This window comes from Clupea harengus, chromosome 4, assembly GCF_900700415.2.
Source record: "Clupea harengus chromosome 4, Ch_v2.0.2, whole genome shotgun sequence".
NCBI lineage: Eukaryota > Metazoa > Chordata > Actinopteri > Clupeiformes > Clupeidae > Clupea > Clupea harengus.
In genome coordinates, this window is record NC_045155.1 from 1,499,489 (window position 1) to 1,570,722 (window position 71,234).

The following is a 71,234-nucleotide window of genomic DNA, read 5'->3' on the forward strand; positions in this document are numbered from 1 at the left end:
CATGAGTATGCACAGTGTTGGGGAGTAACGGAACGGCGTTACGTATTTAGAATACAAATTATGAGTAACTGTATTCCGTTACGGTTACAATTTAAATAGATGGTATTCAGAATACAGTTACATTGTTGAAATCAATGGATTACATGACGGTACTTCTCTGTTTCACAAGTTTATTCACTCTCTTAATAAATTAAGGCAACTTGATGCATTTCCCAGAAGCCCCAACATGAAAATGAATGAAAATTAGCTATTTGCGTGATCAGTAGCTGCTAATGGAGTCGGAAAAGAAGCAGGTGCCAGAGCCGGCACAACAGAGCCAGGGCAGGAATGCTTTTCTATCCTGGAAATTCTAACAGCATTTCACGTTAAAGAAAGAGAAGGGAGAACGTAATATAACTGTGCAGTGCAACCTCTGCTTGCCAGCAACCAACCTCCTTTTAGCGTCCAAAAACTCCACTTCCAACCTGAAGAAGCATCTTAAAGTAAGTTTATTTTTTTAATTAGCCAAGGGTAGTCATCTGCTGTAGTTTTACTGGTCACTTATCTATTTTATAGTTGCATCAGCCAGATGTGCGATTTTACATTCTCCTATGTGCTGATTTAATAGCCCCTGAGCCGTGGAAAGACTCTGATTAGCCCTGTTTGACATGCTAACTAACGTTAACTAAAATTAGCTTGTGTTCGCTTAAACTGCGCTTAGATTTTTGTAGTATGCAGTTCGGGACTACAAACACAAAAATGTATCACATTCAGCCAGTTGGGACAGAAGAACACACCAGAATAGGCCTGTTTAGTAGCCGCATTCCTACACTTATAAAATGCAATTCAATGTGGAAGTAATCCAAGTATTCAGAATACGTTAGTCAGATTAGTTAATGTAACGGAATACGTTACAGATTACATCTTTGGGCATGTATTCTGTATTCTGTAACGGAATACGTTTTGAAAGTATCCTTCCCAACACTGAGTATGCAGTGGGTGGCTCTGGGATGCCAGACACCACTGTTGAGCCTTCTGGAGGCACCGTTGGGCTAATTCAAAGAAAGACTGATGAAGGAAGGTGCCTGCTTCAAACCTCCAGTGAAATGCTCACAAAGGCAGCTTTGTTGATGTTGTTGTATGCTGCTGCTCAGGTTCTATGGTTGGGCAATCATCTTGTTGTGTTTAGAACTTGTGGGCTACAGACTGTGCATGTTGTACTATGAAGGAGGGCCTTTACCATGAGACAGGTACACTGGACAGCGTTGTTTTCTTCCCCAACGTTTGAGACCGTCTCAAACGTTGGTGAAGAAAGCAACGCTGTCCAATGGGGTAGAAGAGCCCCCCCCCCCCTGTGTAGGTTGGACTTCCTGTCACTGTGGGCCGGCCTTGGAAAACTGTACAGGAAAACAGCTCCTATGCTCTGTCTCTTTCTAAGGCAGGCTTACTCGTTTACAATGTGTTAGATGTATCCAGGTAGCTCTCTTAGCTTACTTGACTGCGGTAGGTGTTGACAGTAGCACTTGGTATGGTCTGTCCCACTTCGGCGAGTGCCAGTGTTTTCTTTTGAGGCTGTTGATTAGGACCCAATATCCTGGCCCAACCTTGGTTTCAGCCTCACAGGTTCCTGTGAAGCAGAGAGTTCTGAGAGCATTTTGCTAATTCACATTTATGCCATATATTCTGCAAATGTATATTCAATCTCTTTAGCTGTTTCAGCAAATGGTTCGAGAGCTAAGGCAGTGTAGGTTCTTCCATACATCATTTCAAACAGTGATAACAACATGAAAGCTTAATTTCAACTTGCTTTTAATAGTTTGGATTTAACTCAATACAATCAATAATGAATGATTAAACATCTCTCTCATAAAATATAAATACAAAGTAAAAATATATGCTTACTGTCATGTTCCCTGTATGTTTTAACTAGATGCAATCATCCACATACACACAGAGAGGGACACGAAACCTTGTAGCTTGTTCTGCAATTTAGCTAGTCTGGTTTATTGGGAACGTGAATTTATACAGGACAGAGGTGCCACCTGGTGGTCACCATAAACGAAGCACATTCTGCTTCGTACATAACATTTCCTCCCCGCTAAGATATGTTGTCAATAAACACAAAGGATATTTTCTTTAACACAACAGAAAAGATTACAGCTCAAATAATAATGATGGGGATGTCCTATTATACTGGAAACAATATGTCTCAGAACTCACACAGTCTTACAGTGTTATATTAATTATACAATGTGTTCACTCAGTACCGTAACGTACGGGTGGTTGAGTGATCCTCACAGGATAGCGTCTTACTGTCTCTGTTACTGCAGTTACACCAGTCTGTGGTGGTTCAGTGGACTGGGGTGTTTTTGGAGATTCTGTGTGCTGAGGAACTCGATCGTCAGGCTCTTGTGGGTGAGGTGTTTTAGAGTGAAGTGTGGTGCAGATATCACTCTGGGATAGGTCCTCTGGTAGAGAAAGGTCCACTGCAGTCTGCTGCAGCTCTGGATCGGGGCGTGTCAGCATCTGATCCACATGGCGTTTCCATACCCCTGGTACTCCCACATTTACCCTGTACGACACTGGGCCTGTCTTTTCCACAACAGTACCTTGTGTCCACTTCTCCTCCCCCTTCCTATAGTCACGCACAAGGACTGGATCCCCAACAGCAAACTGCCTGTCCTTTGAGTGTTGGTGGCAGCGTTGTTGTTGGGCATCCTGTGATCTGTGCACTGTTCCAGCAACACTGGGTTTCAGGAAATCCAGACGAGAACGCAGCCGGCGTCCAATGAACAACATGGCTGGCGTTTCAGTTGTTGTGGTGTGGGGGTTGTTGCGGTATGCCAGCAGGAACGTGTCAAGGCGTTGTTGCACCATTCCGGTGCCTTTGGATGATTTTAAAGCCTGTTTGAATGTGCGCACAAAACGCTCGGCCAAGCCATTGGTAGCAGGATGATACGGCGCTGAGCGGATGTGTTTGACTCCATTGGACTTCAAGAATGCACTGAATTCTTCAGAGCAGAACTGAGGTCCGTTGTCGCTCACAAGGATGTGCGGAATTCCATGGCGACTAAAAAGGCCCCTGAGCACTTGAATGGTCTTGCTGGCTGTAGTGCTGTCCATGATATGCACCTCAGGCCACTTGGAATGAGCGTCCACAGTGATCAGGTACATATGTCCTTCAAAAGGACCTGCAAAGTCCACATGTATCCTTTCCCAAGGACTGGATGGCCACATCCAAGGGTGTAGAGGTGCTAGCCCAGGTGCTTTTTGTACGCTCTGACACGGGGGGCAGGATTTAGCGTGAAGCTCAATTTGAGAGTCGATGCCGGGCCACCACACATAACTGCGTGCCAAGCTCTTCATCCTCACTACACCTGGATGTGCTGTGTGGAGCTCTTTCAGAACCCGGGGGCGCAGTTTTGGTGGCACAATCACTCTCATACCCCACATGAGGCATCCCTGTTGTATGGTGAGATCATTCCGGCGCAACAGATAGGGTGACAGCTCTTCGCCTGCGTCCTTTGCAGCTGGAAAACGACCAGTTGAGACAATTTCTTGGACACGAGCCAAGGTGGGGTCAGACAGGGTGTCACGTTTGATCTCGGTGTTACTGACTGGTAGTGTGTCCAACTGAGATGTGTAGAACACCTCTACTGCGCCTAGCTTCTCTTTATGTATGTGGGAGAGTGGTAAGCGTGAAAGTCCATCTGCATTTGCATGTAGTGCACCTTTCCGGTATTGGATGGTATACTCATGCGCTGATAGGAGCAGTGCCCAGCGCTGCATTCGGGCTGCAGCCATGGAGGGCGTGCTTTTCACTGGACTCAGAATGGAGGTCAGCGGGCGATGGTCAGTGAGTAGGGTAAACTTGTTACCATAGAGGTACTGATGGAACTTGCGAACTCCAAAGACTATCGCTAGCGCTTCCCTCTCTATCTGAGCATAGTTTTGTTCTGCCTTGCTGAGTGTTCGTGAAGCATACGCTATAGGTCGTTCCTCTCCATCAGGCATAGCGTGCGAGAGCACAGCTCCGACCCCATATGGTGAAGCATCGCATGCAAGGCGAAGGGGCAGCTCAGGATTGTAGTGAGTCAATACTTCCTGTGATACTAGAAGTGCTTTTGCTTTCTGGAAAGCTGACTCACAGTCTACTGTCAACTGCCATTGCTTCCCTTTGTTAAGCAGTTCATTCAGTGGTTTTAGGACAGTGGCTAGATCAGGAATGAAACGTCCATAATAGTTCAGCATCCCTAGGAAAGAACGTAGCTGGCTGACATCACATGGTGCTGGTGCTTCCACAATAGCACGTACCTTCTCTGGTGATTTGTGGAGCCCAGACGCGTCAATGATGTGGCCCAAGTATTCCACAGACTCCTGGAAAAACAGACACTTCTCTTGTTTGAGATGCAAGCCATACTCCTCTAGCCTGCCCAGGACTGAATCCAGCGCTTTGAGGTGAGTCGGTTCATCAGGACCACTGATGAGGATGTCGTCCAGGTAACAGTGTGTGTAAGGCAGTCCGAGCAGTACTTGGTCCATAGCCTTTTGGAACAAGCCAGGTGATGACGCTACGCCAAAGGGCAAGCGATTAAAGCGGAATAGCCCTTTTTGAGTGGAGATAGTCAGCAGCTCCCTACACTTCTCTTCTACCTCCATCTGTAGATAGGCATTTGATAAGTCTAACTTACTGAAGTGTTGCCCTCCTGCTAGAGAGGCAAAAATGTCTTCAATGCGTGGTATTGGATATCTATCCACGCAGAGAGCTTGGTTGAGGGTGACCTTGAAATCGCCACACAGTCTCACTGTGCCATCCTTCTTGATTACAGGCACCACAGGTGTGGCCCACTCACTATTCTCCAATGGTGAGATCACCCCAAGCTCAGTTAGGCGCTTCAGCTCGGCCTCCACCCGAGGTCGAAGAGCATAGGGCACATTACGTGGGGGGCAGAATTTGGGTACACTGTTAGGTCTAACAGTCAGTGTGGCTTTAATCTGTTTCATTGTGCCTAACTCTGTAGAGAAAACAGCTGAGTGTCTCTTTAACACCGTCTTTAAGTTGTCTTTCTCTCTTCGCTCAATGGCATGCACAGTCTTTAAGTCTTTCCAGTTCAGTTTAATAACCCTCAGCCACTCTCTACCAAACAGTGGAGGTCCATCAACTTTCACTACGTACAAGGGCAAATCAGCACACTGCTTATTTAATTTGACTTGTACTTTGATGACCCCTTCTGGTGCCAATGGCTCTCCAGTGTATGTCTTTAGCATAATCTCAGTGGGTTGCAGAGGCAATTGACTCAATTTGCTTCTATACTGACTCAAAGAAATTAAAGACACAGCAGCCCCAGTATCCAATTCCATTTCCATTTTCTTTCCATTTACTCTAGGCAGCACAGAGATTCTGGAATATTTCCCTTTTTCAGACAAGGAATACAGTCCCAACTCAGAGTCAGTGTCAGATTTAGTCTCATCACTTTCACTAACATTTCTAGCATCCACATGATGAATTCTCTTCTTTCTATCTTTAACACTGTGCAATTAAGCACACAATTGCAATTGTGCAATTATTACCTTTCTGTTTCCATTCTCTGTCTTGGCTGCTTCTGGCTTTACCCTTACACATGTGCTTGGTATGGCCTTTCTTCCCACACTGGTAACAGTCGCGATCTTTGTACCAACAGTCTTCATCCCTATGGTTAATTTTCCCGCAGCGGCGGCATTGGTCAGCTTTTTGGGAAATCATTGCATGCACTTTAAGTGAACCGCTTAATTGCTGCACGTCGCGCGGGGCTGTCTCTGCCGACACAGCATACTCCACTGCTTTGTGAAAAGTGAGATCCTTCTCAGTCAAAAGACGCTTCTGCACTGTTTCACTCTTTAGTCCACAGACAAATCTGTCCCGTAGTGTGTCTTCTAGAAAAGCACCGAACTCACAATACTCAGAACATTTTTTTCAGTACCGCAACATACTGTGCAACGGTTTCCTCTTCCCCCTGATTTCGCTTGTGGAAACGGAATCTTTCCGCTATCACGAGCGGTTTTGGAGCGAAATGGGCTTGCAACACGTCCACAACACGTCCATAATCCATCTCCCCAGGCTTGTCAGGAGCCACCAAACTGCGTAGTAGTCCATAAGTTTTAGGTCCCATCACACTAAACAACACCGGCACTTTCTTCACTGTTCTGATCTCATTAGCCAGAATGTAATGTTCAAAACGCTCAATATACGTTGCCCATTGCTCACCGGTATCATCAAAGGGATCCATATTTCCAATTATTCCAGCCATGATGCGTCCGCTTTCAATGGATTGCACTTCAATGACAGATTCTTCGGAAGAAGATTGGCTCATCACCTCTTAACAGCTACAGGCTATAGCCCACTAGCTAGCTTCCAACGTGGTTGATCTTTTGTTCCGTCTTTAGAACTACGCACCTCGTCGCCAATTTATGTCATGTTCCCTGTATGTTTTAACTAGATGCAATCATCCACATACACACAGAGAGGGACACGAAACCTTGTAGCTTGTTCTGCAACTTAGCTAGTCTGGTTTATTGGGAACGTGAATTTATACAGGACAGAGGTGCCACCTGGTGGTCACCATAAACGAAGCACATTCTGCTTCGTACATAACACTTACTATCCTCGCTTATTGAGGCATTTTTTCACCATGGCTCAATATTGCAGCATATCTTTTAGTATTGTGAGATCTAATTCTTCAATTGGATATTTGTCAGATGGTTGTTGCAGTGCAGCCTGGTTAGTGGCCTTGTCTGCTTTGTGGTTTCCCAATGAAACCGGGTCTTTTGCATGTGCGTGCGAAGCTCAATCAGGGCAATTAGTTCCGCTGCCTGTGCGGAATAGTGTGGAAGTAGTGGCTGTGTGTTCAAGGTTTATTTGCTTGAACCATCAACAAACAATAGTTAAATCAGTTTTTGGAAAGGCATATCTCGTAGGTCAGCTCTGGCTGCCTGTTTTATCTGTCTTTGCTACACAATCATGTGGATTACCATCCTCTGCCTGGCATGTATTTTAACCCATCATGAGTATGGAGTGTCTGGCTCTGGGATGCCAGACACCACTGTTGAGCCTTCTGGAGGCACCGTGGGCCTAATTCAATGAAACACTGATGAAGGAAGGTGCCTGCTTAAAAACCCCCGTGAAATGTTCACAAAGGTAGCTTTGTTGATGTTGTTGTATCCTTCAGTTAGGAAGGGAGGTGCTCTCTGAAGAGTTGGGTCTTCAAAAGCTTCTTGAAGGTAGAGAGGGACGCCCCTGCTCTGGTAGTACTAGGCAGTTCGTTCCACCAACGTGGAACTACAAATGAGAATAGTCTGGATTGCCGTGCTTGCACAGACGGCAGTGCTAAACGACGCTCACTAGACGAGCGCAGCGTCCTGGGTGTAACATTTGCCCTTACAAGAGCATTTAGGTAGGTGGGAGCAGAACCCGCAAGCACTCTGTAGGCAAGCATAAGTGACTTGAACTTAATGCGAGCAGCTACTGGCAGCCAGTGGAGCTCAATGAGTAGCGGGGTGACGTGTGCCCTTTTCGGTTGGTTGAACACCAGACGCGCCGCCGCGTTCTGGATCATCTGTAGTGGTTTCACCACGCAAGCCGGCAGGCCCGTTAGGAGGGCGTTGCAGTAGTCAAGGCGGGAACTCACCAAGGTTTGCACCAGCAGCTGGGTGGCATACTGGGTTAGGTACGGCCTGATTTTGCGGATGTTGTATAGCGCAAAGCGGCACGACCTGGAGACAGAGGCGATGTGGGCCGTGAAGGTCAGTTGGTCATCAATAATGACCCAGAGGTTTCTTGCTGTTTTGGATGGAACAAGAGATAAAGAGTCAGTATTGATATTGATGTTGTGGTGGATGACCTGTTTGGCTGGGAAGACCATCAGTTCCGTTTTGGCCAGGTTCAGCTGAAGGTGGTGATTTTTCATCCATGTGGATATATCAGCGAGACAGTGCATTATAAATATGTAGTAGTGAAACCACACACACTTTCTGAATGCTAAACTCATATATGTATAGCCAACACCTATGTTTACAAGGTTCATAGTTCAAAAGTCTCGGTCTGAAATCTTTACAATGTTTTTTTGTACAAATTCTGAGCACCTCTGAATGAAGGTTTTCGTAAGGGTGATTTTACATTTGATTTAAATACAATTTTATTTTACTACATTCCTTTTACTCTAATGTTATTATTGTTGAGGTCTTCTAGAACATAATCATATATGCCACTTTTGAATCTATGTTTTTAGTGAGGTGAAATATATAAAAGCAGTGATTCATGTCAGACTTCCTAAAAGAGTCTAACAGGACTTGGTCTCCCAAGTGTTAAAGGTACAGGTTTGAATTCCAACCTTTTGTGATAACCTTGTGGCTACTCTTCATAGGGATTGTAGTTCTTTAGCTTGCTGCCATGTTATGTGCGGGTTGTAGCTGGCAGGAAAATAACTACAAAATCTAGTTACCAAGTAAATTTCTGTATCTTTCCTGGGTCCTCATTAATAAAAAGATGGGTTTTTTTCTGAAAGAATTTTCGTGTTTCCTTTTTCTAACTTAGCCTCCTAAAAACAACAATTAATATTCTTATTGTCAGTAATTTGATGCCAAAAATAATAATAAGCTAATGACAATTATGATATTAAAGTTAAGTACTAGTAGAAGTGCAATTTAGGAACTGAAGAATTGGGTCTTCAAGAGCTTCTTGAAGGTAGAGAGGGACGGCCCTGCTCTGGTAGTGCTAGGCAGCTTGTTCCACCAACGTGGAACTACGAATGACAATAGTCTAGATTGCCGTACTAGGTGTGAATGGGGGCACTGGTGGAGTTGATGAATGGGGACCCAGTCTGCCGTGCTGAGCTCATTGGGGTTGGGAGGTCAAACCTGTTGAAAAACTGGTTCAGCTCGTTAGCACTTTCCAGGGTCCCCTCAAGGGCAGTGCTTGACTGTGTGTAGCCAGTTGTCTTTCTACACTTCCATGGAGCTGTTGGCCTGTAGCCAAAATAGACAGTATCTCTTAAAAGTGAACAGGTGAAGAGATTGGTTGCCATACTAGATTCTAGAGTAATGGTAGAGTAGAGAAGTAGAGTAGAAGATCAGTGAAGGAGTGAATCATTTCTCAGGTCTGTGTCCCTCCATTTCAACACATCTTGCATGACACATCAACACAGCTGAAGAAATGCCCAAACTGGAGTTGCTGGGTCTCAGCGGTTTGTAAAACTGAGATTGAAGTGCTGTATGTTTGACTTTTCACTATTATGAAGACACATGTATTTCCTTTAACACACTAGACTGATTTAAAACTTAAAATTGTAAGGACCTTCATCAGTATTTGTCCATGTGGGACTGGAGATTACTGGTGGGTGGCAGTAGACCACGTCATATTCCACAATGTATTGTTGTGAATTCATTGAGACCTAGACATGGTGTTGTATTCTAAGTGTAAGTACTTGTACATTGTTTACTTTATTGAGTTAAGAATTCCCTTTAAAGATGTGATTGAGGAAGCATTTGAAAGGAAAAAGCTAAAGTATGCGGAACTGGTAGCGAAACCAAGGCAACGAGGTTGGGAAGCACACACAAGACCAGTAGAGATGGGTGTTAGAGGCTTTGTAGCTAAATCAACCAAAACACTTCTGTTGGATTTTGGTTTTCGAGGAAGGTCACTTAAAGGAGCTTTAAAGGAGTTGTCTGAGGCTGCTGAAAAAGTGAGCCAGGGGTTGTGACCTGAGACACGCACAGACTACTTGGGGTCATGAATTAAACTGAACTAAAACTGAGATACGTGAAATCTTATCCATGTCTATTTTGAGGTGTATCTGTTGTTGTCTCTGTTAGCGGCATGTATTCTAACCCATCATGAGTATGCACAGTGTTGGGGAGTAACGGAACGGCGTTACGTATTTAGAATACAAATTATGAGTAACTGTATTCCGTTACGGTTACAATTTAAATAGATGGTATTCAGAATACAGTTACATTGTTGAAATCAATGGATTACATGACGGTACTTCTCTGTTTCACAAGTTTATTCACTCTCTTAATAAATTAAGGCAACTTGATGCATTTCCCAGAAGCCCCAACATGAAAATGAATGAAAATTAGCTATTTGCGTGATCAGTAGCTGCTAATGGAGTCGGAAGAGGAGCAGGTGCCAGAGCCGGCACAACAGAGCCAGGGCAGGAATGCTTTTCTATCCTGGAAATTCTAACAGCATTTCACGTTAAAGAAAGAGAAGGGAGAACGTAATATAACTGTGCAGTGCAACCTCTGCTTGCCAGCAACCAACCTCCTTTTAGCGTCCAAAAACTCTATCTCCAACCTGAAGAAGCATCTTAAAGTAAGTTTATTTTTTTAATTAGCCAAGGGTAGTCATCTGCTGTAGTTTTACTGGTCACCTTTCTATTTTATAGTTGCATCAGCCAGATGTGCGATTTTACATTCTCCTATGTGCTGATTTAATAGCCCCTGAGCCGTGGAAAGACTCTGATTAGCCCTGTTTGACATGCTAACTAACGTTAGCTAAAATTAGCTTGTGTTCGCTTAAACTGCGGTTAGATTTTTGTAGTATGCAGTTCGGGACTACAAACACAAAAATGTATCACATTCAGCCAGTTGGGACAGAAGAACACACCAGAATAGGCCTGTTTAGTAGCCGCATTCCTACACTTATAAAATGCAATTCAATGTGGAAGTAATCCAAGTATTCAGAATACGTTACTCAGATTAGTTAATGTAACGGAATACGTTACAGATTACATCTTTGGGCATGTATTCTGTATTCTGTAACGGAATACGTTTTGAAAGTATCCTTCCCAACACTGAGTATGCAGTGGGTGGCTCTGGGATGCCAGACACCACTGTTGAGCCTTCTGGAGGCACCGTTGGGCTAATTCAAAGAAAGACTGATGAAGGAAGGTGCCTGCTTCAAACCCCCAGTGAAATGCTCACAAAGGCAGCTTTGTTGATGTTGTAGTATCCTGCTGCTCAGGTTCTATGGTTGGGCAATCATCTTGTTGTGTTTAGAACTTGTGGGCTACAGACTGTGCATGTTGTACTATGAAGGAGGGCCTTTACCATGAGACAGGTACACTGGACACAGTGTTTTCTTCACCAACGTTTGAGACGGTCTCAAACGTTGGTGAAGAAAGCAACGCTGTCCAATGGGGTAGAAGAGCCCCCCCCCCCCCCGTGTAGGTTGGACTTCCTGTCACTGTGGGCCGGCCTTGGAAAACTGTACAGGAAAACAGCTCCTATCCTCTGTCTCTTTCTAAGGCAGGCTTACTCGTTTACAATGTGTTAGATGTATCCAGGTAGCTCTCTTAGCTTTCTTGACTGCGGTAGGTGTTGACAGTAGCACTTGGTATGGTCTGTCCCACTTCGGCGAGTGCCAGTGTTTTCTTTTGAGGCTGTTGATTAGGACCCAATCTCCTGGCCCAACCTTGGTTTCAGCCTCACAGGTTCCTGTGAAGCAGAGAGTTCTGAGAGCATTTTGCTAATTCACGTTTATGCCATATATTCTGCAAATGTATATTCAATCTCTTTAGCTGTTTCAGCAAATGGTTCGAGAGCTAAGGCAGTGTAGGTTCTTCCATACATCATTTCAAACAGTGATAACAACATGAAAGCTTAATTTCAACTTGCTTTTAATAGTTTGGATTTAACTCCATACAATCAATAATGAATGATCAAACATCTCTCTCATAAAATATAAATACAAAGTAAAAATATATGCTTACTATCCTCGCTTATTGAGGCATGTTTTCACCATGGCTCAATATTGCAGCATATCTTTTAGTATTGTGAGATCTAATTCTTCAATTGGATATTTGTCAGATGGTTGTTGCAGTGCAGCCTGGTTAGTGGCCTTGTCTGCTTTGTAGTTTCCCAATGAAACCGGGTCTTTTGCATGTGCGTGCGAAGCGCAATCAGGGCAATTAGTTCCGCTGCCTGTGCGGAATAGTGTGGAAGTAGTGGCTGTGTGTTCAAGGTTTATTTGCTTGAACCATCAACAAACAATAGTTAAATCAGTTTTTAAAAAGGCCTAATTCAATGAAACATTGAGGAAGGAAGGTGCCTGCTTGAAAACCCCAGTGAAATGTTCACAAAGGTAGCTTTGTTTATGTTGTTGTATCCTGCTGCTCATGTTCTATGGTTGGGCAATCATGTTGTTGTGTTTAGCACTTGTGGCTGTTGTGGCTATCTCCAGCCAGTTGTGAGTTGTTGTATCTATGGTTTGGGCAGTTGTTACATTGGTTAGGTTGCTGGCTATGAGTACTTGCATCTAATAGTGAGAGGATTGTCCACTGTGGGGAGTCCCCAACCAATAGCACAAGGAATTAAACATATTTTCCTGTGTATAACTAAAATGACATTAAGTTACGTGTGACAGAGCTGACAAACAGTACTAAACATCATGTCATTCGTTTCAAAATTGGCTAGGTTCATGATGAATGGCTAGTTTCTAAATGAAGATTCAATCAAAAGGGGTTTGAGTTTGTGAAAAAGAGGACACTTCGTCCAGGGACCCCGCCCCCTCCTCCGCAATGGAGTTTTTGCAGATGTCATGTACTAATGTAAACAATTGGAGGCGGCAAGGTGCTCAGTGTTGCCAGATTGGAAATGGCGTATCACATCAAAGGCTAAAAATTATCGTATTTGGAGGATAATTATCATATCTGGCAACACTGGGAAGGCGGTCGACCAAAAAAGAGGACATGTCCGGGTAAAAGAGGACGTCTGGTCACCCTAGTTAAAGTGGTTCTCTGTGTTCCAGTTCTGTAAAGCACATAAAAAACATCAATTAGAAAACTCTCCTGAAACTGATTTTCTCCCAGTTACTTGTCAGTGTTTGTGAATGGCTCAGTAATACCCAATGGATATGGAAATGATTGCACTGAAAAGGGGATGCAGGTAAGTAAGTAAGTGTTCCATATAACATAGCATTTGCCTTCATTTCAACACCTTGTAAGAAATTACAGTATATCCTGTGAGTCAACATGAGATTCATGATCAAGCAGCTGCTATCCAAAATGGTAATCTTATCATGTTAACAAAGGAAAGGTCCCCACTCTGGATTTTCTCAGACACCTGGGGTCAAGAAGCAAACTGAGCTGTGAGGGACTTCAATGAATCATAGTATGCCAATGGGATAGGCCATTTGAGAATCATCTTAGGCAGTAGGTCAGAGAAACCTGATTATCACACAGAACAACAAAAGGTTGCCAGACTTGTTTGCATTAGAAGCCTAGCTCATCTACATTAAAAGCCTTGGAGTCGTAGTAAACAGCATATATGGCTAGAGTTGGAGATGCTTGTTGATCAGATCTTCACTCTGAGAGAATTGTGAGTAAATAAACTATTTCTATGTCAGTCACAATAGATATACAGGCAAGGTTTAGTTGGAGTACTGCCAAAGAGAAAGCCTTTTTTATTCATGTTAATTGTAAAAGTAAGGTACATCATCTCCATCTCCGTTCAGTTCACACATCCACCCCACCCCTCTACTACAGTCCTTTGTGTAGTCTCAGCAGGTTGAGCTATGGCTATGCCCACCTGAGGACCATCAGATGTGTTAACGGTGCTCAGAGACCTGCCCATAACCCTTTGTCATGCTAGTTTGAATTCCAAAAGCTCCTACAGCTGATTGGCTAGGTTTGAGTCCAGGAAGGTAATAGGTCAGACAGTAGAAGCATTATATTAACACCACAGAGTCACATTAATGAACTCACATTGTTAAGGCTGGCACTGGGATGCTCTGGAAGTATACTGTATGTGTAATTAACCAGCAGTACAACTATATTGTTGTTCGTTTTTGTCAGATTGTCACAATATCGTTGCATTGAAGGTTAGTTTGACCAAGTTTCTTTTTCCTAAACAAAATTAAAGTCAGAATGGCTGGATTTACTGAACCATCACAACAGCTCGTGTCAGTGAAGAAGGAGATAAAAGAAGAAGAATTTGATGATTTCCTACAAGAGTATTTATCTTCAATTCAGACAGTGGAAGAAAACCCTGGAATGGAATGTGAAATCAAGACTGAAATGTACATGTCACCAACGATGACCGTGAAAGAAGAAAATAATTCTCCAATGGAAATTACAGATGAAGAAGAATTTGATTTAAGTGAATATGGTCACTATGTGTCCTCTCCTTCAAGTAAGTTGATTGTTCATCGTAATGTGTTATGTATATTTACAATACTTGATTTTTAGAGAATGGCTAACTTGTGCTTCACAATGCAAGACCTATTCAGGGACAGAGATACTTTGGGAATGCCTTACTTATGGGATACTATCTGCAGTCGGTTGCATTACAAAAGAGAGAAAGTGTCTGCAATCATTTTTCTCTAGCTCTGTAATTCATGTGTGTGTATCTCTGTTTGCATTTACATGTAGTCTCTAGGTAGACACTTTTATCCTAAGTCACTTCCAAGTGATGCACATTTCTAGCTAAAAAAAATATATATATACAGTATATGTATATATAAAAAAATCAAAAATATGTATCTGTATTATAGAAATTACATCCCAGATAAGAGAGAGAAGAGTGAATATATTTCTGAACTTTTAAAATGATCTTACAGGAGACATTCAAAGGATCCAATCTAACAACAAAGGGAACACTGAGGATAAAAGAAACAAAGACAGATGTCACAATCGCTCACAACCAACTGTGCATACGATGAAACATACTGGAGAAAAGCCACTTCAGTGTATACAGAATGTAGAGGCCTTTAATGGCACATCTGACCTCAAAATCATCAACATCAACATCAAAATGTCTAATCTGAAGAAACACCAGAAGATCCATACTGGAGAAAAGCTACATCAGTGTTCTCAGTGTGGAAAAACCTTTAGCCATATGTCTCATCTCAAGACACACCAGAAGATCCATACTGGAGAAAAGCCACATCAGTGTTCTCAGTGTGGAAAGGCCTTTAGCCAAATGTCTTATCTTAGGACACACCAGAAGATCCATACTGGAGAAAAGCCACATCAGTGTTCTCAGCGTGGAAAGGTCTTTAACCGAATGTCTCAACTTAGGACACACCAGAAGATCCATACTGGAGAAAAGCCACATCAGTGTTCTCAGTGTGGAAAAACCTTTGGCCATATGTGTCATCTCAAGACACACCAGAAGATACATATTGGAGAAAAGCCACATCAGTGTTCTCAGTGTGGAAAGGCCTTTAGCCAAATGTCTAATCTCAAGAGACACCAGAGGATCCATTCAAATAATGTGCTGCCCTGCTAATACATGATGGAGTATCACTTTCTGAAATATTTTTGATTAGATGAATTAAAAAAAACATGTGATGTACATGATTGAAGTATCATTTTTTCATATTTGAAATATGTTTTAGGGTAGGGATTGAAACATGAATAAATATTTTTGTTTTTAAGTGAGTGTTTTTTTCCAGGTATGTGTATGTGGGGTGGGGGGTTCCGGTGTATATAATTGACAAGCAGCAGTTAGCGCTTAGACTAGAAAAAGTAGTGTTGGTGCAAGCTTTCTAAATATATGGTCTAAATAGTGCCTCATATAAAGATTATCTACACCTCACAGATGTGTTAAGTGTCAGAGATGGGGGAAGAAAGAAAGAGCAGGGAAGAGGGGGGGCATAGCATTGTCATTGAAAAGGATAGACAAAGAAAAACATCATTCGAGAAAACAGACTCTGCACTCACTGTAGTAATGGGGTAATGGAGTATGAGTTACTTTTCATGACAGAATGTAATAAGTATAACAAGTTAAGGGAAACCTACTTCTCAAAAATAAAAGACATTTGCTCTAGGTTTAAAAAGAGAAGAAAAATGATCATTCCTCCTGGGTGAAACAATGCATAACATGCCTTGGTCTCCCAAGTGTTAAAGGTACAGGTTTGTATTCCAACCTTTTGTGATGACCTTGTGGCTACTACTCATAGGGATTGTAGTTATTTAGCTTGTTGCCATGTTATGTTTATTTTCATCAGTGTCAACAGGCTGGAGAAAACAAAGAAAAAAGCTTGGAAGTCATAGCATTTGGGCCATTTGGCTTTGGGATTTGAAGGTTCAGGAAGTAACTGGAAGTTGGAGGTACTGGAGTAAACCACTGTGTATGGTTTTTCTCTGCAGGGTAAACTTACTACCCTGCATGAGGGAGAGGACTTTGGGCAGCTGGCCCTGATTAATAAAACGCCAAGACACCTCAGTCGTCATGCGAAAGCATGACTGTCACTTCCTCCAAGTAGGAAAACTGGACTTTGTGAGCATCCTTAAGGTTAGATTCCCAAGAGGAAAGGGTTCTGAATTATAGTATTGAAAGCAGCATGGGGCTGGAATTATACATACATGTGTTTGGTGCCTTTACTTGTACATTTGTTTGGGTTGAGTTGTGGATGTTTGTGCATGTCTTGACACACTGGGTGTATTGAAGGATGTGAATGCAAACATGGTGCATGTGGAAAGGAATGGCAAACCTACTGATTGCAGTCCCACCCTGTATACACACATGATCAGACATGAGTTGAACTGCACAATGGGATCAAGTCTGCTGCCCTCATCACAAGATAAAGTTAATGAATGAAATGGACTGAGATAACCATCTTAAACCTTCTTCTTTGTAGTCTTGCTAAGGGTTTTCCCACATGACCACAGCTTTGTTTCTGTGAGGATGCCCCTTAACGCCTCTGTTGAGGAAGTGATGGCGGCCATGGAAATTCCAGCAGGAGACCACATCCTGGTGAAAGTGAAGTCCTCTGGAGGTATGAAGTATGGCCTAAACTTTAGTGGGAAGAGTTGGGCTGCCACGCCATCCCATCTGATGTAGTAATTAGACACCTTTTGTAAAAGGTTCTTACAGACCTTCATTTACCATATTTATGCGTAAAATTGACAATTGTCATGGTGGCGGTAAAACTTCAGATTCATTCAACACCCTGAACCTCAGTGGATGGGAAATATTAGGTCCTAGTATTTACACCAGAAGTGTTGAACAGACCTATCTCTTGTAATGCTTTGTTAGTCACTGAGTCTTTAAATGTCTGTGCTCTGCCTCATCCCAGTGAGGGAGCTGCTCAAGATGGACGCTAGGGCCACCTCCTCTTTTCTGGGCCTGAATGAAAGAGTTTTTCTCTGCTCTGGCAACCAGGCTGACAAGCTGATGAGTGCACTCTGAAACTGAACTGATTTCTATAGCCACACTATCCAAAATCACACAGTGAGGTCTGAACTCTGAGGTCAGAGCTTGGATGTGCTCATGATTTTCATGCCAGTGAGAATTCACAGTGATGGCACAAGCCTTTCAGAGCTTATTTCTTTGTGCCTGGAGATTGAGCGTAAATGCCTGCTACCACATACTTCTGATAAGACCTAGCATACTGTGGAAGCTGCAACTGAATACATTGCCTCCATTCACTTTTCAACCTTTGTTGAGAACCACATGAACTAACAATGTGTTTTCTAAGATAGTTCTCTGAAGACAATAGTCCGGACATGTGTGTGGTCCTCACAGACGCCACTGCAGGAAAAGCTTGGCCCAGACATGAACACCATTTACGCACTAGAGAACATGAGCTCCAAGGTCATTGCAGCTCAGATCAACAGCTATGACTGGGAACTGTAGGAGAACTATAGAGGCTTGGGGAGGGGAGGGATAAAGAGTTCAGTGTGAGAAGAACTAAATTAGGTAATTTTTTTGTCTTCGTGTTACTGTTGCCGTCTACTTTGCTAGCAAAAACAAATGGCAAAATTGAACATGATGCCAAACAGTAAATATAGATTGGTAAACTTCTGACTCATCCTCATTTTTATATCTGTTCTGTTCTTCAGAAAATATTTTCGACTGTATCCTCTGAGTAGTGCTCTTTTAGGGCCATTGAGGGACCAGTCCAAGAACTGTACATTTCCTAAACGCTACATCATCTCACTTTTACACGATTCCTTGCCAAAAATAACTGACTGATGGCTTTTAGTTACCAAATCGGAATTCAATGAAGTGCCATTCAGGCACGATCACACCTTATGACATGGTTGTAGTTCATTTTTCTAACTTGTAGTTTCTTCTCACCTCTCCCTTATACGTACCCCATTCATCCAACCAGAAGGAGTTGTTCTATTATGTTTTGAGAAAAAAAGAAATCCCCCAACAGCCCAACTGCCAACTTGGAGCGCTTCATTCAACGCTTTAATGAAGTGGCCTACTGGGAGGCAACAGAGCTCTGCCTGTGTGCAGATCTGGCCAAACGGGCTCATCTGCTGAGGAAATGAATCACAATCGCCACGATGTGAGTGTGACACATCACAACACATACATCATCATGCCCCATCCAGATTAATGTCATCGGCTACATAGCTAGCAAACCCATGGTTGTCAAGTGCAGCAGTGGAGAATGAACAACATTTTAAGATTGATACTAGCTGTACTAACTTTATGAGATGTTTTAAAATGTATTTTTGTAGTTGCCTTAGATTGGAGTAGATGAGTGACTTTGGTTTCTCCTCATCCCAGATAAGCAACACAACATGAGCTCATTCACTGCTGACAAACAGTGCTCTGTCAAGACTGCATACAATCTGGAAGGTATCAAGAGTATCAGAGTTTAATTCACTCAAAGTTAAAGATTTAATAATTTAATTAAATGATTCATGCACAAACTGTGTTGCTGTGACAAACACATCTGGATAATTTCCTCTCAGTTGTGATTTACAGAAAGTGCCAAACATGATGATAAAGAGATTCAGAAGGTATGAGAACATGCTGGTGAGTTCATCCAAATTGCTCTCCAAATATAGAAAATTGAGGGAAAGTTCAGTGATCAGTTGCCATTTAGATATCATCTGTCCTTAACAGGCTATTTCTAAGTGAGGCCGAAGTGCTAGTAGTAGATTTTAGATCAGGTTTGTGCCTACCTACGATTTCTGAATCTTTGCGTTAGAGTGGTATTATGTAATGCTTTATTTTTCATTTTTTACTGAATGTAAATTTCATGTCCTTGTACTCAGTAACCATGAGGCTATGAGACAGGTGGTTGGCAAACTGAACCCACCTTACATTCTCTATCTCCCTCTCATTTTAAAAGGTAATACTGACACAGCTGATGGTAAACTAATGCATTTTATTACTGCCACGTTCCATTTATCACATTGACTAAAGCCCTTACACAAACACATTTGTCTCCTGTTAACAGACCTGACTTTCATCCACGAAGGCAATAAGAGTTACCGAAATGGCCTGGTATACTTTGAAAAAATGGTGAGTGGTAAATAACTTCTAAAGGCTCAATGTTTTAGCAATGTACAGCGAAAGACAGTAGGAATCAGCCCTGCTGTAAGCATAGCCATATTTACTTTTCTTATCATCACAATACTGTGACGTTAACTAGATCTCACTTCTGATGTCTGCAGAACTGTTCTGTAAAATCATACAAACAAATAAAGAGAAGAACTTCTGTCATCTTTCCCTCTACAGTGCCAATTTCCCCCCAGAATAACCTCATGAACAAAATGTTTCTGAAGAGTCCTCTCAGACAGAAACTCACATGTAAGCATACATGCACCGCTTTCACTTACCACTATACATCTGATGTACACTTTCACCACTGACTTCATAATCATAACTACAAACAACCATCTTTCTATTTACTTATTTAACTCTACATCTCTTGTTCTCCTTCATCTAGTTTCTGACCAGTCACTGTCAGTGGAGAGAGCTAAAACCATACGGCACTATGTCAGGAACCTCAAAGTCATTGATGACCAACGCAAGCTCCGTCAGTTGTCCCGGAACATTGAGCCTTGATGTACCACAGGGGGTTCCCTCAGACAGAAAAGAACCACCACAGTGATGTCTCATTATACCACCCAGAGGATAAGCACTGAACTCCTTGATTTTCTTAATAAAGTTATATTTTGCATCATCATAAATGCATTTTGACATCCATTCAAACACCTGGACATGCTGGTGTCATTTGTGTTAGCTAGAAAAGATGTCTGTAATCTACAGCAGGGTTTCTCACTACTGGTCTGCAGCTGGCGAAAATGTTTCAAGTTGAAGCAAATTTTCCACGAAGAACTGACTTTTTAGTTGAGAACAATATTAATACAATTTATGATTGACATTCGATGTTTTAAACACAATATAAAATGTATAAATAGGCATAACAGACAGGTCGTGAAAATAATATCCTATCTTGGAGGATATGGAGGAGTTTCTCAGGCGAATGACAGCACTGGTAATGTCATACTACAAAACACTACTCAAATTCAGCATAAATACAACCCTGATTATATTAGATTTGGTTTTGTGAGTGGAGGTGACGACGTTGAGCCCAGAGCGCAGTGTGTCGAGTGCGCTTTATGAGCCGCTCAAACCTTCAAAGCTGAAGCGACATTTGGAGACGCGACATCCAGCACTCGCAGAAAAGCGAGTGGAATATTTCAAAAGAAGAGAAAACCGACTTCAAATAGTGTTTGCTACACAATCGAAGAGTGCTTTGAAGGCAAGTTATTTGTTAGCTAGACAAATGGCACAGATCATGATGGCCTTTACGATTGCGGAGGAACTGATGCTGCCAGCTGCATGTGCTGCAAGATGATTGGCGAAGCTGCTGCGAAAGAAACTCTTGACAGTAGGCTACCACTTTCAAACGACACAATAAGTCGGGAGATGGCCTCGGAAATACAGAACCAGGTCCTGGAAAGGATGAAAGGTATCCCGCTCAGTGGCGGTTCTAGACCATTTTTACTAGGGGGGCCAAGGAGGGGCCAGTGTTTAACCAGAGGGGCACATAAAAATTAGATTTAATAAATAATATTAAATAAGATTTTTGTAACCAATAGTAGCTAGGTAGTCATATATAATAATAATATTATAATAGTATTGTTTTCTGTTTATAGTTTCTTCAAATTTAGACTTTTTAAATGTAGTATTTCCTAATTCTAATGGTTGGTTAGCTGGCTAACAGTCATGACAGACAACAAACATGTCATACAAAATTGCTCCCCCAGAAATGTCGGGCTAAAATCGCCACTGCTATTCATACTAAAATCTAAGCATGTGCTATTATGTGATGTCTCCTTTAGGATTTGTTTTTGGCGTTGATACAATCGTGAATAATTACTGTGTCTTATCAAATCTAAACTCTCCTGAGCAAGCTAGCGAGCTGTACCTGATGGCACATCTAAATGAGACAGAAGGACAGCGATATTTGGAAAAGGCATTGTATTATTGGCTGCGATCCATAATGTATTAACTTCAACTTTATTTTGTCCCTTAAAGTCTGCAAAGCGTCTGCCCCAACTTTCTTTTCCCGACATTTACATTTATCTTGTAGCTACATAACATAATCCATCCCCATACACCGGAGATTTCAAGAGTACAAATGCCTATCAATATGCAGTTGCAGGATGGGTGAACGACACCAAAATATGTTATCTGGAGACAAAAAAATATGTATGTGATCACAGGTCATGTAAGTAACTAAAACAGCAATTATCAACCGTGTTATTTTAGTGGTGGTTAAGAGTGCCAATATGGGCTGACGAGTTGTTAGCTAAAGCGTTTAGTAAAGGGCAAAACAGCTCGCTAGCTATTAGCATTCTAGGTTGCTCAGGATAGTTTAGCTTTAATAAGACACAGTAATTATTCACGATTGTATCAACGTGCTACATTTCACTTAACATGTCAGTCATTCCCTAAATCTTTTGGAATATAACGAAATTGTATATCTGGGTTTCTTTGGCGACAGTTGTCGCATCCAACAGCAAAACATATCCCGGGCATTTGAACTTTCTGTGGGTTGTGACTGACGCACAGCTAGACTACTGTGTCCGTGTTGGACACAAATATGGCGGCGCTTAGACACAGTGACGTCACATGGTATCCATGAATAGTAGTTGCTGAGTTCTCATTCGACGACGAGCACCACACCTGGTAAACTACAGTGTTTAGGTGCGCCGCTTTAATTTACCCGTGTAGAACGTTGCGTCGCATTAGTTCTGCTTTTGGCGCTCGGGTGTAAAATCATAATAAATTCATAATTTTTTTATTTGGTCGGCACGGGGTGGCCACAGGGGTGGCCAGGGATATGTCTACGGGGGCACGGGCCACCCCAGGCCTCCGTGTAGAACCGCCACTGATCCCGCTTTTTTCAATACAGACGAGTCGACGGACGTCAGCAACGCTGCATTACTGCTGGTTTTTGCGCGTTATCGTTGGAGCGCTATTCTACACGAGGACATGCTTTTCTGTGGAGAGCTACCAACTCGAACCACTGCCCAGGAAAGCTTGGTGCTATTTATGTTGATAATAGATTGCAGCAACAGATTTAAATTATTATTTGAATCATTATTTGGACCTATTTGAACATTATTTGTGTGAAGCAACACATATTTTAATTAGGCCTATCTGAGTGGTCTTGTTTGCATCACTCGTTTTGACTGCATGCTATGTTTTGGGTCTATTCTGGTTGCTTGTTAGCTGTACACAAATAGGCCTAGGCCTACTGCAAATACATTCCTTTGTTTCAAAACTCTTTTGGATAATAAATCCTTTTTGACTAAAAATGCTCTGTGTGGTTTTATGTTGTTTTCTGGCGCAAAATAAAAATGTGAAAAAAGCTTCTGCTTGAGTGCTGATAATGTTTTCATAGAAACTTACGACTTATTTTATAGAAAGTATGCACATCAGAATGTTAAACTAAAGAACAGACAGAAACAATAAAACAAAGGGAAAAAAACACACAACATTTTAAAATCTCATTCCGTTTATAATCTTTTTCCTCCAAAATATCCTGAAACATCTGTTTTTCAGATGAAAATACAAGGATACTATGGACTCAAGCAGCCCAATTAATTAAGGTGTCAATCTGGCAATAAGGCAATAGAGTCTATTGATTAAAATCAGGTGTTGGCAATTGCCTTCAATCAAGAAGCAGGTACGCACACTATAAAACACGCTTGCAAGTTCCAGGCAACCATGCACTTCATCCTGTTTGATTTCCTTACCGCAGTAACCGAGCTGAGAAAGTAAGTAGACTGTTCAGCACGTTTTAATGTGTTCTAGATTGTGCCAAAATGTGATCAGTGACGTCTACTGTTTAACGCCTTCTAAGTATAAATTGAATTGTATACATGGCTGTAGGCTATTCATCTTGTCCAATTCTATTTCCTGTCTAATCTGGTTTTGAATGGTAAAGACACACTCAATTTGGGCTTTGTTGTAACTGTATTTTCAAAATACTATTTTGCTCAACCGTGAGAAGCGAAGCAAGGCCTATAGCCCAGCCTAGCCTACGTAATTTAGTGTTGGTGTCTTTCTGGTGTGACATATATCAACCCACCAACCATCTCTCCCAGAAATGTCCGGTCTTGGGAAGAAAGTTGCTGCTGTTACGGCCAAGACTAGCACGTCCCGCTCCTCACGTGCTGGTCTACAATTCCCTGTTGGTCGATTTGCTCGCTTGCTGCGTAAAGGCAACTATGCACCGCGTATTGGAAGCGGGGCGTCTGTCTACCTGGCTGCCGTCATCGAGTACCTGTGTGCGGAGGTGCTGGAGTTGGCTGGTAACGCCTGCAAGGATAACCGAAAAAAGCGTATAGGCCCACGTCACCTCCAGCTTGCTGTTAGGAACGACGAGGAGCTCAACACCCTTCTTGGAGGGGTGACAATCTCGGAAGGCGGTGTTCTTCCAAACATCCACGCTCAGCTGCTACCCAAGAAGACCATGAGTGGTGACTCAGGCAAAGCTGTAAATTCCCAAGAGTTTTAACTGACTGTTGTTGTATGTTTATGCACTTGTATTGTCTTTAATAAAAAAACTTTTATATACTTCTATATATATTTGTGACGGCGCCTGTCCTAGTATGGTGAAAGAATCCTTTAATCATTAATAGGTGGCTTACAAAGATCCCTGTGTGTCCATTCAAATTCATTTTCAAAGAAACTTGTAATACAAAAAAATGTACTTTTCATGGGTACTTTCATTGTGTAAAGTTTTATTTTGATAGGAGTAAAGGGAAAAAAAATACATTTTTGAGGTGTATTTTTGCCATGCATTATTAGCATACATCTCAGATTGATGAGAATTAAACATATTTCCTCAACTAGGACTTTTAGTATGTTGTTCTGGACACCTCATAGAAATGATCTATGCTGAAAAAAAATATTTTACAACTAGTCTGTCGTAAAACGCTATCTAACGCTGGACTATTAACGTTCAGTCTAGGTCCGCATCCTTTGTAACCTTGTATGGAACATAAATGCAGTGAATGTGTCAGGCTACTTCTAAACAAGTCCAGAATCACTTTTTTCAGAAATCACAGGTCTTTCCTGTGAATTCGATAATTCTGAGGTGGCTGGCTATAGTAGCCTATTAGTAACGTGTTAAGTCTATTTATTATACAGCTCCCCAGAATGTTTCAAAAAGTTCCGTTGATTTGAATTGGCCAACCCAGTATTCACATCTTTCATATCATTCCGCAAGTAGTCCGGTCATTTAACGTCACGGAAAGTCACTGTAACTTGAAGTTAGCAAGTAATGGGTTGCTACGCAACACCTGAAACTTAACTGTCTCCAGCGTTTGGACAGCTGATATATTATATGATTATTTGAGGAAAGAAGCTGTTTAACAATTATCTGGTATGTCATCATCAAGAATATCAAATGTATACATTTATAGGAGGTTCTACAGCATTGCTGCAGTTTTGAAGTTGAAGTAGGCCTACATATAGGTTCAGAGATATTTGAATATGTATGCAAAAAAAACGATCTAAATGAAAGGTTTACTCTGTGTTTGGCCTCTGGTCTTTTTTCAGCTTTTCCTGAACAACGTTCTTTTTTTCAAAGAGGGAAATTCATTAATTATTAATTGTTCACCCGGATGGAGGTTCGTACTAAGGTGTGTAATCATGAACTCACTGCTTAGAAAAAGTGAAACAAGCTATTATGATTATCTATTACAAGCAGAGCTTGACCATAATGTAAAATGTCTATTTATATGTTTGTAAGGGGACTATGGAAGAGGAGAGTGTTCCTTCTTCCAAGCAATGCTGCATGGTAGGTTCCCTTATAGTTTTGGTGGCTAAGAGCAACATTTCTTAAGTTATGCATTAGCATGAAATGAAAGGTTTTATAATATCTGTGAAAATGTCGTCCACTTCTTTCGTTATGAGATATATGGATTGATAAATGCTGAACTTAAAAATGCTGGGAGTTTGAGCAAAGAAACCAACTTTTATAATAAAAATAAAATAAAATAGAACAGGAACGTGTCAAACTCAGTGGTGAAATGACACAGTTTCAACATTCACTGGCCACAATTTTGGAAAACACATCTTGCGCAGACAAATGAGATGAGACGTTATACGACTGACCTGATATCAAGAGATCACTGAAATTATTTTTAAAAAGTCCCTATAAAATAGTAACGCTCATTACTTGTGATTGTATTTGGTTCAGAAGTTGCTCCAGACAATTGCTGAGTTGGGCAACTGCTCTAATGAGAGCCGAATGGTGAGTGTCCTCAGGGAGTGCTTGGGCGCTCTCCTGGAGCGTATCCTTGAGAAGGAGGAGGAGCGGAAGAAGCTCAGAGAGAAACAGGAGACTGAGCTGGAGAGGCTCTGGATCATGGTGTCGGAGCTGAGGAAGGACCATGAGCTTCAAATTAAGTTACTGAGGGCTGAGCTGCAAAGGCAGCCTGCACCATTCGATGAGGTAAAAAATTGCTTTCTCTGTCTTGAAGCCTCAAAGTTCACAGTTCTTATATTATCATATTACTCCTCATTCAGTGATATCTAGTGAATTTCTTCAAGGGCTGGTGTCTGCTGTGTCTTTCATATTTCTCTCTTCTCTGTGCCATATATGCCCATCTGAAATTATACTGGCACTAGCTGTTTTCCATATGGTTCTTTTTGGCATTGTGTAGGCCTGTATTTGTTATATGTTTGAAATAAAGTAAAACCATATTTACCCGGTGTTCTCCGAAGCAGAAGTATGCTCATGCAGCAGACAAGACTGAGAATCAATACACATCTCAGAGTTACCGCACAACAACAACAACAACAAAACTGAGAACTGATAACAAAAGCAGTGAGAAGGCAGTGGAAAACCAAGCAGAGAAAGTCACTAAATACCAGGTAATAAGAAACAATAGGAAGCCACAGGGCTTTTCTGGAGATAAAGTTGAAGAAGGAAGAGGAGAAGAAGCTCCTCAATCTTTTTGAGAACAGAGAAAAACAACACCTGAGACATCAGGAGAAGAGGAGGAAAGATGAGAAGAAGAAGGAGGATTTAGGCTGGGACTCTAAAAGAGGTTAATACCAATAAATAATTAAAATTAAAATCTGAGAATCTGAATATGTCATTTCAGTTCCACTTGTTGAAGCGTTTCAGAAATTGTTAACAAAAATCAGCAGATAGCATACAGTTGCATGTCCTGCCTGTGAAAGATGCAGTCCTACCACATGACATATAGGGAGGCTGTGGCCTGCCGATTAACGGGTTTCCTTCTGCATGCAATTTTCTCCTTAGTCTGCTTAAGACAAAACTGTAAGTAGTGGATCTTATCATAAAGCAATGTATGGCCTCGCGATATTTATACAATTTACTACCATTGAAGGACTTAAAAGGTGGAGTAAATATCTTTAATTAAAAAAAGAACAATGATCACTGGCCATACCTTTAACAACAGCAGCAATGCCTAATTCAAAATGGACGCCAGGGGGATCATACTCGATCTGATCACACCATTATCTTTCTGTGAGGACCAGCTATATCCAAAATAAATCATGTGGAGGGGCTGCTCACTATTTGCCATTTCCCTTGGGTATAAAGTGTACAAATAATAGAGTAGATTAAATCCGCAACATTTCATTTCAATCCTGATCTTGCGTCCTCCTACATCGTCAGTTCTTGCAAAGTAACACACATATGTAAATTAATAAGGCAGGGGTTATTTGACCAACTGACAAGTTTGTAAAAAAAAGAAAAAAGAAAGCCCTTCTAAGGGCAGATCAGAAGAACAAAAGTCATACTGAAAAGTTATCACCGAAAAGTTTGTCGCGGCGAAAACAAGCCACTCTCTCGCAATTCCACAATCAATAGTCAAAAAGCCATTTGTGTTGATCTGAGGTTTATCATAGTCATTAAGCCACAATAAGAGATGCTCAATGGATTAGCTCTATGTCATTGTATGAATGTCTTTTTAAAGGAACATAGTTCCTCCCACTCTCTTGTGTTTGGCTGTTCTCCAAGGCAAATCAGAACTAACCCCATTATCTAACTTTTACTCTTAACTTCTCTCACTCTGTGTGTGTGTGTGTGTGTGTTTTTGGCACCCCTTTCTCACCCTGGGATCCTGTGGAGGATCAATTAATCTTGTCTCCATCCCGGCTATATCCCTCTAAGCAGTCAACTGTTTGGTATTGTTTGTCAGCCATTTTGAGTGAGGCTTTTCATACTTAAGAATTAATTTGGTGCGTGCACACTAGATTGTCATTGTTTTAAAGATTCGTGCCACTGTCTAGCTGGGCTAATTTAGTTGCAGCCTTGGCACATCACCAGGAGAGGTCACTGTTACTGAAGCTTCAAGTAATGAACCGATTTTTGAAACAATGTGCCTAATGGTTCAATGCTTCACCAAAGCTTAATTTGCCCATCACTACTATCAATACACTATACAGCAACAAATAATGTATTAGTACACATACAATAAAAATATAACATTATCTGCACCATTGTGAACTATAGACAAATTTGAATATAGCACCAATATTACCAGGACAAACTCAAATTTCCTCATGGCCTCATGTTGTTTTTGGCAATACATTTATAATCATCCCCAGGTTAAGTTATGGAATGCACTTGCATATGAGGACTTATCCTCTACACTACCTAAGTTATGTAAGGCAGGAATGGATCTTTGGATGGAAAATCACGGAGGCCTTCTTCCTCTGACAACTACTCATTTGTTGGGGCCTAGGTGTTGGTTTATGGTGCCCCCAACAAACATTCCAGAGATGCACTGTCGCAGTTGTTGATATTCCCACCCCCCTGGAGAGACTCTTATCTCAGACCTCTGTCTCTGGTTCTCTCTCCGTACTTGTCGGTGCTGAGGTGAAACTAGGGACAGAGAAATGAATGTAAGAGTGTTGAACTGAATTGTTACATTGGAAGATCATTTTTGTATAATGTTTTAACTTATTTTAATGGTCTCAGTTTGAGTAGGAAAATGGTCTCAGCTCTATATATTAGTTAGAACATGGATATCAGAGACATGATCATTCTGGTCTCTGTGAGAGTGCAAAGGAATCTCTCTTTGGAGGGGGTCCACCCCCCTCTTTGGGTGAGAACCCTCTCCATTTGGTTGTTAATGTGTGAATCTCGAGAATAATTATTAGGCCAGATGGAGCAATAAATGGGTACTTAAGGGCAAGATTTTCAAAGATCCAGGACTATTCTGTTCTCCCTCACAACTGTATGAGTAGTCACTTCTAGGCAGCCAAGTATGTTCATGTTCTCTAAGTCTTTGGAAGTTTCATGTGTCTCTTTAGACTTATAACTTTAGATTATTCACTTTATACTTGTTGACCTCTTTATACACTTTGACCTCTGATGAATATGGCTCATGAGAGTGGACCTGCAACCCGTACCAACCCATATGCAATTAATAATGATTGATAAACATATATACTATATGTGCTTTGCTGAATGATGCTTGAGTCATGTCTTGCAATGATATAACCACTGTGTGCTCTCCTAATATGTGGTGTGAAACATGCTAAATCACTGTGTGTGGAAATTGCTTGAGTTATGCTTACACAAACCTATATCCATATATGCTTGCTGAAAAAGTGTGAAATATGAAATGTGCTTAACCAACGAGAATGTAAAGCAGAACAATGTGTACTTTGAGAGAGTTTGCAAACTTCACTGTGCTGTACATTGTGCAATGGTGGAGGGGGCAGGAAGGGGCCTCTGGGCCTGCGAGGAGGTGACACATGGGTCAGAGATGAACATATGTTGCTAAGAAGTGTCATGAAAAAGGGAGGTGGTTTAGAACGTGTATGCGTGTGAGAGGGATTTAAAAGGCGAATGCAGTTTGTGTTCGCGAGTTTTTAGTCTTGCGAGTAGTCTTTAGTAGTCTTAGAGTCTTTTGAGCTTTGGCAATAAATACAAGAGAAATACCAGGCGGACACAAAGGATCTTATTCTGCATTTCGCCCAACGTGACGGCTATTAATTGATTGTTAGATACCGGGGTACATTTCTAATAATTGAGGTTAGTAGACCGAGTGCACGAACCCATCTGATTTCTGTTCCTATTGGAGGAGTCTGGCTTACCACCAGATAAGAAATTAGACTACACCTATCCGAGAATAGAAGAGCAATTTAAATACGTGGGAAAACAAGAAGCGTGTTTAAATTGGAAAGGCACTTTCGTGGGAACCGAATTGATCACTCGAGTTCATTAGACGGTGCGCTTCTCAAATCTGATCTGGAAAGCGGAAAGCGATTGGGAGAATGACTTGGATAGTCAACTCCCTTCTCTGATCGATGTAGCCGGTGACGACTTGGTATCTGAGGGGACGAGTAGTCCCTTTGACCCTTCTACAAAAGGGAACAAGTATTTTTTGGTAATTGCTGATAATGCGGGTAATGACACGAGAATTTATCTAAGCAGGACAGCAACGGGCAAAGTCGTACAAGAGAGAATGGCTTTGTATTTTACTAACAAAAAACCCAAAAACAGTGAGAATGGATAATGCGTCGCATTTTAAAAATGCTTACGTATTAGACTTCCTGGAGGGCGCACAGGTGATTTTCTCAATTCCATACAAACCAGAAACAAATGGTGTGGCTGAGAGGGCAGTGCGTAGCGCAAAGGATTACATCAGAGCAAACTCACAGAAACTCTGGGATCGTACATCCCTCTCAGATCCAAGTTATACCGGATAATAGTTAAGAGCGCGTTCGCATTGAGGCGGGGCAGTTGCAGTACGAAATGTAACTAAAGAAGAAACGGATGAAAGGTGTTATTTTGATTTGTTCATGAAAAACATATATTGAAATACTTCGACCCAAGTAGCTTTAGTAACAGTTACTGGAAAGCCCCGGGCAGTGGCAAACCTCTTAAGAAATTCTTAACTAGAGAAGTACCCTTAGGTTCCGGTGTTTCCACAGAAGACGGGTTAGAGTGGTTTTCATGCCCAAAGTGGCCACGATCAGCCTCTGCACTGGATCGAATGGTTATACGGAATCGTATGACAGCCTCTCGTCACTGAACCAAGTCGAACTAAGCTGCAAGGTCCCGTAACAGCACTGTAAGAGCTGAGTTAGATCCAGAATAGTTTTAGCCTGTGTCCGAGGAATATGTCAAGATGTAAATCGGCCATGGCAATATTCTAAGCGACACTATTCCAAGAAGAAACCGGTTACTGAAAAGTACGGGAGGAATTCATACTACAGACGATAGGTGTACAAATAAATGAGTTGGAGATCATCCCGGTAGCAATATACATTAAAATCTAGGAGCTAAGGCTGAGTTCCTAATCGAGCGGAGTCAGACAAGAAAAATGGAGTCAGATTAGGTATGGTCGTACTAAGAAAGGTGTTTTAATAAATGTTACGTTTTCAGCAAAGCGAAGAGAGAGAGACGCATCCACCCAAACCTTCCAGACGCCTATTCCCTCATTAGTATAGGAAATTACCTTCTTACAGTTATCTATTCATGAAACAATAAGTGTTCAATAGAAACTAAACCGTGCATACAACATTAGACAGCGTACATTAAACAGTGTTTAATCAAAAGTCTCTACCTCAACTCCAGACATTTAATCTCAGGAATTCAATCGAGCATCCGTGTGTGCGTATCATGATCCATTAGAAATACTATCGCATTCAACCCTTTGACAATGTTGCGCATTCTAATACACCCTTGACGTGTATGAATACTCTGTGGGCAGTTATGAAGTGTGATAAAAAAACATGTAACAGACAAACATTTTCCCATAATCCCACAAATCACAGATACAATAGTACAAATGGCATGATTGATGAAACATTTGGTGAGGTATACAGAGAGTAAAAATAAAGCATTAGGGGTATTATCAGAACAGTATGGACTACAGGTACATTTAAACAAGGCACCAAAGATCTTGGGAGAACCTCAGGCTGGGAGGCTAATCCTTTATTTCCCTAAATGATCGACTATTGGTTTGCATTGATCAAATCCTATGTATTCCCAATCAAACCATACAAACATGCTCAGTATGAAAATCACTGTGTTCACAGGCAGTGCTTAAGTAATCCGGTTGGATGAGCCCCCATATACCTGCTCTACCCATAATGAATACTATCTCCAACTACAGTATATCAGATTTTGAATAACACGTCATCTTCAAGACAAGACAGTGTAAGGCACACATATGTGGGTTATCTTCACGTGTGAGTGCAGGTATGTAGCAAACAGTAGGTGACACACATATAAATCTTCTGATGTTGTCGATGTCTTCAATCGTCCTTGAGCCTGTCGGAGGATGAGAGTCTGCAGTTTCCCAATGAGTCAAACAGCCTATGTCCCTTCTTTATTTGTCCTGAAATTAAAACTGCCTCAACCAATGATTCTTCCACCAATATATCATTTGCCAACTGCTCCATTTGTGCTGTTGCTATTTGCCTTTTTATTGCTTGTCCCACAAAGTTATTTAGTTCAGCATATTTTCTGTCCCTCTCACCCCAGAATGTTTTCATTTCAGCTCTGGTGTTATCTCCTTGGACCCTCTCTGCATGCCCAGCGATGAATTCCTCCAATGTTCCGCCTACGCCCATGGGCGTGTCTTCGGCCCTCCTTCCCTGTTCCAACTCCTGCTTTCTCCTCAGTTCGGACTGTAGCTTCTCTCTGACCTCTCTTGGTCCTCCCTAGACAGAGGGATATAATTATTCTCCTTCCCGTGCTTCGTCTGCCAGAGACTCAGGCGCAGAGCGAGTGCCCTTTGACCTTACCCCCTGTTCAACATTCACACCATCAACATTCTGATGGGAGGCCCCATCAGCAAATGCCTCGCACATATCTCTACCACAAATTGTACAACCTTAGCAAACTCCCGCTTAAATTCCACCACATCTGCTTCTGACTTCTGACTTCATCTGCATTTAACTTCCTCTTCTAAAGGTGTATTTTGTTCTGAGTCTCCCAAAGCCATCTCTAAATCCAAGTACTACCACAATAATATATGTATTCTGATTATCCTGCTTGCCCCCGACACTCACAGGAGTGCAGGCGTGTGTGTAAATGAACAAGGAGCCCCTCCCTTACGTGCTCTCTCTCTATCCTGCAGCTGTTAGATGACCCAGTGATCTTTAACTCGTAATTTTCCTTCCACTTCTGTTAGGTGAAAATTCACCCTAGTTACCTCAGGACTCCGGAGCTGCATATAAGTATATTTATTAGACAAACAACAATTGCAATCAGGCTCACTCCCAGCATGATAGAGAAATTTAGCGAGGACATTGCTATTGTATTTTAATCTGCTTGCTTATCCTGTGTGCTGAGGCCTACAGGAGGCCTACTCTCTTGCTGAGGCAAACCACCTGTTTTTGTACTGATAGTCATGCATACCGCTCTTCTCTCAAGGACATACTCTGAGATCACTGCTGTAACTTCTGTAGCGATGGGACGGGAGAATACCGCCCTTTGTCTGTCATGAAACCTGTTTTTTATACTCACATATAGGCTGGCTGCGCCCAGCTTTTCTTTGGAGTTTGTTCATGATATTTGGTTGTGACACATCTCCCTCTTTTGCAAAAGATAAAGCGCTGAAATTCTGATTGCTGGTCTCTGTCTCGTTAATATTAGCGTCTTGATATTAATTTATCTAACACAGCACAAGGCTGAAAGTGAAGCAATATTAAACACATCGCACAAGGTTTATATAGACAGAAGTTTAGCGTTCAGCAGAGTAACCACGTGGTGGATCTCTGACATCCGAGGCTCCCTGTCTTGCAAGGATGGCAGTTTTGCAAGGTCGGAAGAAGCACAGTTCGACCCTTCTTATCACCTCTGGTCTAAACATGCTCTTGTACATATGCAGACAAAGTGGCACCTAATAATCTAAGTTACACACGCAGAAACACAGAAAAGCCATGGTCCTGCTTACATAAGTACATGATTCATATAAGGTAATTAATAATGCAAGGCACTTGATTATTATACTCATTAACAGTGTTTGGAAATTATCTCCTTCAACTTCCTCAACTGTATTCCTTTAGTGTCTCCTGAACACCAATTCATACAATACCTTGTATTGAGAAGTCTAGGTTTTTGTTAACAATATCACACCTCACACTCTAACTACAACCATTTAGCTCTTCAGCAATTTAGTTAATATCATTCACAATGCCATCCACCATGTAACACATATTATTGATCTGTATCTGTACCATATGATTTCCCTGTACCATATGATTTTTCTAAAATTACTTCGAATTTCTGTTTGTAAATGTGATAAGAGAATTCGGTATTTAGCAGTTTATGCTAGCTCTCGTGAAAGCAATTTTTTCATGTCCCCCCCCCCGGAATTACACTCTGAAATTTGACCATGTATTGTCCCCCCCTACAATGAAATGGGATCTCCGCCCCTGGGCATGGCAATGCCTTACTTGTGTTTTTCACCACAATCACAGTCAGGAAATCATCACAAAAGAATTTCCAATGAAAGTTTTCCACCCACCTTATAACACAGTTCAGTTCATGAATAATCGTTTATGCCTTACAAGTTGAAATTATTTATCTATATGATGGGCGCCTTCAGTCAGGTTTCTCTGTTCCTTATTTACTTCGGCCAGACACGTTGGTCTTATCCACTTATCAGCCGCACACTTCTACCTTTTCAGGTTAGCGACAATAATTAGTATTTACTGAAAATGAATACCAATGTATCCTAAAATACTATGACACAAAAGAATAACAAGATCTTACCTGTGCCGTCTTCATCACTGCCGAACGAAATAGAGTGTGTTTGAAAAGTATCGTAACTTTTCACTCATATGTAACCTAAAACAGTTGTGGAACCCTCATTCTTTCTCGTTATTTAACATTCGTTCATCATTCACTCGAAATATTTATTGGCATTTTAGACACAATCCTTCAGTAAAACGATATGCTCTTTACTACTTGCATTTCATTCATTGGCCCACCAGCGTCATCACACATGTTGGTGCATTTTTCACGCTCACATCCCCGGTTATCGTAGTCTGTTTTGTGTCTTACAGTTGAATACCACTCTCAAAAGTTTCTGCACTCGTCTGTAGAGTGAATCAACCGCAATTCAGCGTCAGCGATTTTCATTTAGCAAATTTTGAATCACCTGACACAGTGGAACTAAGGTTGCTAGAAACATAGACATATATACGTACGTACGTAAATATATGTATATATGTCTATAGTTAGACAGGCCAGAGACTATAGCGGATTGTCTGTGCGCATGCGCAGATATCTGTTTTCGCAGCAGCTGGTGATTAGGTCAGTACCTACACGGCAAATCACCAGAGTCTGCACGGCAATAGTTTGCTTGTTTGTTTACAGTTTAGTAGTGGATGTTAGTCCTGTTTCCTATTCCTTTCCGACAAGTGTGTGGGTCACTGACGAACTGTAAGTCTGTTTTCTTGTTATATGAATGTACTCAAGAATTCCATACTGTAATGACGTTGTTTGGTTAGCAGCTAGTATGTTAGGGTTTGTTAATATGTGGAGATAGTTACAGTGGCGATTTTAGCCCAACATTTCTGGTGGGGCAATTTTGTATGGCGTCATGTCATCGTCACAAAAATAGAGCTAGCTGATTATTATATTATTGTATAAGCAATTTGCGTATATGCATAGGCATAGGCTGTGGGCTGCATTTTGAGTGCCGGCAGGGAGCAGAAATCCTATTTCAATTACATTTCACATGCTTCAGTTCTCAGCGCGACACAAAGATGTTGCTTATAATACAGCAACAAAGTAAATAACATAGATTGAAATACAATAAAAAGATTAGATAGACACATAGTTCAAATAACTTAAATGCTTTATCAAACTTGTGGCACACGCATACAACATGAAGCGAAAGGCACAACTGAAACAAATAACAAATCATGCTGCTAAATGAACAAAATGGCTTGCTGTGACAGATCCTCAATCTGATGGAGATGAGAGAAGAGCAGCAAAATGCTTAAGTGACACCCTTTTGGGAGTTGGGATCATTACCAAAATCACATTTAATCTCATGATTCCCTCTCAGCACAGATCCATTTGGCTTCATCAGACTCAGAAGAATGAAAGTCGTGCTGTTCAATCATTCCAAAGGGCAAGACATCTACTCATGCTTTGTTTCATTCTAACAATATTGTGAGTGAGGGCAGCTGAAATAATAATAATAATGTAACACAACATCCATATTTTAGGATGGCCGTTTCAACCGTGTCGTAACTGATTACTATGAATATGAATGAATGTTGGTGGTGGTCGGAGGGGCCGTAGGCGCTGATTGGCAGCCACGCTTCTGTCAGTCTGTCCCAGGGCAGCTGTGGCTACTGAGGTAGCTTACCACCACCGGTATTACTGTGTGTGTATGAATGACTGGACTGGACTCTGTAAAGCGACTTCGGGTATTTAGAGAAGCGCTATATAAGATTGAATTGATTGATTGATTGATTGGTCTTACCTTAGCCTCACCAAATACAATGTAGGTATCTGAAGCAGGACTTTTGTACACGTATGGTTTGGTGATGTCGATGTTCTTGGAATTGCGGATGGTTACCCTGGTAGAACATGAACATAGCCTACAATTCACATGACCTTCAGAATAAAAGTGGAATTCTGCAATATTGGGGACGAAGGCTGATGTGCAATACAAGTAATGTATGTGGATTGTGGGTGGAATAGGCGTCACTATAGGTTTCCGATGAACTAATGATAAGAAAATGAAATCAAAACAAAATTACCCATAACCACCACCCAATTTCTATTTCTGAAACAGTCCATTCTCTACCCTTTGAGCAAAAACTGAAAATAGTTTCAAAAAGCTTTTGTAATCAAGTGCATTTACAAACCGTTTAGGAATAGAGTATAGAAAGCATACACACCTGTGGACATAAACCTCTTCTTTGTGAAGACATCAAGTTGTAGAACCCTGCAATACAAAAAAATATGCATTGATGTCTAATTCATTATTAACTCCAAATTTTGTAAAAAAAAAAATAGTTTCATGCCATTAAGTGTGACTGTTTTAGTCTCTCACCTGCGGGGCAAAACTGTTGCAATATGCCTAAATTGCATGTATTTGTATGGTACAGGATGTAAATCTCAGCTGTCAGCTAAGGTGATCAACCGATTGACGCTGGATAAAGTGACGAAACGTTAACACAACGGCAAGGAGTGACAGGATTATCAATGAATAACATTACTTTCTGAAGGGCTAAGGTAGTTGTTGTCAACTTGCTACTGTTAGCTTAAGTTTTATGGCTCCATAAACAGCGAAAATAGCTATTTGCTTTGTGAGGCGTCTCAAATTCTCTTCCAAAATCCGGGTAACATTTGCCTTTTTTTCCTGAATGAACAAATATCTTGAACTGACATATTCTTCAAGGTGTCTACAAATTGTGCCTGACGTGATGCTATATATTACTTCAAAAATAAAGGCCTTCTACCCAATGAAATGCGCAAACACTATGGAGATACTAAAACAGCGCCTTGACAAGTAGTGGAGCACTGCGTGGACACTGATGTGTCCCATCCCAATGTGCATCTGGCCCTTAAATATAACGTTACAGACCTCTAACGGCCTAAATTTTAGATCTTTAACTTAGCTAATTGAGATACTGGTCGTTTATTGGTATATTCAATAGTAGTTTCGCACAATTCCAAACTGAAAGCTTGCTAGACAGCCTTTGCCTGTTCCAACTTGTTAAAAAGGTTAGCAAGCTACAGTACGTTAGCATATTATGCTATCTTACACATTTGCTTTTTAGGAGATCCGTTATTAACAACGACTACAGGTGCTCTAACAACATTACACATGTATGTTTTTATTGCTGCCGTCATGTGGTTCATGTCTCATTATTACATAGGAAGAGCACAGTCTGCTATCAAATAAATCCTCAGTTATGTCTTTAAAACAAGTGCCCTCAGACTTACATTTTGATTGTTTTTGGTTTTATTTGAGTTATTATGGAAGTCAAAACACTAGCGACCTTGATTTGCACTATAACTGTTGTGTTGGTGAAGGAAACAAAATGGTCCATAGAATTCACAATTATGCCACTTTAAATTGTATTTGAAAATGGGAAGGTCTGAACAAAATTGGCACATTATACCTCCCGAAAGGTCCTAAATGTTGTGTTGACAACTTGACATGTTTAATGTAATTATTGCACTTACATTCGTAAAGATTTTCCTTCGATTAAAAATAACTAGTTTTTGGATTGGATTTATGACCCCTTGTCCTTTTTTGCATGGTATAGGAGCGACCCCCATCAAGTTGTTGGAAGTAACTAAGTAACTTTTACTTAAAGTACGTTTTAAATTAATACTTTTTACTTTTACTTGAGTAGATTTTTAGATGGGTAACTTTACTTGTACTTAAGTAAAATGTCGTCAAAGTAAAGGTACTTTTACTTGAGTTCAACATTTCAGTACTTTTTACACCTCTGACTTTCTCCCTCTTCCCCCCCTCTGAAATGATGCTCCTCCTCTTTCTCTGTCTGGTCCTCTTTCCACCAACACGATTCCTTCTCTGTCTTCATGCCTACTACTGCTTTTGTGCCTGTAACTATAAAATACAATAGCTATCCTAACCATTGATAATATGATTCATGACAATGTGTGTGTAAATTCAAAAACATGAATTTGGCAATTTGAGATGTATTGTTGCTGAACAATTACAAGAAAAAAGTATGGACTAATGTGACAACGCTGTGGCAGGTGATTTGATCGATGTACCTGGTAAAATGACCTGTAGGTGCATGTCAAGAAAATTAAAGTAACACTATGCAACAATTTGACACTTTTTGAGGTATAGTTTTATAGGCAACTAGCTTTGGTACCATCCTCAAATTCATTTTGATAGCATATGGTCATGTGAAGGACAGATAAACACCTGTGTCTTCCCCACTAGCCATCCAAGATATGCCCCTAATTAGTTCTGTGTAACGGGCTGTAACCCCCTGCAAAAATGGAAGAAAAGCTTTCACACAATACAATGCAATACAATTTATTTATTTGATCAAGAGGGACAGTGTACATTCATGAACATTAAAATGTAAATGCACCCAATTATAGCCAAAAGGCTAGTTTCCATTGGTAGTCCACCTGCCAGAGTGAAAAAAGGCATTAACATATATATATCAAACATAACATTAACAATATATCAAAAATAAAATAAAATCCCAATACACAAGCTCCACTTAGTCCTTAACCTTGGGTATGAAATATCATTTGGTCTGGGTGGAAAGCTAAACAGATTTCCTGTGAAAACACCACTGTTATAATATAACAGACCTCTATGTTAGCTCTGACGTTAGTTGCGGTTGCGTGATTCTAGCAAAGAACTCGATGAAATGCCGGTCTGATGATGATGTCGGTTTATTCTATGTAACAGACCTCGAGCACACACAACACGCTACGATGGAGAGAGAGAAGGAGAGATTAGGAGGTCTGATCCATAGTGTAGCTTGTCTTCTGGTTGGCCTTGTCTCCACAGGCCGCGATGTCTCCTCAATTCTCCTTGCTCCGTTCTCTCACCACTCGTAGCGGTCGGTGTCTCTATGGCATCCTTTCTTCAACACAACACACTCAGTATACAAATTACATTTCAGTTATGGTCAATAGAATACACAACTTAGCATAATGGGTGTGTCTGTGGTCTGGTTGTGTGCATGCTGGGCTACCTATACAGTGCCCTCCACAATTATTGGCACCCCTAGTGAATATGAGCAAAACAGGCTATAAAAAAATATGTCTTTGCTGTTTATCCTCTTGGTCTTTCACTCCAAATATTCACAAAAATCTTACCTTTTCATTGAAGTAAAACTATTGAAAGAAAAAAAAAATGTTGACATTAAATAAATATTTTTCCCCAAAACATGTGTGCCACAATTATTGGCACCCCTTAATTTAATGTTTTGTGCAGCCTCCCTTTGCCAAGATAACAGCTCTGAGGTTGGTGAACACATGGCACGGGATCTGAGACCATTCCTACATGCAGTATCTCTCCAGATCCTTTAGATTCTGAGGTCAACGTTTGTAGACTCGGCTTCAGCTCATCCCACAGATTTTCTATGGGGTTTAGGTGATGACTATGGCAAAACCTTTATTCTGCGGTCGATGAACCATTTTTGTTTTGATTTTGAGGTGTGCTTCGGATCATTGACCTGCTGGAAGGTCCAACCACAGCCCATTTTAAGCTTACTTGAGGGGGCTGTTAGGTTTTCATTTAATATCTGCTGGTATTTGATGGAGTCCATGATACCATGTATCCTAACAAGATGTCCAGGGCCTTTGGAAGAAAAACAGCCCCACAACATCAAAGATCCGCCACCATTCTTCACATTGGGTATGGGGGTCTTTTCTGTATGGCTATCTTTCTGTCTACGCCAAACCCACCTTTGATGTTTGTTGCCAAAAAGCTTTATTTTGGTCTCATCTGACCATATAACTCGGCCCCATTGAAAGTCTGACTTACATTTGGCAAACTGTAGGCGCTTTAGTTTGTAGTTGATTGACATCAGAGGCTTTTTCTGGCAACCCTCCAAAACAACTTGTGGTGATGTAGGTGGCGTCTGATGGTAGTTTTGGAGACTTTCTGACCCCAAGACTCAACTCACCTCTACAATTCTCCAGCTGTGATCCTTGGAGATTCTTTTGCCAGTCGAACCATCCTCTTCCAGGCTGATTCTTAACATCTCCTGTCACTTTAAACTTCTTAATTATTTCCATGATAGTGGAAATGGGTATTTTCAACTCTTTAGAGATTTTCTTGTGTCCATTTCTTGATTTGTGCAGCTCCACAACTTTCCGTCGCACATTGTCACTGTGTTCTTGGGTCTTTCCCATAGTGATGAATGACTAATGGAATTTGGCCTGTGTCACCTCATATTTGTTCGCCAGTGGAACAGGAAGTCATGGTTGACCTCTTAAGAGTTCCTTATCAAAGGTGAACTTAAAAATGTAAAACATGACTGGAAATATACTTCAGTTAGATTTTAATTATAAGATTTTTCTAGGGGTGCCAATAATTGTGGCACACATGTTTTGGGGAAAAATATTTATTTAATGTCAACAGTTTGTTTTTCCTTCAATAATTTTACTTCAATGAAAAGGTAAGATTTTTGTGAATATTTTGAGTGAAAGACCAAGAGGATAAACAGCAAAGACATATTTTTTTAAAGATGGCCTGTTTTGCTCATATTCACTAGGGGTGCCAATAATTGTGGAGGGCACTGTATATGAAAAGGTGTGAATGTCAGCAGACAGGAAGGGTCTTGCTGACCATTTGTGTAATGAAGGTGGCGAGAATGTGACACATTCTTGTGGGGGAGGAACTCATTTGAGTTGAAAGTATATGAAAAACGCCCAAATCTAACAGGTAGAAGGGAAAGAACAATGGGCATACAAACAAGTGGTAAACTAAAATAATTCTACTGCTTACCAACTAATGATCACATTTTTGGTTATTTATCAACCATGTTTTCAGATTTCTTTTTAAGCAATTTTATGAGGTTGATTCTCTAATGTTCTGTGGGAGATGGTTCCATTCCCGGGCTGACCTAACTGAGAAAACCAAGTGTCCAAATACACTTTTTTTTAAAGGAATTTCACAGTCTCCTCTTGCTGCCCCTCGAGTAGCACTGGTTGCTGCTGTTCTAAACTTGACTAGGCTGCATAGTGGTCGGGGGGCCAGGTTAAACTGGATTTTGAACATTAAACAGCAGTTCTTAAATGTGATCACGCATGACATTGCCAGCTATACTGCCAAAAGACACCAGTTAGTGTGTTGGCAAGCTTATATCAGTGTCAGCTGGGCTGTTGGTGGTGTTTGCAAGGTTCTTGCATGTCTTTTAGGTAGTTAGCTTACTAGTTTTGGAACAGAACTCCGTATTGCTGCTTTAAAGGCACAGGTACAATTTTGGTCACATTCAGCTACTTGCTACTCACGGTCCTCTAGCTGTCTGTTCAGGGTGTGTCCTCAAAAGAACTCTGATGTTCGTATAGTCTTGGCCCTGCAAATGGGAAACAATCAGTGCCAGTATGACTTTATTGGCTGTTGAGCTCAAATATCATCAACCTCTTGCCAGAATCACAGACTACAACTTTTAATGCTTAAAGTAACAGTATGTAGCAATTGTACTTTAGGGTTAGGATTAGCAATTTTACCTTAACATAACAGCTTAAAAAATTTGGGGAGCTACAATGATGTTTAATATGGAAAATGGCCTCTGTGCCATTGCCATACGCGGGTCCGTAGGTATATTACTTCGCTATGTAAGTTTCTGTAAGTCGCCCGAGTACTACTCTCTGCCGGACTAGTAAGTAACTTATTTGCCGTCTTGCTTTGTCTTGTGTTGCGCTTGCTGGATGTTTGACTGTGTTAGGAAAGTTGTTGACTCACTAGTTTGTCAAAGTAAGCAAATTTCAACAGGTTTCACTAGGTTTAGCCGTAAGCATCTCGTTAGCGATTAGCAATTCCTCCGTTGTGCTGCTTTAACATTAGCAAAAATAAATATGTGTACTAATTTGTATTGCAAAAAGGTAAATCCATGGTAACCTTCTCTCTTTCTCTTTTTACTCGCAACCTCTTCCCCAGGTGTCTATCCCATTGTATGAACATAAAGATAAAGGGGCAGTACAAGAACAAGTCAGCAAGCATCTCTGAGAGAATTGTGAGTAAATAAACTATTTCTATGTCAGTCACAATAGATGTACAGGCAAAGTTTTGTTGGAGGCCTGCCAAAGAGAAAGCCTTTTTAATTCATGTAAATTGTATTTACTATAATGTTACATTCTTAAAGTAAGGTACATCATCTCCATCACCGTTCAGTTCACACATCCACCCCATCCACCTACTACACTCCTTTGTGTAGTCTCAGCAGGTTGAGCTATGGCCATAATCCTTAGTCATGCTAGTTTGCATTCGAAAAGCTCCTACAGCTGATTGGCTAGGTTTGAATCCAGGAAGCTAATAGGTCAGACAGAGTCAGATTAATGAACTCATATTTTTAAGGCTGGCACTGAGATGCTCTGGAAGTATACTGTATTTGTAATTCACCAGCAGTACTACTATACTGTTGTTCTTTTTTTGCAGATTTTCACTATATCGTTGCATTGAAGCATAGCTTGACCGAGTTTCTGTTTCCAAAACAGAACTAAAGTCAGAAATGTCTGGATTTACTGAACCATCACAACCGCTCATGTCAGTGAAGAAGGAGATAAAAGAAGAAGAATTTGATGATTTCCTACAAGAGTATTTGTCTGCAATTCAGACAGTGGAAGAAAAGCCTGGAATGGAATGTGAAATCAAGACTGAAATGTACATGTCAACAACCATGAAAGAAGAAGAGTATGCACCAATGGAAATTACAGATGAAGAAGAATTTGATTTAAGTGAATATAGTCACCATGTCTCTTCTCCTACAAGTAAGTTGCTTGTTCATCGTTCCGCTTATGTATAGTTACACTACTTGAATTTTAGAGAATGGCTAACTTGTGCTTCACAATGCGAGACCTATTCAGAGAACAGAGATACTGTGGGAATACCTTATTTATGGGATACTAGCTGCATTCTGTTACATTTAAAAAAGAGAGTCTGTCATAATTTTTTTCTCTAGCTCTGCAATTGATATATGTGTATATCTATTAACATTTACATAAATTCTCTAGGTAGACACTTTTCTTAAGTCACTCCCATGTGATGTACATTTCTAGCAAATAACCAATATATAAAAATAAATATAAAAAATATGTATCTTTTTTGTAGAAATTACATCCCAGATAGAGGGGAAGAGTGAAGATGTTGCTAAACTTTTTTTAAATAATCTTACAGGAGACATTCAAAGGATCCAATCTAACAAGAGGGGGAACACTGAGGAAAAAAGAATCCATACTGGGGCAAAGCCACATCAGTGTTCTCAGTGTGGAAAAGCCTTTAGCCGAATGTCTCATCTCAAGGACCACCAGAGGATCCATACTGGAGAAAAGCCACATCAGTGTTCTCAGTGTGGAAAGGCCTTTAGACAAATGTCTCATCTCAAAAGACACCAGAAGATACATACTGATGAAAAGCCACATCAGTGTTCTCAGTATGGAAAGGCCTTTATTCAAATACCTAATCTCATGAAACACCAGAAGATACATACTGATGAAAAGCCACATCAGTGTTCTCAGTGTGGAAAGGCCTTTAGACAAATGTCTCATCTCAAAAGACACCAGAAGATACATACTGATGAAAAGCCACATCAGTGTTCTCAGTATGGAAAGGCCTTTATTCAAATACCTAATCTCATGAAACACCAGAAGATACATACTGATGAAAAGCCACATCAGTGTTCTCAGTGTGGAAAGGCCTTTAGCCTTATGTGTAATCTCAAGACACACCAGAGGATCCATACCGGAGAAAAGCCACATCAGTGTTCTCAGTGTGGAAAGGCCTTTAGCCTTATGTGTAATCTCAAGACACACCAGAGGATCCACACCGGAGAAAAGCCACATCAGTGTTCTCAGTGTGGAAAGGCCTTTGCCCAAATGTGTGATCTCAAGAAACACCAGATGATCCATACCGGAGAAAAGCCACATCAGTGTTCTCAGTGTGGAAAGGCCTTTAGCCTTATGTGTAATCTCAAGACACACCAGAGGATCCATACCGGAGAAAAGCCACATCAGTGTTCTCAGTGTGGAAAGGCCTTTGTCCAAATGTGTGATCTCAAGACACACCAGATGATCCATACCGGAGAAAAGCCACATCAGTGTTCTCAGTGTGGAAAGGCCTTTAGCCAAATGTCTACTCTCAAGGCACACCAGAAGATCCATACTGGAGAAAAGCCACATCAGTGTTCTCAGTGTGGAAAGGCCTTTAGCCAAATGTCTACTCTCATGAAACACCAGAAGATACATACTGATGAAAAGCCACATCAGTGTTCTCAGTGTGGAAAGGCCTTTAGCCTTATGTGTAATCTCAAGACACACCAGAGGATCCATACCGGAGAAAAGCCACATCAGTGTTCTCAGTGTGGAAAGGCCTTTAGCCAAATGTCTACTCTCAAGGCACACCAGAAGATCCATACTGGAGAAAAGCCACATCAGTGTTCTCAGTGTGGAAAGGCCTTTAGCCAAATGTCTACTCTCATGAAACACCAGAAGATACATACTGATGAAAAGCCACATCAGTGTTCTCAGTGTGGAAAGGCCTTTAGCCTTATGTGTAATCTCAAGACACACCAGAGGATCCATACCAGAGAAAAGCCACATCAGTGTTCTCAGTGTGGAAAGGCCTTTAGCCAAATGTCTACTCTCAAGGCACACCAGAAGATCCATACCGTAGAAAAGCCACATCAGTGTTCTCAGTGTGGAAAGGCCTTTAGTCAAATATCTAATCTCATGAAACACCAGAAGATACATACTGATGAAAAGCCACATCAGTGTTTTCAGTGTGGAAAGGCCTTTAGCCAAATGTCTCATCTCAAGGCACACCAGAAGATCCATACCGGGGAAAAGCCACATCAGTGTTCTCAGTGTGGAAAGGCTTTTAGCCGAATGTCTCATCTCAAGGACCACCAGAGGATCCATACTGGGGAAAGGCCTTATCATTGTTCTTAGTGCGGAAAGGCCTTTCGTATTATGTCTGACCTCAAGAAACACCAGAGGATCTATACCAGGGAAAGGCCCTATCATTGTTCTCAGTGTGGAAAAACCTTTAGCCAAATGAGTAATCTTAAGACACACCAGAAGATCCATACTGGAGAAAAGTCACATCAGTGTTCTCAGTGTGGAAATATCTTTAGCCAAATGAGTAATCTTAAAAAACACCAGAAGATCCATACTGGAGAAAAGCCACATCAGTGTTCTCAGTGTGGAAAGGCCTTTAGACAAATGTATAATCTTAAAACACACCAGATGATCCAAACTGGGTCAAAGCCAAATCAGTGTTCTCAGTGTTGAAAGGCCTTTAGTCAAATGTCTAGTCTCAAGACACACCAGAAGATACATACTGAAGAAAAGCCACATCAGTGTTCTCAGTGTGGAACGGCCTTTAGACGAATGTCTACTCTCAAGAAACACCAGAGGATACATACCGGAGAAAAGTCACATCAGTGTTCTCAGTGTGGAAAGGCCTTTAGCCAAATGTTTGAGCTCCAGTCACACCAGAAGATACATACTGCAGAAAAGCCACATCAGTGTTCTCAGTGTGGAAAGACATTTAGCCAAATGCGTAATCTGAAGAAACACCAGAAGATCCATACTGGAGAAAAGCCACATCAGTGTTCTCAGTGTAAAGGCCTTTAGCCGAATGTCTCATCTCAAGGGACACCAGAGGATCCATTCAAATGATGTGCTGCCCTGCTAATAAATGATTGTGTATCACTTACGGAAATATTTTTGATTAGATGAGTTTAAAAAAAACATGATGAAGTATTATTTCTTCATTTTTTAAACATGTTTTGGGTTAGAGATTGAAACATGAATTGAATAAAAAAAAGTGAGTGTTTTTTTCAAGTATGTGTATGTGGGGTAGACACAGACAAACATGGCTACCTCGAGAAAACAGACTCTGCACTCACTGTAGTAATGGGGAGGTGGAGTATGAGTTACTTTTTCTGACAGAATGTAATAAATACAACTACATCAGGGGACACTACTTCTCAAGATCAGAAGACATTTGCTCTGGGTTTACAAAAATAAAAAGAGAAGAAAAATGATCATTTCTCCTGGGTGAAACGACCCATTCATCTTACCTCCTAGTATCTGCACTCCTTCCACATACAGTGCCTTGCATAAGTATTCACCCCCTTGGATGTTTTACCCTTTTATTGCTTTTATAAATCAATCATGGTCAATATAGGTTGGCTTTTTTAACAAAAGAAAATACAAACAAATATTTAATTGACATTACTGTGTAGAAATCTGTTTTCACTTTGACATGAAAGAGGGCTTTTTTGTGATTTTTTTTTTTACGTCAAAAAAGCCAACAGGCAACTGCCAACTGTTATAATGGGGCACTAAGACAGAGATGGCCAGGACTCCCCATAGCTAGGTTAACTGGCATGAGACCTTGCATGTTCTACACGTCTTGCGGAGATTCGCACTCCGTACCAACCTGTTCAATAGAGTATGGTGGGAATACACAACTTAATTGTTATGGAAAACTGAGTGGAAATAAAAATGTCTTATCTCTCCTGTGTTGTTTTACCTGATACATTTTAGTCTGCAAAATAGGCAGTATCTCTTAAAAGTGAGCAGGTGAAGAGATGTATTGCCATGTTTTCAATGTAGGCTGCATAACGACGATGAATGGTTTACAAATACATGAGAAAACAAATGGTAAAGATGACATTTTAAACAGTGTGGTATTTATATGCCATACCACAAGAACGATGTATTTTGTTCCCATCTAATAAACAGTGAATCTGTGACTTAAAAAAACTGTTCTTCTAAAGTTATGCATTAGCATGAAATTAAAAGTTGTTCCTTATGAGAGCTAGACATTGATGACATCATGCTAAAAGCTGAGAGTTTGAGAAAAGAAACCAACTTGTGACAAAAATAGAATAGAACATATCGAAATCAATGACAAAATGATACAGCTCCAAAATTCAGTGAAAAGCACATTTGATGAGACCTGATAACAAGAGATGATTGAATATATAAAAAAAAAACTTGACAAATTACATTAAATTACCTTAATCATGATCTGCTAAGGCTGGGAATCTGGGTGGGCAAATATCTATTTCATATTTATAAAACAGTAACGCTCATTACTTGTGATGGTTCAGTAGCTCATCCAGACACTGACCGAGTTGGGCAACTGCTCTAATGAGAGCTGAATGGTGAGTGTCCTCAGGGAGAGCTTGGCCGCTCTCCTGGAGCGTATCCTTTAGAAGGAGGAGGAGCAGAAGAAGCTCAGAGAGAAACAGGAGGCTGGGCTGGAGAGGCTCTGGATCATGGTGTCGGAGCTGAGGAAGGACCATGAGCTCCAAATGAAGTCACTGAGGGCAGAGCTGCAAAGGCAGCCTAAACCATTCGATGAGGTGAAAAACAGCTTTCTCTGGTCTACATCAGAGGTCCAATGTGTCTTAAAGCCTCAAAGTTCACAGTTCTAATACTCATGGCAGATTTGACATATTGCTCCTCATTCAGTGATATTTGCACAATCATTGTGTAGCCAGTACATCAGTATGTCTGTTCCCTGAATGTCAATCCCATGACTTTATGTTGGATGTTGTTAGCACCTTGCCCTAGCAATTGAGCCGCAGGAACTCAAGTTACAAAATGTATCACTATTTTAATTGGGCTGTTTTTGATGCAGCCAGTACATTCATCATCATTTTTTATAGACTGGACAAAGTGATCCAAGGACATGTCCAAAACAAAAGAAGTAATGTTTGCTCATGTTCTCAGATACCAAGGCCTGCTGGAATGGAGGATGACGATGAGACGGAGATCGAGACTGACTGCACAAGTGATGAGGAAGGCAGCAGGGACACAAGCATCACACACACACACACACACACACACACACACACACACACACACACACACACACACACACACAGAGTAAACAAGGCAGTGAAAGTAACTCTGTGCCAGGTAATGAGAAACAACAGAAAAAGGAATAGCAGGAAATATTGACACACACATTAATGAAATATTATATTGTCACTTTTTGGCATTGTGTAGGCCTGCATGTGTTATCAGGTAGCATGCCGTTGATACGTTTGAAATGAAGTAAAACCATGTTTACCCGGTGTTCTCAGAAGCAGAAGTATGCTCAATTAGCAGACAAGACTGAGAATCAATACACCTCTCAGAGATACCGCACAACAACAACAACTAAACTGAGAACTGATAACAAAAGCAGTGAGAAGGCAGTGGAAAACCAAGCAGAGAAAGTCACTAAATACCAGGTAATAAGAAACAATAGGAAGCCACAGGATTGGTCCGCCATTCCGTTGGATGACAAAGATCAAACAAAATAAATGACTATTAGGACAGAAATTCTGAAGAGGGCAGAGATGGAAAGAATGGCAAGAGACGATGGAGATGAGAAAAAAGGCAAATAAAGAGGAGGAAAGATGAGGAGAAGAAGGAGAAACAGTTCCTTGAGGAGACATTCAAAAAAGAGGAGGTTAGACAAATTCAAAGAGGAGATGAGACTGGAGGCGAAGAGATGGGGGGACGGCCTAATTACATTTACAAAGGAGCGACAGGAGTCTCAGATACACAAAAGAATAATTGTCACTGTTAAAAAGCCATGGTTTTTTGGAAGCTCTTCGGAAGAGTTGGGAGAGAAAAAAGGATTGATGTGAGGAGGAAGTCAAAGACGCTGTCATGGTTGAAAGAGAGCCAGAGGAACCATGAGGAAGCCAAAGAGGTGCAAAAGGAGGTGCAAACAGAGGATCTGTAGCAGCACAGGCTGGTGATTATGTGGTAGAGTGAGCAGAGAATGGCGGTAATATCCAACGTCTTCCACAGGGGGCATCGGTGACACAATATCTTAAACGTAAAAGGATTTTGCCACAACCTGTTCAACAGAATCTATGTTTTTCCCCCCATTATGTCATCTCCAGTTGTATGACTAAAAGGTGTGATATGAAGTGCAAAAAAACCTGGTCTTTTATTTTTTACAAAAAGGTCTGAATTAAAGTCAACGCTTAGAAGATATGATCCTAAAAACAGAGAGCAACTCAGGGGGGACTGGGCAGAAAAATCCCGGAATTCAGAAAGATAAACCAGGCAGGAAAAAACAGCAAAGTCAGCTAACAGCAAAACAACTAAACAGTAGGCCAATAATATCCAAAGACTTAGGAAAATCAACAGGGTAATGTCCAGCGTGCTGGAAGGACTGAAGCTCGAGACCTGAAGCTCGAGAACAACACAGTGCTTAATTTCAGAAAGGGCCAGATGAACACAGGTAAAGAGTCCTTTGGCGCCCTCTAGAGGCCAAACAATGCCCCAACTCATGACATGACCTTGCCACTGTTTCCTCAGGCTTACTTTTAGGAGGTTATAGTATAACGTTTTTATTATTCCATATAAAAAAAGATGTATGCCAATCATCTGTTGTCATGAACGTTTTAAAAATGTAGTGTTAAAAATATATATATTTTCTGGATTCATCATCTTCACATATGCGGAGACCAAGTTCCATCTGTTTTGTGGGAAAACAGCAAGGATATTGAGGTGTCAGTAGCACAAATGCCATGGTGTGAGATCCTGTGAGCATACATAAAATCTTGTTCTTCACTGTGCTCTAAGTCACAAAAAGTGTCCATAGAAAATGATGCAAACATCTTACATGTCACAGTAATTAAGGATTCTTAATAGCTCTCCAGCCTGCAACCTGGATTCAGCTCTGTGTACTGGCTGTCCTCAGTGTATCATTAATACCTACTTACTCAATAATGGTTAGTAAGGATCTGACTGAAAGGGTGATATGGCTGTCTTGTACAGTAGGTGGGGCTATGTGATCACGAGTTTATCATAGAATAAGTGAAGGACAAGCTGGTCACAGTTATTATTATCTAAGCTGCTACTTTTGTTGTCTTCCAGTGTTAAATACAGCTTCAGGGGATGTTCTGTCACCTCACACAACACAGGTCTTCAGAGCCTTAGTATGGGAGTAATATACTGTATATATATATATATATATGTGTTCAGTTTTCTCCAGTCAGACACTGCTGGTAGAATCCTCTGGTGTTACTGGGCTTTTGCTAGCGCAAGTGAGCCTGTTTGCTAGCTGGGGCACTGAATTGTGATTTTACTGGGGGATTTCAAATGAAAGAGTGGGTTGGAATTGAGAAGTAACGTTTACTTCTTCTATTTACACCACATGTTCAGCTCAGACTGTCTCAGACTAACCGTTTCCCTCATTCTTAGGTCGGGCCTTGTGGTTTAGTCATTTATCACAGACAAGGCAATGACAATCTGGCCATGTGTTGACATCCTTTAATAGTCTGTAGTTTTCAATCTTTAAAAAAAAAAATTGAGCTGTAAACATATTTTAGACATTTTATTACCCATGTGTACCATCATAGACATTGCTTCCCAAAGTGTTTGCACTCATCTTGAGTAACAATTAATATTCAACAGCTGGTAGGAAGTTGATGGAGGTGCAATCTGTTTGAGTTTTGACTGTTATGAACAAATATCACGATGACTCTCCTTTAAACAAGTCAGGGTATAAATGAATTGTGCTAGAACTTCACTATTTGATTATGCCCAGTCTCTGAAACTCTCAGAAACCTAGAGCAATCAAGAGGACTTGCAGTGGTCCTTGCACTAAAATGCGTCTTCAGGTACTGTTGAACCCAGTCTTCTATTTTCCCTTGGTTGTGTCTGACTGCTTGGAAATAGCACAGTGCCACCCATTGGACAAGGAAATGATTGCATGAAGAAGGGGAGGTGGGTAAACCTAGCAGTTACTTTGATCATCTAGAGTAGAGGTAGAGTAGAGAAGTAGAGTAGAAGATTAGTGAAGGAGTGAATAAAGACTCAGGTCTGTGTGCAGTATTAGCCTCCATTACAACACATCCTGCATGACACATTGAGCTGACAAATGCTCAAAGTGGAGATGCTGGGTTTCAGCGGTGCTGCCTGAGGATGCTGGAAAAGAGAACCAGTGGTTGTGGCTGATGATGCGCTCGCAGACCACTTGTGGTTATAAATTAAACTGAACAAAAACTGAGATATGTGAAGTCTTGTCGAGGTCTAACTTGAGCGATATCTGTTGTTGTCTCTGGCAGTGGCGTGTATTCTAACCCATCATGAGTATGGAGTGGGAGGCTCTGGGACGTGTAAGAAAAAAGGAAGTTTCTTTTGTGGTTGATGCAGCAATATGTCTTTATTCCAGTAAAGTGCAGTAACGAAGCACGTGGAACGAACACCGGATTCAGCGGTGCACATCTGAACAACAAGCATCTCCAACTCTAGCCATATATACGGTTTAAGACACCTCCTAGGCTTTTATTGTAAATTAACTAGGCTTCTAATGCAAACAGCTCTAGCAACCTTTTGTTGTTTTGTATGATGATCAGGTTTCTCCGACCCTCTGCTTGAGATGGTTCTCGATGGCCCTCTTTCCCATACTATGATCAGTTGCACTCACTCACACCTCAGTTTGCTTCCTGACCCCAGTGTGAGGACCTTTCCTTTGTTACCATGATAAGATTACCATTTTGGAGATTATGCTGACCAACTATTGGTGGTCACAGCAGCTGCTTGATCACAAATCTCATGTTCACTCACAGGATATACTGTAATTTCTTACAGACGCCAGACACCACTGTTGAGCCTTCTGGAGGCGCTGTGGTTCAAATTCAACCAAAAAATTATAAAGGAAGGTGCCTGCTTGAAAACCCCAGTGAAATGCTCACAAAGGCAGCTTTGTTAATGATGCTGCTCAGAAGAGAAGATTGGCCACTGGGGTCCCCAATAGCACAAGGAATTTAACATCTTTTAAAATTACATTAACTTATATCTGGCAGCGCTGACAAACTGTACTAAAGAGGGGATGCAGGTAACTCCAATACTACAAGATCACAGTTACGTATATGGTGTATGTGGTATCACTTCCATATTGACCTTCATTTCAACACCTTGCATGACATCTGGATAAATAACACAACGCCTTGTGGATGTGACTGAAGGCTAGATTGTCATCAGCACATACTCCTCAGTATTTGGGCCTCAAGGTTTTCTTTTTTCTTTCCCGGTATTACAACCCTGAAAGCCATATAATTCTTTTGAATCATGGTTCAATGTTTCCATGTGTAATCATGGTGTTTCCCGAAAACAAAGACTAACTTCTAATACCAATAACAATCGTTTTAAAAGAATGTGTGAGCTCATTTAACTGCTAATACTCATGTCAAATGCTTTGTTTGCAGCTTTTCTAAGTGAACCATTACTGTTAGTTGTCGTCCCCAGGCAGGAGGTCAAGTCAAGCCCCTGAAGAAATAATATACAGTCCATGATTGCTCAACCTGACAAGTCTGAACCAGCCTACATGGCCAAGCAGACCAAACACCGCCTGACTCACTCCTCAGAGAAGTCCCAACTGGGGAATTTCCCCTTCCCTGTTTCCCCTTTCCTAAGAAAAAGGATACTGGCGTTCCATGTGTTTACAGTTAAACGTTGAGTTTGAAGCATGTTCGAGGAATCTTAGCTTACTCTGAGTTCTGTCAAAAACGGCAGTTGGCATTTGATTTTCCTATATACACCATCCATAGTTATCTCCATTTCCTTGCATTTCTTACCAATTGTGTCCCTGTTGCCCTTCAAATTCCTTTGAAGGATGCAGTGTTATTTATACCCTACCCTGTAGAGGCACTGAATCTTATTTGGACCATTTCACCCAAACCACTTTTATTTTACTGCTAGGCATCTGTCTTCACCCTTAACTGTGTGATTGCTTTCAAACCAGTGTGTTTAACAGGACTGTTTATGTCTTGCACATTGTTTTTAGCGTGTGGTTAGTCAGACCACAACCTGTCCTGCCTCTGCAGTTTGTTTATCTCTCTCTCAGGACCAGTGGATATTGCTTTTGTTGAATGAGCAGAAATGCATCAGCATGGCTCATCAAGTATAACAGGGAGGAAATGTCTTTTGATGTGTTGTTGAGCTGCGTTGACCACAGGGGCCAGGTATTCTCAGCAGCTGCTGCTGATGCCATCGTTTTGGTTCTTCTGGGAATGTAGTGCAGTATTGCTGTTGTATTCGGTTCTTACACCATAGACTGGCTGCAATGACTGATTCCTCCCTTTTTCTGCTTCCTCCAACGCTAATAAGCCGTTCTTTTACTGCTGTACTCGTAATGAGATTTTTAGCCTTTGGACAGATGTCACTTGCCGCATCTGTTTAGAAATGTAGAAATGTCCTCCGGAGAACTGCATCTAGAGTTTTTTTTCCGAAACCATGATTTAAAGCGGTGGCCTTGTGCCCCCTGCTCTTCCAGCTCTTGCTGTGCTTAGTGCTACCTGAGGCCCTTCAAACAGCGCCCACCTGTCCGGGGTGACTCACAGGGCTGAGCCCAATCAGAGTGCTGTAGCGGAACTGCAGGCAGACATTACAGTCACCACCAGTGCAATCAACATGAGGGCCACTGACTCATGGGTCTCAAGGCAGACAGAAATATGGGGGTTATTTTTGAGACTGTCATACTCTTATTTGTTAACATTCAGACTAATAATCCAATGCGTCATGTGCTGCCTCGGGATGAAAAACTGGGTTTAGAAAACTGTGGAAATTTCAGCTATACTGGCGAAATGAATCCCAATGGGCTCTACCAGGAGGACTAGATTGTATTCTATTCTTCTTAATTCTAGCAATAGAAATGCTAATCTAATCAGATCTGATCTGATCCGAAGAAAGACAAAAAGAAAGATTTGATAGATGGACACAAATGTGATACTTAAGACTAGAGGTGTGTGTGTGTGTGTGTCTGTGTGTCTGTGTGTCTGTGTCTGTGTGTGTGTGTGTGTGTGTGTGTGTGTGTGTGTGTGTGTGTGTGTGTGTGTGAGTGTGACAAACAAGGTAAAAAATGCTGTTCAGCAACTCGGTAACAAGTTTAAAAAAAAAAAAAACAAGACGGGGAAATCCAAACCACATCCTGATAGAATCCTTTGTAGAGTAGTCTAATGGCCCGCTGCACTCACTGACCAGGCTTGGAGTTGTACATTCAGCACTCGGCTACTCATGCTAACCTCCATACCACAGTGCGTTGATAAGGCTGTTGGGGAGAGCGATGAGTTGTGACCACATATCCAGGAAGTCAAAAGTTAAGATGACGACACTGTGTACATTGTCCTGTTTTTGGAGAAGCCGTGTATAAATAACTGACACCTCCACTGACGCCCCCACTACGAAACCACAAATATCCCCCTTGCAGCTCTTATCTGCAGGTAGAAACAAACAACACGACACCCAAGCTCTTTATTTAGCTGTGGCTGCATGTCACTGAACTTTAGAGCATCAGATTCATCCATGTGTGTTAAACATTAGCCCGTTGCAGAGGTGGACACAAAGGACACAAATCCATTAGTCAAAGTAAAATTATTAATAGAAGGGAAAGTTGTTCAGTCAAATTTGTACTTGCGTTAAAGTATTGGAGTACTTTTTAATGTCAATGTATTGTTGTATTGTGTGTGTGTGTGTGTGTGTGTGTGTGTGTGTGTGTGTGTGTGTGTGTGTGTGTGTGTGTGTGTGTGTGTGTGTGTGTGTGTGTGTGTGTGTGGAGTATTAGCTAGCTAGCCTGCTAATTATTAGTATACGTCAGCAGTGGATTCACACAGGACATGACAACTTGGCAGGCAATCCATACAAATCCATAAAAAGTAATTTAACGAGTACAGCAATAGCAACTACCACAAGTACAGACAGTTTGGACAGTGAAGTTTTGTAGGCAGTGATGAGGTTCGTGCACTGTGAACAGCAAACATTTAAAACAATATGACGCCATTTCCACTGGCCTGTGCTGCGTTTCATTTCAATTCAGCTGGTCGCACACCTGCCAGTTTCTGTAACCTGTCGCATAGCGTGGCTGTTGCATAAGCACAATGAACACGCTGGAGACACAAGGCACAGGTCGAACTGTACAGGCATCTCTATGACCCTAGATACAGTCTTGCCTTAATGGAGGCCTCAGGTTCAGAACTTTGCATGTACGCTGTGCCAAAACTGAAAATTGCTTTGAAAAAAAAAAACCCACACTGTTCCATGATGCAGTTCAGACTGGCTTTTATTACCATAACAAGTTACATTAACCTAGAGTTAGGTAACAGGCTAGTTTTGCTGGTGACTAGCAATAAAACACTAACCAGAAACTTTAAGGGCTCGTCCAGTTTAATCCACACATGAATACAGGTCAACCAGTTTAACTGCCATGTCATATAGCCTAGGCTCCTTCACTATGCTCTGTTAGGCCCATTCCCTCTTCGTATTGCTGCTTCCAGCAGTTAATCCACAAATGAATACTGGTGACACAGTTGATGTTAACTGTCATGTATATTCCACTGTGCTCTAATTAGGTGTATTTTACTTTCCAAAAAGTGTAGATGGTATTTTAGCGACACCTTCCGTTTTGGAGAAGACTCACACATGCAACAAGTGCGTGCATAAAAGGTTTTGGCGCTGTGTTGACGTTGCCGTTGGTGCACGCAATGACTGGGTCTAGTGTTTATAATGGTTTCTCATTTAGTGCCTAATGCTAGAGCATTTATCCAAACTGTCTTACACTGCAGTTGAAGACATGAAATCTAGATCCATGCTTCAGTTTTCATTGCAATACACAGTCTCATTTACAATTCACAAACTACCGCCTGAGAATCTATACATAACCCCAGCCTTGACTTGTACACAACACTCCTCCTTTGGGAAGCTCCTCTCTGTGACTCAAGTCTGCCTCTAACCTCATAAAGTCCAAGGGTCATGAGTCAAGATCCTCTGCTGTTAATCATTCCTGTGATCAAATCATTAAACACAGCATGGCAAGGTCTTTGCACACACCTAGTAATTATTTGTCATCATTTAGGATCCCAGAATGAGAATGTCTTCACAAATGAGAAAAACTATACTCTGTACAGTTGAAAAGGTCAAAGTGAATATCCTGGGGCCACTGTGCATGTACACTGTACTGGCACTCTGTACACTTCCCAATGTCAACAAACTTATATATCGTATTATGTATAAGTATAAGTCTTATGTAATGTTGGTCTAACACATTTTCCCCTAAAAATACAGTTTTCCTACAATGATTTGTTTTTATAAAGCTCATCAAAACGTTTATTGACTTTAATATACATGAGCATGTTAACACTCTATGTATATTGCAAATGTCTTTGCCAACATTAAATGTCTGGCCTCAGGGTGAAATGATGCTGAATATCGTATTCCTGAAAGGCAAACTGTTTCTCTGTAAAAGCCCGAGCCATATGTGGGGGCTGAGCGGGTTTGGCTGTTGGTGATGGGCAGGGCGGACTGCGGAGCTGTGGTTGTTTTACAGTCACCCATCTCGGCCTGCGACATTTAAAGGGTAATTATTTTCAGGCGTTAAACGATGTCTTGTGAGGCAACAAACAATATGGCAGTTAACATTTATTTTGTTTATATGTCTTCCCAAAGCACTTTCATTCAGCTATGGGGGGACATGTTATTGATAAAGCTAGAATGACGCTAAGCAGTCCCACAAGACTTACTTATGCTGTGTCAATGAGCGACTGTATCTAACTAAATTGTGTTTATCTAGTTCCGTGCTCAAATCCAAATAGCACACCAAACGTCTTGTAATTATCTTCTTCAGAGATGACACAATTTTCAGACTTCTGTTCCAGCCTCACTACATGCTGCTTCCAATGGAGTGGGTGTCATAATATGATGGAAAACAAGATATGACGTCCTGTGTTTTTCGTGGTACCGGTGTGCCATGTGCCAGGCGATGTGGATGAGAGGCAGCATAAATAATATGTCGGCCCTCACAGTCATGGAGCCACATTCATTAAACGTTCGACGCCGTACTTAATTAGTGTCAGATGTTTGGAGTGAAAGCATGAGGATTTAGCAAAGCGTTAAATATAAAGAAAAATAAGCATATGCTCGGGTCAAAAATAGCAACGACGTCTGCTTCCAATTTTCTTGCAGCATGAGGTCGCATGAATGTGAAGAGGATGACCTTTGGGACTGAATTAAGTCCTTAAGTCACCTCTATTTAGAGAAAAAAATGCACTCACTTTCTATTGCATCTGGACTGGCAAAGAAGGTCTGGTCCTGATATTTACTCCTTTGCCTGGTAAGTAGCCAATCCGAAGCAGACTAGAATATCATGTGAGGTAGTTGTAACCCCAGCTTTAATAATGCTAGTCAACATTTAGGCCAAGAAATGGGTGTGCACACTGCTGTGCAATGAATAAAGATTGTGTTTTTGAGGCCCATGTTTTCTTTAATGTATATTTGTCTTCAAAGAGATTTGTTTCTATAAATGTCCTTGAAATTGAGACGAAAGAACTCTCTCCACTTCAAAGCTCCAAAGCCTCAAGTTCCATAGCCCAAAAACGTAAACAAAGACGAAGCATGTGTGCAGACGATGGGATGTCTCCTCTTACTTTCACAAGGAATGTTAATGTTTTACATTTCCACCAAAACATTGGCAGTAAGCCAGAGTCCTTAACGTGAAGCATCAAGAGTCTGTGAAACTAAGGGATCTGTTAAACATGTAAGTGTTTATAGTATGTAAACCATGACTATACAACTGAAAATGCTGAGGTAGAATTGTTGTTACTTTTATATTCAGGAGTATTAACTGACTGTTAGTAAAGTATATTAAGATTGGTAATTTGCCGTGATTTGTGAAAAAGCAATAGTTCTGTGCGTTGCCTTATCTATTTTGTCACCGTGACACAAGTCTTGGAAGGTATCCAACAGTGTTGCTACAGTTCAGCGTCATAACTAATGAGCCATCGGAAAGCCCCTGGACTTGAAATAGTTGTGGTTTCGCCTGCTTGGCACCTGTGGATTTGACAGCGTTTAGGTGTGCATGAGTGTGCTGATTGCTTGTTGGCATTAAATGTGCTTTTTAGGCAACAACGAGATATTTCAGCTTCTCAGAAGAGATGGGTGTGGATGGGTTAGGGAGGGCTGTCTGACTGACTGACTGAAAAACCCCTGTGATGATGAGGCTTGGTTTTGTGTGTGGTCATCATTCTGCACAATGCTGTTCTAGCAGGAAACTGACCACTTACAGTACACCACAGTCTAACACGAGGCCCTGCAACACCTCCTTCACAACACCTCCTTCACAACAGCCTTTCCTGAGGTTTCACCTGTTCATTGATTCAGTGTACTTCCTATTAAGACATCATTACTTGCCGTGTGCACATCACCAAGAACAAAATGAGAGGAACTCTCACGGTATTAAATAATGAAGCAACTCTTTAACAGGAAATCAGTCACTGCAACTGTCATTTAGGTTTTGAAATGTTCCAATCAATTGCATACTGACAACTGTGACTAAATTGCACAAGGACAATTAAAAAAAAATTCCACGTCCAAACAATCCAATATCCAGTTTCCAAAAAAGCTCCACGCTCAATATGCATATTCTAGCTCTATAGGAATTCTGAAAAAGCATTTTGAGGTATCATGTAGGCAACCATGTCATATCCTGTGACATAATTGTCTAGATAAATAATATGAATAATTATGTATAATCAGAGACATTGAGACAGGGCATTAGATTTGACACGATTTTCAGATAACACGTTTGCATCATTTAAAATGGTCTTTATGAATTCATTCCATTTCGTTTTTTAAGTCAAATGGAAAATCTGTTATTGATCTTTCAGGATATGTTGTGTACTCTATCAGTTTCATGCAGGCCATATGCAGGCCACCGACCTTTTCTTCAGACTACTCAATGGTGTTCGGCTATTTCTGTGAAAGAGGAAGGTGTTTTTAGTTATACACAGGAAAATATGTTTAATTTCTAGTGCTAGTGGTTGGGGACTTTTCACAGCAGCCAGTCATCTCACTGTCACAGGCAAGTATTCATAGCCAGCAACCTTACCTGACCAATATAACAACTGCCCACCCACTGATCCTGTGCAGCAGGATACAACAACAACACACAACTTGATTTAAATGACTGCACTTTCCTTTAATTAATGATGTTCCCTGAAAACTACAACGCTATACTGCAAATGTTTAGTTTAGCAAAAGTTCTTTTATCACAACTACAGTGCTACATATATCCTACATTTAAAAAATGCCAGGCACAATTTCTATTTGTTTACTTCAGGTTAATTGTGTCAGCAGAGAACTTTTTTATCCTCTCTACTCTTTCAGGCAGGCAAAACCTCAAGACCCCCTTTTTAAACTAGTAAAACAACAATCTAAAACCACAGCCTAATGTCTAAGTTGTGAATGGAGGTCAAAGACAAAGCTAGTCATAAAGCAAACACTATTTGATGAACCACTACCTTTACTCAAGGTTCAGCTTTAGTTATAAGTACAAATATAATGCAAATGTCTTAAAAGTTTAAAGAAAACAGGGACCCTTGAGCACCGACACACAACTTTATAATATCATCATGTCTGAGGAGCTTAGAGTGACTTTGATGCAACTGTCAGTGCCTCCTCACAAGGCATCCTCCAGTAAATCTCACCAGTGCATCTTTTAAAAAAAAAAACACACATATATGAAGTTACACCATTGATTAGTTCTCTTTTATGTTTTTTATAGATCTCTATAGTAATTTGCCCTTGTATGGCCCTAGGGCATTGTGGGAAGCCCCTTCTTTCTTGACACATAAAAATAATAACATGACCATATGAGGTGCATCGGAGGAGAGAGGGTGGAGTCTAATGCCTAAGAAACTACATAAATACAGACTGCCCTCCACCAATGACACGAAGAGTAGCATCAGTCACACAGAGACAGGAATCAAACTACTCGTCCCCTAAGGCTGGTCTACAAAGAAACTTTAAGTCATCGGCCAGTGTTTTCAGCAAGGCAGAAGGAAGTCAAAGCTGTTGAATACATTGAAAATTCTAACCATGAAACCTGGACTACTGGCTGTCCTTGTTCTGGGGACATTCACTCTGGGTGGATGGTGCAAACCCCTTAAGTCTGTCTTTGTTACATTTCCTGGAGATGTCATCAAAAATATGACCAATAAAGAGCTTGCAGAGGTAAGTCATACTTTATTGAAGTTGTAATATGCTCATTTTAACACTTATATTACTACTTTATCTTGTTTGATGTAGCAATGCCAGATATTATGGACTCACTGATCACTGTTTAATGTTGATTAGGAAAAAAAAAATATATAGCACATTTTATGCTGGTTTGTTTCAATGTGAATGTTCTGCTCATGCAATATTACACTGTTATGTCTTCATAGCAATACCTGAAGCGTTTTGGCTACTTGAACGTCATGCAAAAGACTGGGCTGCAGCCGGCAGTGTCCGCCTCAAAAGCTCTGAAGAGGATGCAGAGGCAGATGGGTCTGGAGGAGACTGGCAGACTAGACGAGACCACCATTGATGCCATGAAACAGCCACGCTGTGGTGTTGTTGATGTTCGTAACTACCAGACGTTTGACGGTGACCTCAAATGGAACAACAAAGACGTGACTTACAGGTGTGTGAGCTTTCAAATAGAAAGCACAGAAGGATGACACCATGATAAATGATAAACACCCATTTTGAAAACACTGGCAAAAAATTTTTTATGTCCTAGACGTGGATACCTGTTTAAAGGTCTGATGAGATATTTTAGAGATGAATGGTGTTTGCTTTCAAAACTGACAGCCTTTCCCCTCACAGGATTCTGAACTACTCCCCAGATATGGAGTCCTCTTTGATTGATGACGCATTTGCCCGCGCCTTCAAGGTGTGGAGTGAGGTCACACCCCTAACTTTCACGCGGCTCTACGATGGCACGGCAGACATTATGATTTCCTTCGGAAAAGCCAGTAAGTTGCAGACATGGAAAGTTCTGATGCATTGCATGGTGTAGAATTGTAATGGGTCTCCCAATTCATCTTTCATATACTGATGAGGTGGTACAACCCAAACCATGTGTAACTCATTTCAAACAAATCTCTGAGCAAAACTGAGCAGGATAATATTTTCCTTGGGTTCTTTTTAGATCATGGAGACCCCTACCCATTCGATGGCAAAGATGGTCTCCTGGCACATGCCTACCCACCTGGCGAGGGGATGCAGGGTGATGCCCACTTTGATGATGATGAGTTCTGGACTCTTGGAACTGGACCAGGTATGACTTCTCTTGATGTTGTATTTTAAAACACTGAGTGTAAATCAAAAAAAGAAAATAATGTACCATGATGCAGTATTCTCTGTACCCTCTACTGCTTGATGGGGAAAATGTCTCCCTCTAGAGTTTTGTCGTGCACTAGTCTCTTCAGCTGTTTTCAAAACCAAAATATTTGTCTGTTTCAGCGGTGAAAACCCGATATGGCAATTCAGATGGTGCGATGTGCCACTTTCCTTACACATTTGATGGTAAAACCTACACCACCTGCACCACTGAAGGACGCACTGATGACCTGCCCTGGTGTTCAACTACAGCTGACTATGACAACGACAAGAAGTTTGGCTTCTGCCCTAGCGAACGTAAGTTTCTTCACTGTCTACCAAGAAGGATGTATGATGAATTATGGTCAGCTGTTGCGTCAGAGCCTGTGGATGAGGTTAAACAATTCCCCCCTCTCTTTTCTTTCCATAGTCCTTTACACAATCGGCGGGAACAGCAATGGAGCGGAGTGTGTTTTCCCCTTCGTGTTCCTGGGCGAGACATACAATGGGTGCACCACAGAGGGCCGCTCCGATGGTTACCGCTGGTGTGCCACGACAAATAACTTTGACCAAGACAAGCAGTTCGGTTTCTGTCCCAGCCGAGGTAAGCCACCAGGGGGCGAACCACGTCTCTTTGCCCATAATCTTTTTCAGAATGCATGACCTCATTGCTTGTGTCCATGTCTTCCCAGATACGGCTGTGATTGGGGGGAACTCAGAGGGAGAGCCCTGTCACTTCCCCTTCACCTTCTTGGAGAACACATACACTTCTTGCACCAGTGAGGGTCGTTCAGATGGCAAGCTGTGGTGCGGAACTACAGCCAGCTATGACAAAGACCAGAAATGGGGATTTTGCGCAGACAGAGGTAGGCGCAGGAAGGGACTGGTGCAACTGCTAAATGATGACTGTGAGCATGCGGGTCCTGCATAATGTACAGGAATTGACTGAATTAACCTGTGAATTTTTTTCTGTGATATTTTTTAGGATACAGTCTGTTCCTGGTTGCGGCACATGAGTTTGGACATGCTCTGGGGCTAGATCACTCTAATATTCAAGATGCCCTGATGTACCCTATGTACAAATATGTTGAGACATTCTCTCTGCATGAAGATGACGTTGAAGGCATCCAGTATCTCTATGGTATGTCATTGTTCTTGACTGCATAAAACTACAAATCTAGGGAGAAATAGTTAATGCATCTCAACTTTGCACACTGACTTTATTTCAATCCCGTATTCCTTTCTTTTTGAAGGACCAAATCCTGACACCAAGCCTCCTAAGCCCACAACTACACCTTCCCCACCTGGGCCTACTCCTGAGACAGAACCCACAGAAGAACCCACGAGAAAGCCCACCATCCCGACCACCCCACACCCTGTGGATCCCTCAGCAGATGCTTGCCAAATGGAGATGTTTGATGCCATCACTGAGATCCAAGGGAAGCTCCACTTCTTTAAGGATGGGTAGGCTCTCCGTCATTTTTCCTGTCACGATGATAATAACCTGCACACATGTGTTATGGATATTAAAAATGTATTCCATCGGCTCGTTTGCATAGGCAATACTGGAAGATGACAGGCAAAGACCACAAAGGCCTCAAGGGGCCTTATCCAATGGCTGATATGTGGCCTGCTCTGCCTGCGGTTATTGACACCACCTTTGAAGATCACCTCACCAAGAAAATCTACTTCTTCTCAGGTACCAGAATTCTACCAGGAGTCCACTCACTTCTTAAAAATAAAAAAAAATAAAATAAAAAACTCTGGTCATTTTGGTTTTGCTTCGTTTACAACTTAATTTGTAACTTCATTTTCTCTCACACAGGCACTCGGTTCTGGGTCTACACAGGACAGAATGTCCTTGGTCCTCGCACCATTGAAAAGCTTGGCCTCCCAAGCACCCTGAGTCGAGTGGAGGGGGCTGTGCAGAGGGGCAAAGGAAAGGTTCTGCTCTTCAGTGGGGAAAACTACTGGAGGTGAGTCTGAACAGGTCATATATATCATTAGGCTGAAAGTCATACTTTGTACAGAGCTGAAAACCTATACAAACCACTGGTACAGTCAGTAAATTGTAATGTGATCTGGACATACATGTGCCGACATTACTCAGCATTATTTTATTATCTTCTCAGACTGGATGTCAAAGCTCAGATTATTGACAAAGGATACCCCCGCTACACTGACTTGGTCTTTGGTGGGGTCCCTACTGATGCTCATGATGTATTTCTCTACAAAGGTAAGAGGAAATTGATCAGACTTTGTTGTTGTTTTGTAACTACTAGAAATTGTGCCAGAAAGAAAAAACATCACAGATGAATCATTCTCTTGATCTTCCAGCAAATATCATGGTTAATTCATTTCAAATGTTTCATTGCAGGCCATACTTACTTCTGCCGTGGTCGTTTCTACTGGAGGATGAACTCTCGTCGGCAAGTAGACAGAGTTGGCTACGTGAAGTACGACGTCATGAAGTGCCCTCACTCTGGCTACCGCTACTGAGACATCCGTCTCCCTTTAAGAATTGACCCACTCAGGTTTCAGTTTTATCTGTGATCTGCTGGTAAAGATCAGCCTGTGGGCACTCTTGTTAACTGTAGGAAAATATGCCAAAGCTCCATCCCGTTTGAGCGTCTCTCTGGTTTGAAAATGAGGGATTATTGATCATGACCTTGAGTCCATTCATGAATGATTCAAATCAACAAATAACTGCCTTTCAAGGTCACAATGACATAGGATGTTGCTCTTTTTTTGTCACTTTGGAAGACCTGCTCATCTTAAGAGTATGGTTAATGATAAAAGGATGGAATACAATGTGGATATCAGTATTGTTAAAACAGTATTGTTAAAACAAAGAATATTCCTCAGTTGCTCTAGCTGAAGTCAAATGGATAAATTTGGACCACTGTTGGTTCTCTATTTAAAGTTTGCCTGGTGCAAATGCAAGTTTTGATGTGAAGTTATGTTATTATTTGTGTTTTTATTTGATGTTTGTGAATCTCATGTCTCATGTTAGCACTCAAAATATTTATATAAATCATGTGTTTTCATTTTTGTAAAAATGAATGCAATAAATTAAAACATAGGGTAACTCATATCTTCGTTTTGTCATTTATTATACATATTTTCATTCCTTCTTCAATTACTAAGATTCATTATTGAGCCTAAAAACAAAACACAAATACACAGGCTCTCCAACAGACTAATCTGTGGAAAACATGTCAACGCTGTTTTGAATTATTAACCAACTTCACTCAAACTCCCCTACAGCAGAGCCAGTATGCTTAGATTACATGACACTAGATCAACTAACGTTAGCATTTAAATCTGATGAAAGGTACAACACACAATAAACAGCATTACACTGAACTACAGTTGAATAGCTCTTCGACAGTTATGCATTACGACTAAAAACGATCACTTACAAATTCGATATTTAATCAGAGAAATTTAGCGATTTAGCTAATCCACACATATTAGTCCGCGTTGCTGGAACAGGAACTGTAGTACGCCCTCCTCTGAAAACAATAGTTCTCTATCTTTAAATCAGATGTCTCCACTTGTATCTCGATATTGTTTGAGAGTTCAATTGTAGTGAAACTTCGTTCGGTGACAACATAGAATGTACACCAAAATATGAAAATACAAACTAGGTGAGCCTATTTCACAACGCGCAGCAGCTGATAAATGAGATCCGGTTTGCGTCCAACAGGAAGCCAGGAGATGTTGATGGCGCCCGACTAGAATGCCGACGAAATAATCAGTTACACGAATACGTATTTATTTCCCTGTGAGTACAGCGAAGAAGACACGGAAGTCCGGAATTCACGGTAAGAAAAATTAACAGCAGTATAGTTTAAACCCGATTATCTATTTACATTTTCTTCCTGGGCAAACGTTGGGCGCTCTGTCGATTGTAGGCCCTCAAGGTCCCTCTCCTTTAGATAGTCGTTTTGGAACTGCCTGAGTGGAAAGGAAGGGCCTGTAAAATGGCGGTACGCAGCAGGCAGAATGGAGGGCAGCTTGACTCGTTTCAATTATAAAGAGAGGGGTCGTGATAACAGACCTAGACAGACTGCATTTCAGTTGCAGACGCTGGTACTTGGTTATGTGTTGTTACATTAAATTACTGTCATCACTGTTAACATTTCAAGACACTGCGTACGCATGAGGCAGCCATGCCAGTTAGCTGATTATCTTATGTTAGCGTCTTGTTCTAGATCTTTTAAGCGCAACTTCGGAACCATTTTAGTTTTGGTGGTTTGGCAACCTTGGATAGCTGTTTACGCTAGCGTTGGCTGGTACACATGCGTTCATTTCGTGTGGTCTATGCTAACGTTACCTGGCGAAAGTAATTAACGTTACCCCGATTCATTGGGTAACAATCGCCCAGTGAATGTTTTGGCCTGACTGTATGGATACGAAACCCGTGATTTGCAAAACGCATTTTACTTTCAAACTAGCTGTATCAAAGCAGCAGTATCTGCCTTGATACGTGGTTGAAAGCTAACTGCTTTACGTTAGCCAGCTAACGTTATCACTAGAGAATTGGGTAGACTGTCTCTGTTACAACTATGGTTTACATGTTTTGACGCATGTTTCGCTCTATTTCTATGTGTTTTATTTTTTCACTACGTCAAAGTTAGTCAGAGTGTATTGTCTTTGAGTAAGCAACGAACATACAACATCAGACCGCTAAAGCCTACAGCAGAGCACTGTCCATATTTTGACAAATGAAACTTATGAGTAATGAAAACAAACGAGCATATCATTTGTCAATCGTGCAGCAAATGTATTGCCGTTTGCCCTAATTCACAACAATGAATCCTCCTAGTATATTGATTGTCTCACCGTGGTTTTGCTGAAGTATTCACATATGGTTTATAACTAAGGTCCCATTCCCTTGATAGAACATACACATTGTGTCTTAACGTGACTCGGAACTCTTGTCTGGAAAGTGAATAGATGTTGACCATCGAAACCGTCAACGTGAATACAGTCAACATACTGTGGTGCTGAAAAATCATCTGATGGATCCGGATGGCTGTTTAATAAACATTAAAGAATCAGTCACATCACGTCCTTACCCTCATATATGTTACATGACAATCTTGTGCATTTTGTCCAAGGATTTAACTCTAATAGCTGACATTCTTCCTATGTTGTGTGGCAAAATAAAAAAAAACGACTTTGACTTCATACAACACCTTTTATCTAGCAAAGACATGCAAACTTAAAGCTACAGTCTGTGATTGTAATGCAATAAACTTTCTGTCAAATCCGACAAATTGCTCCTCATGGCCCTGTAGCTGTCTACTGTGTATGTACTCTAAAAAACCTATGGTGTTTGAACACAGCCCTGGCGCTACAAATGGGAAACAAAGTGGCTTGGATCGAGCCATGGACTATTATATCAAATCGGCAGATTAATTCAGGAGCACGGGAGTGAGGGGTGTAGTAGTTTGATTGGCTGTTGAGCTCAAATATCGACCAAAATCGCAGACTGTGCCTTCAATCATAGTTGATCACGGTTTGATATGTTGTCATTAGTGGTAATGTAAGCAGGGGTGGAGAAATAATAAGAAACAAAACAATGACGGTGGACCATAAATGTACAAAAAGGTTAACAAATGATGGTTGTGCATTCCACGCTTTATTTGGCGGTACATTTCCCCCTTGATGCTCAGATGGATTCCGAGGAGATCGAGGTGGAAAGCAGTAGTGATGTGGGCCCCTCAGGACGGGAGGAGCCGTCGGAGAGTGGCATGGGCATGGAATCGTCAGAGGCCATGTCTGCTGACAGCAGCGACGCTGCTGCCCCGCTGGCCATGGCTCCAGAGTCAGACTGCCACGTGGGACAAAGTTCAGAGGGGATTGTGGTGAGGATATCTGCTGAACATGGCACATGTGACTTGGAGGGTGCAGCACGCATGCATTCACGCTTTCTATGTACGAGACGTTTCACAACCTGTACCTACAGGAAAGACAGTGGGTGGGTGAGTGTATGTTGTTCTTTGGTTGTTCTCGCTCTCACACGAGGGCGTTTTGTGTTTTTCAGGTGTTCATCCCAGAGACGAGCTCCAGCACAGATGTGCACGGTGTCCACCTGCCTGACTCCTCCTCTGTCGCCCAGTCCACCAGCGTGTCCAGCGTCTCCACGGTGACACAGTCCGTCATGGTGTCCGGGTCGGCCCAGGTGGTGGTGCACTCAAGCGCAGTGTCAGACGGAGGGATGATGGTGTCCGACTCCACAGCCTCCACGTCCTCCGACTTGGGCTCTGCCATTGACAAAATTATCGAGTCCACCATTGGCCCTGACATTATGAATGGTTAGATTATTATTATTGTATTGTATTGTCAAAGAGGAATGCAACCGGCGTGTTTTATTTTACTGCACGCATACAGTATAAATAAAAGCTTGTCATTTTCTTTAGGATGTATCGCTGTGACGAGTGCAGAAGACGGCAGTGCTGAGACCACACAGTACTTAATCCTACAAGGACCAGATGATGGTAAGACACATCATGGGGGCGACAGTGGTACAGTGGTACAGTGGTAGAGAAGTCGTTTAGTAATCAGAAGGTTGCTAGTTCGATTCCCTGTCGAAGCGTCCTTGAGCAAGACACTGAACCCCTAATTGCTCCTGATGTGCAGTGTGCCATCAGTGTAAATGTAAAATGTGTATACAATGTAAGTCGCTTTGGATAAAAGCGTCTGCTAAATGACTAAATGTCTGCTAAATGACTAAATGGCAAGAAATCACCTTTAAAAAGAATCCATCCTCCTGTTATCCCCCTATGATCAGGACCCATTTGTGACTTCATGTGTCTTTCGTGTTTGGCTTTGCAGGAGCTCCCATGGTGGCTCATATGTCATCCTCCGCCCTGTCCAGCCGCATTGCCATTGATGCTCTCGCAGACGGACCCACCTCCACCTGCTTTGACCAATCAGACATGGCGGAGGGCGTTCGGGGCAGCAGCCTGGAGCCGGATCAACCGGACCAGACGGGTCACTGTGGCTACCCAGAGCACGAGGCTGGCAGCAGCAGCAGCAGCAGCAGCCGCAGCAACCGACCGGACCAGACCGGGGAGGCGCAGTACATAGAGTGCAGCAGCGAGCAGTCTGATCGTCCCCGGCTGTGTCGCTTCACAGACTTCAGTGTGGACAACTCCGACGAGCCTTTGCAGGGCTACGTCGAGTGCAGTGGCACGGACTCGTCGCCCCCCCAACACCACACCCGCTATGTGGTGGAGTGCAGTGCCGGGTACCTGGAGAGCAGTGCGGCGGACGACGAGGAGCGGCCGCAGCACTCGAGCTACATCAGCGACAGCAGCGTGGGCGGCTCGTTCTCCCAGCGGGGCTCGCACTACGCCGAGTGCGTCACCACGGCAGGCCCCGACCAGCCCGGCTGCTCTCACTACCAGGATCACGAGAGCACCCAGCCGGACCAGCCCCAGGACTCGGAGGACGGGCCGCAGCGTTCAGGGTATATGGAGTGCAGCACGGGCCGGGGTTCCCTGTACGCGGACGAGGGCACGTCGCAGCGCTCCCTGGCTGACACGGCAGGTAGCAGCAACCTGCCCGAGCGGATGGACTGCAGCGAGAGCCAGTCGGGGACGTACATCAGCAGCAGCGGCACCTACTCCGCGCAGCCCGAGCAGGAGGCGGCCCCGGAGTGGTCCCCCCGCGGGGAGTCCGGACAGCAGGCCGACGGCGGAGTGGTGGAAGAGCTGGGGGTGGAGGGGGGACGCAGGGACCGGGCGCCTAACCTGGCGGAGCTGGAGGAGATGATGGAGGTGGTGATCGTGCAGCAGTTCAAGTGCAAAATGTGCCCCTACAAAAGCGTCTCGAAGGACACACTCATTAACCACATGAGAGACAGACATTTCAAGCCCACTGGTATGAAACCATCATAAGATTGTGAACAGAGTTATGGAAGGAAAACATTGCCATGAAGTTTTGTATTTACACTGTAAAGATGTTTTTATAAGGACTATTAAAAGAGTATGGACATAACATACATTTCCATATATGACCTTCTTTTCATTTTGTTACTGGGCATTTGACCGGATTTGACACTTACCGTCAGTACCTGACACAAGGCATATGCACTTGTGCAACATTAAAGATTGGGGGCAAAAGACAACTCATCAGATGATTCTGGGTTAGGCATTTGATTGATTATCATTTGAATTTCAGGTCCTCCACCAAAAAAGCGGGGTCGAGGTAGACCTCGGCGCTCTGATGCAGTGGCGCGGCAGGTGGTGGCGGTCAAGGTGGAAGAGCCAGCAGAGGAAGAGGACGATGACATTGTGGACGCTGGCGCTATAGACGACCCTGAAGGTCAGTGAAATTCTTGGCCATTTCCTGTAGAGCCCTGACACTACATCATTCATTCAGTCATTTATTCATTCTCTTCCCCTTCTCTACAATCACCTGTCTGCAGAGGACAGTGACTACAGTCCCGCAGATAAAGAGTACCGCAGCAGACAGGCTCCACCTCAGCGCCAAGCTCCCTCCTCCTGCCCATCCTCCTCCCAGGACAGACCTCGACGGAGGGTTGGGAGACCAAAGAAATTCGGCAACTTCTACGGCAGTCAGGGTGGGTCTGACGGATTGTGTGCTTTATTATAGTTGGTGCTGGTAAATAGTCATTGATTGATACCACTGACATGCAGTTGTGATCCATCCTAGTATCTTCTTGTTTCACTCGAACAGAAGCAGAGAGTGCGTCTAAAACCAAGGGGAGCGTGGATCCTCAGGCCTCTGAAGAAGCTAGTTCCTCTGGGCTGGGGAATGGAACCACCTCTTTGGCCAATGGGAGCCAAGCTGAACCTGGGGTCAGCCAATCAGATTCCGAGAACAAAGACCCATCATCAAACACCGGGCCTGATGAGGCAGAGTTTTATCCAAGGAAACGTGGTCGGCCCTCCAAGAGGTTTCTGCGGAAGAAATATAGAAAGTACATCAATCGCAAGTAAGTAATCTGCTCTCTTTCTTGTCTGAAATGCTAAATTGGAATGACACATACAGTGATCCTGTATAATTATCATCTGATTCCTCATTTCTCAGTAGGTATTATAAATCGCTGAAACCCCTCCTGAGACCCCATAACTGCTGGATCTGTGGCTCTCGTTTTCTCTCTCAAGATGACCTCCGATTTCACATTGAATCGCATGAAGGCAACGACCCGGAGCGCTTCAAATGCCTTCAGTGCAACTATCGGTGCAAGCGCTGGTCTTCACTAAAGGCGAGTGTGAATAACTAAACTAAACTGTTCCAGGTGACTTTACAGAGATGGCTGGTCACTTTTCCTGTTCCTTTATATATCTATTAAGGTTTTTTAACATTTACATTTACATTTAGTCATTTAGCAGACGCTTTTGTCCAAAGCGACGTACAAGGGAGAGAATAGTCAAGCTACGAGCAATAGAACCTGGTGTAACAATAAATACTACTTTACAAAAGAAATATAAAAAAAATGAAATAGAAAAGAAAAAGAAGTGCAGAAATGTAACTGCTGTAATTGCAAGTTAAGCACTAGTCAAAGTGCCAGTTAGGACGGGAAGTGCTCTCTGAATTTTAAATGTTTGTGCACAGCAAAAATGTTGGCATGTTGTCTGTGGTTGGCCATTTTTCTGTCTATCTAAAGGCCATGTGATTGTGCTGAACTTGCTGTGCTGCATTTACTCCGAGCAGCTCTTGGTTTTAGTGGAGATGTGAACCTGGGATTTACTCAGAGCAGCTCTTGGTTTTATTGGAGATGTGAACCTGGGATTTGTTGACAGGAGCACATGTTCAACCATGAGGGAATCAAGCCATATAAATGCGACGAGTGTGACTACACGAGTGTGTACAAGAAGGATGTGATCCGGCACTCAGCTGTTCACAACAAAGACAAGTAAGAAGAAGCTTCTTACAAAGCAGCATATTAGAGTGACAGATTTTGGTCTTGAGCTTTTATAGCTGAAGGACAATCTATAACTGTCTTTCTTTCTTTTTTTTCTGTTCCAGGAAAAAGAAGCCAGATTTGGTAAGATCACTTTTTTTTTTCTCTCTTTTTTTTTTTTCTTCTTCTTTTTTTTTACTTCCTGTTCATTCCTGTTTACCGTTGAGAATTAAAAATACTCAGGTCTTCTCTGCTCAGGTGCCCAAGATGTCCCAGTTCCCTTGTCCGATATGCCACAGAGTGTACCCCATGCAGAAGCGCCTG

General features: G+C 41.7%; 4 protein-coding genes, 1 non-coding gene and 1 pseudogene across 11 annotated transcripts in view; 5 read left to right on the plus strand and 1 right to left on the minus strand.

The window, feature by feature from the left end:
- Positions 1-16,040: 16,040 nt before the first annotated feature.
- Positions 16,041-20,668, plus strand: LOC116220263 (rap guanine nucleotide exchange factor 4-like). 3 transcript variants are annotated; one of them, XR_004163513.2, is made up of 6 exons: positions 16,041-18,552; positions 18,669-18,732; positions 18,975-19,051; positions 19,160-19,224; positions 19,441-19,512; positions 19,652-20,668. XR_004163513.2 is itself a non-coding variant. In XM_042707562.1 (6 exons), the coding sequence occupies exons 2-6, from the start codon at positions 18,719-18,721 to the stop codon at positions 19,768-19,770; spliced, it is 330 nt and encodes a 109-aa protein (XP_042563496.1). In that variant the 5' UTR covers positions 16,041-18,552; positions 18,669-18,718; the 3' UTR covers positions 19,771-20,668. The 3 variants fall into 3 exon arrangements, 2 of the variants coding, with proteins under 2 accessions (XP_042563496.1, XP_042563495.1); XM_042707562.1 differs by having other exon boundaries at positions 19,458-19,512; XM_042707561.1 differs by having other exon boundaries at positions 18,669-18,716; positions 19,458-19,512.
- A 2,218-nt stretch (positions 20,669-22,886) lies between these two features.
- On the plus strand, positions 22,887-23,799 carry LOC116220260 (histone H2A, sperm-like). The gene is made up of 2 exons (XM_031565684.1): positions 22,887-22,997; positions 23,328-23,799. Exon 2 carries the CDS (start codon positions 23,330-23,332, stop codon positions 23,738-23,740), a length of 411 nt encoding a protein of 136 aa, XP_031421544.1. The 5' UTR covers positions 22,887-22,997; positions 23,328-23,329; the 3' UTR covers positions 23,741-23,799.
- Positions 23,800-34,330: 10,531 nt separating this feature from the next.
- LOC105897300 lies at positions 34,331-46,046 on the plus strand (annotated as a pseudogene).
- LOC116220403 lies at positions 35,241-35,316 on the minus strand. Its single transcript, XR_004163643.1, has one exon. It is a non-coding gene; the product is annotated as a small nucleolar RNA SNORD59 (small nucleolar RNA).
- A 13,552-nt stretch (positions 46,047-59,598) lies between the features above and the next one.
- On the plus strand, positions 59,599-64,116 carry mmp9 (matrix metallopeptidase 9). Its single transcript, XM_012824248.3, has 13 exons — positions 59,599-59,893; positions 60,106-60,344; positions 60,530-60,678; positions 60,855-60,983; positions 61,169-61,342; positions 61,455-61,628; positions 61,717-61,890; positions 62,010-62,165; positions 62,278-62,488; positions 62,584-62,723; positions 62,850-63,000; positions 63,157-63,260; positions 63,402-64,116. The coding sequence occupies exons 1-13, from the start codon at positions 59,759-59,761 to the stop codon at positions 63,521-63,523; spliced, it is 2,058 nt and encodes a 685-aa protein (XP_012679702.2). The 5' UTR covers positions 59,599-59,758; the 3' UTR covers positions 63,524-64,116.
- A 470-nt stretch (positions 64,117-64,586) lies between these two features.
- The window catches only part of LOC105897299 (zinc finger protein 335), a 14,156-nt gene continuing 7,508 nt past the window's right edge, over positions 64,587-71,234 (plus strand). For 3 of the 5 annotated variants that reach the window (XM_031565689.2, XM_031565693.2, XM_031565690.2), the window contains exons 1-12: positions 64,890-65,119; positions 66,709-66,900; positions 67,080-67,350; positions 67,456-67,533; positions 67,871-68,920; positions 69,221-69,364; positions 69,468-69,623; positions 69,740-69,998; positions 70,094-70,271; positions 70,810-70,922; positions 71,036-71,054; positions 71,169-71,234. The exon at positions 71,169-71,234 is cut by the window's right edge and continues 51 nt beyond it. In XM_031565689.2, the coding sequence (XP_031421549.1) occupies positions 65,033-65,119; positions 66,709-66,900; positions 67,080-67,350; positions 67,456-67,533; positions 67,871-68,920; positions 69,221-69,364; positions 69,468-69,623; positions 69,740-69,998; positions 70,094-70,271; positions 70,810-70,922; positions 71,036-71,054; positions 71,169-71,234 (2,613 nt within the window). In that variant the 5' untranslated portion in view covers positions 64,890-65,032. Of the gene's footprint in view, positions 64,852-64,889; positions 65,120-66,708; positions 66,901-67,079; positions 67,351-67,455; positions 67,534-67,870; positions 68,921-69,220; positions 69,365-69,467; positions 69,624-69,739; positions 69,999-70,093; positions 70,272-70,809; positions 70,923-71,035; positions 71,055-71,168 lie in introns of those variants that run through there. The other 2 variants (XM_031565694.2, XM_031565692.2) reach the window with 2 other exon arrangements.

Coding starts and splice junctions, on each gene's coding strand:
- LOC116220263 (XM_042707561.1), top strand. CDS start 18,694: ATGATGATAAAGAGATTCAGAAG. Junction 18,717..18,974: donor ATGATAAAGAGATTCAGAAG/GTATGAGAACAT, acceptor CCTTGTACTCAG/TAACCATGAGGCTATGAGAC. Junction 19,225..19,457: donor TGGTATACTTTGAAAAAATG/GTGAGTGGTAAA, acceptor ATTTCCCCCCAG/AATAACCTCATGAACAAAAT.
- LOC116220260 (XM_031565684.1), top strand. CDS start 23,330: ATGTCCGGTCTTGGGAAGAAAGTTGCTGCTGTTACGGCCAAGACTAGC.
- mmp9 (XM_012824248.3), top strand. CDS start 59,759: ATGAAACCTGGACTACTGGCTGTCCTTGTTCTGGGGACATTCACTCTG. Junction 60,984..61,168: donor GACTCTTGGAACTGGACCAG/GTATGACTTCTC, acceptor TGTCTGTTTCAG/CGGTGAAAACCCGATATGGC. Junction 62,724..62,849: donor GAAAATCTACTTCTTCTCAG/GTACCAGAATTC, acceptor TCTCTCACACAG/GCACTCGGTTCTGGGTCTAC.